The sequence below is a fragment of the Rhodnius prolixus genome, unplaced genomic scaffold (assembly GCF_049639745.1).
Source record: "Rhodnius prolixus isolate KJV_2025 unplaced genomic scaffold, Rpr scaffold_9, whole genome shotgun sequence".
In the NCBI taxonomy this organism is placed as follows: Eukaryota; Metazoa; Arthropoda; class Insecta; order Hemiptera; family Reduviidae; genus Rhodnius; species Rhodnius prolixus.
In genome coordinates this window covers 29,167,720-29,239,808 of record NW_027411604.1, presented here as the reverse complement: position 1 = coordinate 29,239,808, position 72,089 = coordinate 29,167,720, and the positions used below count along the sequence as shown (strand labels likewise).

The window sequence follows — 72,089 nt, the reverse complement described above, 5'->3', positions numbered from 1 at the left end:
TTAAATGGGATGAATTATATGACTGTAACATGCAGGCAGCGAACATTGAAAACAAATGGGTTGGCAATATTGAATGAAAAAGATTCTAGGGAAGAAAAATGGAATACCATTGGGTAGTTTAATTGAAAATGAGAAAATAATTGGCAAGTACCCAGTATCATACACTGTACGTGAAGTCGGAATTGAAATTACTTAAAATGATGTAAATAAATTGAGTGAAAATAATGTCGAATGCTCGAGTTGAATCGTAGAAACTTCAGCATATGCAAGGTAAATGTGCAATTTAAATGCTTCGGAAAATCATTACTATTTGTTAGCTATACGAAGTCTGTAAATTAAGTAATGAGACTGATTTTTTTAAATTCTTTTATTCAAAAAGAAAGGGAGCGTGTTGCATCACGATAATGCTCCTTGTCACACAGCAATTTCAATAAACGAGTTTTTGGCCAGTAAAAACATTCCTGTGGCTCCTCAGCCTTCCTTATTCGCCTGACTTGAGTCCTTGTGACTTTTTTCTCTTCCCGAAGTTGAAAAATCACCCCAAGGGAACTCATTTTTGGGACAGTCGAAAACATTCAAACGGCTGTAACCGACCAGCTGAAGGCTATTCCAGTATCGGAGTTTGAGTACTGCTATGAGGAGTGGAAGAAACGTCTCCAGCGCTGTTTGGCTTTAGAAGGAAGTTATTTTGAAGGTGACAATATAGAATTGTAATTCTTTTTGAATAAAAAAATTTAAAAAAAATCAGTCTCGTTACTTAATTTACAGACCTCGTATGCCTGATCTTTAGTGAATAAAGATGGTGAAGAATCCCTTAGAGAGATCGAACTAATATTTGAAAATAAGAGATGAAAATTGGGGCAATCTGGAGGGCAACATTTCAGTCTGAAGCGAGGAAGTACAGGGCACTTTTAGAGGTCCAAAAGTTCCAATTTACACCTGCTTAAATAGCTGTAATTAAATACGGGTACAATGATGGACTATAGATGATTTAGAATCTCTAAAAAGAAGTAAAAGCTTCATTAAAGAATTTTTGTTTTTGTTCTTATTAATAATTGTCAACATTTTTTTCCTTATTTGGTAGGTTATTTGTTTTTCTTGATGACAATAAACTTTATTCATAAGTCAGTGTGTTGTTGGTGTTGTTTGTATAAAAGATATGTGCAACTCTGGCTTACGTAGTACCATTGCCATCGATGTTTTGCCATGAAATAGTTGTACGAGAGCTTTGTTTCTGTTAAAGAAATCTCTTTTTTCATTATTATTATTAAGAAGTTTATTGTTAATTATAAACAACGGAACTACTTGAACATTAGAGAGTGTAAACAGGCTGACAACAACAGTAAGACACAACAACAACAACCGTAAAAAAAGAACAACATTCACTAGCCAGGCGAACTACAAGTTTTTTGTAGTGAACTTGCACAGCTAGAAGGAAGTAATTCTGGAACGTGCCCTATCAGAAGCGGCCTTCTCCTCCTCATCTTAACTGACGTTTTGATATTTCTTGTAAACCAACTTGCTATTTTATCATTCACCTTTTCAATTAGTGATTAGGTTTTACCTTTTTATTTTTATCGCTAAACCTGAATATTATTATTTATTTATTTATTTTTTGTTCATGGCCCTTCAACTTTGAGGTCAGTTTTACCAAACATAAGGATATTGAAAAAGCCAACCTATGACAACCTCAAGAGAAAAGAATGGGTACTATCTGTTTTAGGTGTTATATCCATGCTTTTTATACCTACTTGATTGAAATTTGTTAGAAGAAGTGGATTTTGAACGGCCTACTATGAGCTATTGGGTCAGAAATTGGAAATAAATGGAAGCTCGCGTTCTAAGGAAGTTGTACTTTCAAATATAGTTTTTTTTAAAAAAAAAACTGGTGCAACTAATGCACTTCTTACTGCAGAGACTTTGATAATAAATATTTCGGACGATGTTTTATTGAGGAATGTTCTCCAAAAATCTTACTTTTTTCCCATATTACAATCTATTGGTGAGCATGTATTTGTTAGTTTATGCTAAAAAATTTACAAATTAAGAAACTATGAGAAATTATTTTACCTTCTTGTCGCAATAAAACTCGTAAACTGACTTCATAATTTGTATACTAAGAGCTTGGGAAAGGCAGTTACGTTTAAATTGGGAAGAGACGGTCTTTTGCCAGAAAGCGTCCTTCAGTTTGAAGAGAGATCAGAAAGAGCAGGAAGACTATTCAAGGTTAAAGGTGCATCAAAAAGTGATTATGGGCATATCTGACTGAAATTAGTTGCGATTTGTTTGAAAAAAACAGTTATTGATAAAATACGCAATTTTTACTACAAATGTGGGCCTTTCTTGACAGAATTTCTTAACAATTCTTGTCTTTTGGGGAATCTTTGGGACAAGAAAGCAAAATGTGCAACATGTATTTTTGTGTTTTGTGAGTGTTGAAACCAATTCCATTGTTGTCTATTTCTAGGTTTGTTTCAACGTTACAGATCACGTTTTTCTTTAAACATGTGCTCAATGAATTATTCATTTTGTAAAAAAAAAAAAAAATTAAAATTAAAAAGAAAGAGAGAGTAATAATGCAACAAAGAAACACTTGCATTCCCAAATTAGTGCATTCAGCAGTCTTTTACTCACTTTTGTTCTATAAAGAGTCCCACTGATTTTATCAAAATAAAATTGTTGTACCATTATTTTGAGATTTTATTTTAGGTTCGAATTATTTTGATCGTGAACTTAGTATTCTCCAGAATTTATAGTAAGATGATATTATTTTTTGGTGAGATTTTCGAAACTGCTTCCGCGTCTCCTTCTGGATCATTTTCATCAAATAATGTATGGAGATTCTTTTTCAATTATACTAAACTAAGTTCACATCAAAATAGAATAAGTAAAATATGACTTAATCGTTAAAATAATAATTATATTTTAATTTTCTCTCGCTTCATTGAATCCTAGATTACTTGAATGTGACTTAATTTCATAGCTTGCGCTTGTCTCTTTCAAATTGGTATTGCTCAAACACTGTGGAACAATGGCCAGTAGCCTGGATGAGGCTAATTGGAATGGACAAATGCAGGTTTTTAGAGTTTATGGTGATGCTGAATGGACCACATTCATAACCAGCGACTTCCAACAAAACTAGTTACTCAGTTTAGGTATAGGTCTGGCCCACACTTCTTACAATTTTTTACATTTATAGCTCTCGCTATCTACCCATTTATAAAAACAATTTGACAACCAATTTATGCACATACAGAATGGAAGTCACGGGTTGTAAGTTTTCTCTATCAAATTATTTCCTGCTTAGATCTCAAAGCTTATTGTATTTCTGGTAAAACTCAATTTAGCAAATTTTAATGAAATAAGTATGACACACTGAATGACATTGAGTTAAAAGACACTGTCCTGCAGCTACCATTACTCACATCGTTTCAACCTTACCATTATAGGAACTAGACACTTCTTTTAAGGTTTCCACGTACCTGAGTAATTTCCAACCTGACAAACCCTACAGAAGAGACATCACCCAGGGGTTCTCAGGCTTTAGTTGAAAAGTACAAACTACGGGGAGTTGGTGCACACACTTAGCTGTCGCAGTCGTCGCAGTGCAACTCCTATTGCAGCCGTTCTACATTCTCTTACCCAAACAAGGGTGAAATTTAAGGGTGCCATCTGCGATGCTAGTAATAAGGTTTTTGTTAAAATCGATCAACCCAAAATATCACTTTACGGAATCTATTTTTCAAAGTTTCCTGTTTGATTTTACCGATTTCAGATCTTTCGATAAACTGTTCCCTCCTAAATTGGTAATATGTAGTTGCGACATTCGGGAACCCTTGATTAAAAGCAAAACTAAGAGTTGAAAATAGTTAAGCTTTAGAACTTGGAGAATCTAATCAGAAGGATTTTTCCAGATTGTGTATTTTTCCCTTTTTTCTTTATCTCTACGTCCAAAAATAGGCGACCTAAAGTGTATAATATGCGCCTGGCATAAAACTCCTTTGTTAGAAACAGAAAATAAGGAAATTCCACTAATTCTAATGAAGATTTTGTATTTTCCCCTTTTTTCTGTATCTCTACATCCAAAACTAGGTGACCTAAAGTGTGTAATATGCGCCTGGAATAAAACTACATTGTTAGGAACAGAAAATAAGGAAATTCCAGTAAATGTAATGAAGATTTTGTATTTTCCCCTTTTTTCTGTATCTCTACATCCAAAACTAGGTGACCTAAAGTGTATAATATGCGCCTGGAATAAAACTACATTGTTAGGAACAGAAAATAAGGAAATTCCAGTAAATGTGATGAAGATTTTGTATTTTTCCGTTTTTTCTGAATCTCTGTATCCAAACCTAACCGACCTGATTCTAATAGAATTCCGCGTTTTCCTTGAAATACTTGATGCAGATATCTTTAAACTTAGTAACAACAGAGCTCGAAACCGCCCAAACTTTGGTTGCAACCATAATACGTTAGTTATTGTTCAAAAGTACGAGATTCAAGTAACGCTTTGTCCTTAAGATTTGTTTGTGAATTCTTTGAACGGCTTCTTTTTTTGCCTGTTGCATTCCATTTACTCAAATAGAAATGTCGCTATTATTTACAAGTTTGTCAAAAACATTTGAATTTTGGGGAAACTGGGCTGTCATAAAACACTAAATAAACTTACTGAGTAGCGTTTCATTACGGTAAAAAATAGCAAAAATCTTAGTTAATGTATTAATTAAAGAACTGAGTAAACTTCGTGTGATTCACGAAGATTATGTCTCTAAGCAAGCCACGATTTGCTAGCTGGCTCGCTGTGTATCCTTTAGGACCACTATGCGGTCATCAGATCATAACTCAACTTCATCAAGTCACTGTTTTCAATGTTGACCTTTTCTCAGCCAGTTACAGTAGTTCGTAAGTAGTATAATATTCTGAATTGATATGTTTAAGAGATTTTGTGATAGTCATGATTTTGACATTTCTAAACAATATGTACGAAAGACGTCAAAATGGAAATTTAACATATATAATATGCAAATGATGTATAGCTGACTTCCGAATGTCTAACATTATTATCAATATTAATTTAAATACTTTCCTATTTCCGCTGTGACATCCTCAACTTGTGAGTTCATACAGTGACCATATGTTTCGTCAATCCCCGTTAACTGAGTCCGCCCCTACGAAACAGTTCGTTCTTACTGGACATAATGCGTGCTTCGTTTTAATGTGCTTTGTTTGCAAAGTACGGAAAACAGAAAAGGACCAATTTTATGGCATTTCTAGGGCATTTGATAGCATGATAATAACTGTGTCATACCCATCAGACTTGATACCTTACAACAGCTTTTTAGAAGAAGAAAAAATATCATTATTACTTCAGAAAAATACTTTAAAACATTTCTTTTTGAAAGGAAATGAATTTAATTTTTGCTTTATAGTTGGCAGCACTACTTTATAAGACACCGTTATTTAATATTCTTGAAGCTAATTTCATTTTTGGTTCCATTTGAATGCGGACTAAGAGCCAGTGGTCACTTTGAGGCATCATTTTATGTGTAGGGCTCTCACTTGTTAGTAACTTAAGATTGACGAAAATGCTCTGTTCAATTCCAGTACTAGTCTAACTATCTTCCTCGAGAAATATCTTCCTCGCCTGCTTCTAAGTTTGTTAGGGAATAATACCTCCCTACATATCTCCCACCTTGTGGAGATACAGTCACCATTTTTCCAACTACTGGGGTAAAACATTCGCAATCTTCCTGACCCGCCACGGACATTACCAGAGCTGGAACAAGTGCTAAAAGAAGAATCGGAAAGAGTTCCACAACAAAACATCAGGCGCCTAATAATGAGCATGCCAAGACGTATGCATGTTGTTATTCAAGCTCATGGTGGCAATACGAGGTACTAAGCACGCAATCAAAAAGAATTTCAAATTTTTCTGTATTAACTTTTTTAAATTTTTGCACAATTTTAATAAATTTTGTCTTGTGCAAAAAATTATCTCATAAATTGGCATAACTTCTTTTCCCTGTCACTAAATAACACTCCTCTCTGTACTAATAACAAAGTGTTGTCAGCCTTATTCTTCTAAACAGTTTATATGTTACGTGGAGCTTCTTCCAGTGTGTATATTGTACTTTGAATATTCAGATTGATTTTTCTTGTCTATTTAAATGCTGTTTTGGCGATTTAAATCAGAACATTTTTTCACATTCACAAACGTGATTCTTTTCCATAATAGTCAATAAGATAATATTCATTGATTAAAAAAGAATCTAATCCGCAATACAGTTAGATCAAACTCCGCTGTAGTTATGGACAAGTCAAAGGCTTCTTGGATTCTCTCGTCTTTACAGACTCATTGTTTAGGGATTGGGCAGGGTAACTAGAAAACTCTGCTGACATTGTTTAGAAATTTCTGGTCGTTACTGAAAACAACATTAATGTTACAAATAGTAACAATAACCGTAAAGGAATTAGCTTGGTGGTTAGCGTTCTGTGTTAGAATGCAGCTGCTGGCCCTCAGTTTTTTTGCCCCATTTTCAAGAGAGCTTCAGTTCGGGTCCATTAACCTGGCGGCACTTTGGTTGAATTTTGGGACGAAACTTTTGCGCAGAGCTCGAAACACATTGCGCTCTTATGCGCCGCCAAGAAAAAATCTAAATTCGCAAAGGAAAAGCCACAATAAGCAATTAAAGTTTTTTTCCGCCAAAAAAAATTTGACCGGATTTGATTGCAACTAACCTCATTATGTTCAGTACTTTTTGCGCTCCATTGCGCCACTTTAAAAAATTCTGTAACTTCAATAATTACGGAGATATGGCCATTCAAAAGATCAAAGGAATTTGCTGCAAACCTTGAATTTCGACCCGGGACTTGGTATACAGGTTAGCCACATGCGCCACAAAGAGAAATATTGAATTTACACTAATAGCTGAGATAATAGCTTCCGAACTGGGTGCAATAATTTTTTCCCCAAAATTCCACCAATGTGCCGCCAAGTTAATGGTAAGTTGGCGGGAAAATCTGTTAAGTAATTTGTAAATTACTTTAGAAATATGCTAATTTTTGGCAATTTCTGTGAGGGGCTAGCTTTTCTAATACTAGTGCTACGTATTTTGGAAAAAAACGCACCAATTCGCCCGCAAATAGGAACCATTTTTTTTTTTTAATTTAAATTTTGCGCGTAACTTTAACTGGAAAATTGAGGCTTTTCTTTAGTGGCGCTAGCTTTTTTATTGGTGGTGCATAGGAGTGCAAAGTGTTCTGAGCAGGGTGCAATAATTTTTTACCCAAAATTCCACCAAAGTGCCGCCAAGTTAATGCTTTTTTTAGCACTTTAATTCCTTATATTTCTGAATGTGTGCATATTTTATTAGATTTTTTTTGTGGTTCTAGCTGGCGCTAGCTCTCCTCTACTTGTATACCAAGTCCCGGGTCGAAATTCAAGGTTTGCGGCAAATTCCTTTGATCTTTTGAATGGCCATATCTCCGTAATTATTAAAGTTACAGAATTTTTTAAAGTGGCGCAATGGAGCGCAAAAAGTACTGAACATAATGATGTTAGTTGCAATCAAATCCGGTCAATTTTTTTTTTGGCGGGAAAAAAACTTTAATTGCTTATTGTGGCTTTTCCTTTGCGTATTTAGATTTTTTCTTGGTGGCGCATAAGAGCGCAATGTGTTTCGAGCTCAGCGCAAAAGTTTCGTCCCAAAATTCAACCAAAGTGCCGCCAGGTTAATGGACCCCTTCAGTTCTCTGTTTGGAACAGGGCACTGGAAAAAGCTTCGGGTGCCAATGACCACAGATGTTAACGCGCCTTAAATAAGTAGCAAATAATAATAACAATTGCAAAAATATAACAGGCGCTCTGGATGTGCCACTATAATTTTAAAAAAATATATTAATAATGTTAACCAAATTAAAAATCTTAAAAAGGTTCTAAATTAATGTCATTATTAATACTTTTTCTTATATTTCACTTTTTAAAACGCTTTATTAATTCTTGTTTAAATCTTGTACAATACTGTAATGAAATACACAAAATAATTATAAAAAATTAACGTAAGATGTTACCCTAACATTAACATTACCGAAGAAAACTATCAAGTAAATTGGAAATTGTTGTGCAGTCCATGCAGGAGAATTTACATCGCTGTTTTTTTCTCTTTTTAAAATGATAAAATGAGATAAAGTAATAAAATAAATACTAACAGTTGATAACAATACGTTTGTGGTCTTTTTTTTATTTAATAACATTTCTTCTCTAACGGCTGTTCATTGTAAATCTTTGACGTAATTAGAGAACTATGTCATAAAATATCATTTTTATTAATCTACGGTGTAAAATTTTTATGCCTTAAAAAAAACATATTCATTATTTATATCAATTATTTTTCTCATTTAAACATTAAATTTTCTAACATTTGCACGTATTCTATGAATCTACCAAAGATCTTAAATTTTCTTTGATATTGCAATCATTGCAGTTTAGAAGGAATGTTAAGCTGATGGAATGGTGTTCCATGTAGCAGGATGATATCAAAAACAAATAAATTAGAGCATCATCTAGTAGAGTGGAAAATATGTTGACCCGTAGATTGCAGAGGATTGAGAGGCTGTTTCAGCTGAAGAAAATGGATGAAATGAGGAGGCTAGGTAAGGAAAACAGAATAAAAGAAGAACGAGGAGATATAGGAGAGTTGTGGATTGAAAAGAACCATTGATTTAGCGAGCCTTCTTTAGTCTTAACACGCAACCTTTAGTTCTTCAAACGCCTTCAGAAAATTAGCGCAAAAGGTCGCTTATAACTACTTCATAAAAAGGTGCTTTTCACAGTCACTTAAAACAAAGGTTTTAATGAACTACATTAGGTTATATAGTTCATTATAATTTTAAAATGCTATAAGTCCTTATCTAGTACGTTGATTATTAAGTAAATTATACAGTACGACACTTTGTACTTTAGCTGTGACCGTTTTAGTGCTTTTTTTACGTTCAATAAAATTATTGAAAATTAATGTTTATCTTTAAAAGAAAAACAGGAAAAATATTTTTATAAAATACAATTTTTTTGTTTTTAAGTAAACTAATATTAAACAAAACTTTAGTTTACTTTGGAATTTTCGCCAAGTTTCTGTTGTGCATAACTCATAAAAGAGAAACCATTTTGTACGTTGATTTAGTTTCTTCCAAATCTATATTATTTTTTGTAAAATCTAATGAAACTCAGACAATCACAATTTGACTCCTTAAATAGGCTTAGATCATACACATTACTATTGTAAAACAAACTCTCTTAGAACTAACTTCAATTGTTTGGAAATTATATTCATATCCGCTCATAATAGTTGAAAAGAACGATTAGAAGTCTGAAAGAATGAACCCAATTACTGGTGATTAAAAAGCAGAAAACAGAAAAAAATTAAGTTTAGGTAATTATCCATTAGGCTTTCAGTTAAATGAGCAATAAGCGGCATAACTTAGAAATGGGTGATTCCAGTAAAGTTCTCCGGAAAAGTCAGTAATAAGAATTTCAGGGGGCCTCTTATGACTTAACTTTAACTTTCTTTACTGGCTTGCTTACGAACGTAAGTCGGTAAGTGAAATGTAATGGAAAAATAGTTGTTTCTGGAACAAAAATACCCAATGAATAATGATGAATCTAACATTTCAGGCTTAATGTGCTTTAAATAAAAATTAACTCTGTACTGGAAAAACTGAAACATAAGTTATATTATGACTAGCGTTAGAAGAGGCAGTTTATTGTTGTAAACTTAGCTCATTCGCTGTTCTTCCAATCGTGATTATGGCTTAATTTGATGAGTCCGATGGCTTTCGGCTAACTCCAGTGATAAGCCGCGCTTTTATCACTCAATCATTTTCAACTAAAAAACTTTTAAAATGTAAATGCTCTGTCACGAGTCATTTCCAAAAACAGTTTCCTTTATATTTCAGTCAGAAATATGACAATTTGTATTTAGACATTTTTCTTAAATAAAATTTTACCAAAAGTTCCATTTCAGTGAGACATCTTGCAACAAGTTCTCCAAACCTTATTTAACGTCCATGATACATGGTAAGTTTGATATTTAGAGGTTAGGAGAAGTTTTACTGATGCAAAAAAAAAAAAACTTGAAGATTCAACTCGATTGCAGTTTACCCAAATAAAACAATCACGCTTCAGCAATGCTTGCTCTTCATCGTTCTTTAGAGTTCATTGTGGTACCGTAGGCGATTTCTTAATGGAAAATCAGGCTGTACGTGCTGACTATACTTTGGGCATTAGTGTGGATATTCGAGATAAAAAAATCTTCAATGTACGGACCGTTTGGTGGACTGTAATATCTATGTAGCCTGGATATTCTGTAACGCTGCAAACTTCCTAAATTGTCATCTGACAATCTACTGAGTCTGAAAAAAAGATAGGTATATTATATAAAACCGTAATATAGATTGATAACTTGAAGTTAATTTACAGGAATGGAATTCTTGAAAGTAAGACTAAATTATGGCATTGTTCAAAGAATAACCTTCATCATAATGAATATCTAATACTTAATAAATTCATGGTCGCGCGATGTATCGCTAGCTGGCATAATTAGTGCTCTATTAGTTAAAATCTAAAATGAGAGCGAACCTTGTTTGAACAATATTATTACAAATAACGGTGGAATGTTGTTGATTTATATTTTAACTAAAATATTTCCTCGCGGTGTAAGGTCTGCAGCGGTGTGTAAACTGTGTTATGAAACTTATCTGTAACCCAAATAAAAAGATATCTACAATAAAAAACATTAATATCACAAAAATTGTGATAAGATATAAATGTAACGTGATGTTATATATATATATTTAACATCGTCAACAGTTCCTTTGCTTGATTACCTTCGTACACAATTAAGTTTTAAGTACACGTTAGTACAACATAAAAAAAAACTGGTTGTTTTAAGTAGAAACTGTTGAGGCAAAAATAAATAATATGTTTTTAATCTTTCATATCAATTCTGTTTTGTTTCCAGTTCACAAAATATAGATTATTATTTGTAAAATGCTGTCATTTTTACTGAATTAGAACCTGAATGTGGGAAGCCTAAAATTTCAGTTCTCTTGAGATATTCTTTTAGAGTGAAACAAAAAAGCCTGCTTTTTTTTACCTTACAATTTACAGTCATCAAATAGACCTGTGTCTTGCTTCAACAGAAATCTATGTGACCTGGGGCAAGAATCTTTAGAGCTAGATTCGCAGATGCCGCAATAACGAATCCCTTGTTGTCAATATTACCTGTCGAACAGTTTTCTTTAATACTGGTTATTAAAATAGTCCACTTGTGTATATTACTTGAGAAATATTAACTTGAATATTTGTTCTTTGTTTTGAACGATTTAAAGCCAACGAAATTCATTCAACGTTGGTATATAAGAAGCTTGCTCCTTTATCTTCAATCTACTGACGGTCTTAATGGCCAAGTAATTGGTCTTTTTTTGCAATATTGATCACGTAAAGAGTAAATGAAGTTTATTACTCATTTATTTCAGTTTTCTTTTATTAATATAAATTATAAAGATTTTAATTTATATTAAATTAGAGTTTTTGTCTTCTTCCTTTACCTTTACCAGCGAAGAAATGGAAGGCTAAATTTAAAGAGATCGCACTTCTTTTGAAGATAAGCCTAAGAAAGGACAGCCTAAAACTGCAAAATACTGATGAAAACATTGTGATTCTGCGCGATAAAGTATTTGACGATTAACCCATTAAGCGTTTTTGAGATAGTTTACCCAAAGGCATTCAAAAGAATGGGCAATTTGACGCATTTGTTAAATAATGACTCAAACATTATGTTTATTTATACGTCATAGCTTGATTCTCACCCATCATCAGGAGGTTGGGGAGCCGAAAATTTTACTCCATTTGCAAGGAGAAATTATTTTTAATTTGTAACGAGTGTTTGTATCTCACGCCGCTCTATTTCAAGACAATAAAACATCTGAAACCCTATTACGGCTTTCACAGACTCCGATTTCCTTAGTTCTATGCGGTAATATTCTGCAATTCTTGAATAAACTCTGAATTTTAGCTTTATGTAATTCATCTTAACAATAAATAAGAGGCCGCTTTCCTGAAAAACCCTTTTAAAATCAATTTTCTAGGGGAAAAAAAGTTTGAAACCAATTTGACAAGTTCTTGAATGAATTTAACGCACATTTAGTTTAAAGGGTTCACCTTGATTGGGTTTTGGAAACAATTTGTTTCAATCACGATAATCTCTCATTAAGAAAGCAAATGAAGTTAAATGTATCAAACGGTGAACAAAATTGAATGATTTGGAACAATACATAAATAGATACGAAACCTAAACATTTCAAAAGTAATTCTTGTTTTACAAGTCTCAAAACTTTATGGGAACATCAAATTCTTTATTAATTCTATTATTTAATTTTTATTATTACTTATTATTTAATTTTACGCTCCTACTTGGCTGATCGACATTTTAAAGTTCGAATGGGCTCCGAATATTCTCCTGTTAAACCTATTTCCGCCGGAGTTCCACAAGGCAGCATCCTTGGTCCCATCCTTTACACTGTATACACTGCTGATATTCCTACTCACCCAAACACCTTAATCACTACTTATGCTGACGATACTGCCATCCTCTCTACCCACTCAGAACCATTCGAAACCTCAAAATTCCTTCAAGAGCACCACAACCTAATTTAAAGCTGGTGCACCCATTGGCGCATAAAAATTAATGAAAGCAAGAGCGTTCAAGTAACTTTCACGTTCAGGCGTCAAACGTGCCCCAGTGTTTTCATTCTCAACAATCCCATCCCTACCTCGAATGTAGTACGCTACCTGGGTTTCTACTTGGACAGTAGACTCACGTGGAATCCACACACGAGACTCAAACGACTACAACTAAACCAAAGGTACGGTCAACTAAGACGCATGATGGGACCTAAATCTAAATTAACCACACCTAATAAACTAACTCTCTACAAGACGTTACTTAAACCCATCTGGACTTACGGATCAGAGCTGTGGGGCTCAACTAAACCTTCCAATATCTCCCGCATCCAATCCTTCCAATCAAAAGTCCTCCGCCGAATTGTAAATGCTCCCTATTATGTCACTAACATCATCCTTCACAAAGACCTAAATATTCCTTTTGTCACTGAAACAATCCATTCACGATTCCTCAATTTCCACAAAAGCCTATCCTGTCATCCCAATCCAACAGCTCAATCTCTTTCCTCATCATCCCATCCTGATAATCCCCCACGTCGTCTGAAACGACGTTGGCCTCGTGATCTCCTAACCTAGACCTTTCCACAACTAGAATTCCCGAGAGTGTCAGCACTGGCTGATTTCTCTCTACCTGCGTCCTTACGGTTGCGGTGTGCGTCGGCTATGCCGGGCAGTTTTCGCATCCTATACTGCACTTCTACTATTAACAATTTGCCTGGTGTATATTTATTTTTATACAGGTAGCAAATAGAAAAAAAAAAAAAAAAATTCTATTAAATAAATTAAAATAATAAGTTCTTTCTGGCGTGACTTAACTTCTAACATTCAACAATATCAATCAAAATCAATTGTGCCCCACAAGTAATCAGAACAACATATTTTGCCTGTTCTGAATACTTTCTATAAGAATTTATTAAATCTTCTAAACCTTCCAAAGGAACTAACGTATACAAAGTACAATCTACGCAAAATAAGCTTTGAAAGATTTTACAGCTACACATTGCATCTATATCATAGTTAACAAAGAGAATTGTATGTTTCCCTTATAGAAATCATCACATAAATCTTCTACAAACATTGTACTATTTGATGGAAACGGTCCCTTTTCAAAATCACATCAGGAGTACATAAATTTTGATAAAAGCTCGCAAGAATAATGTGAAAATCAATTCTGACCTTAGGTTTGCCCATCATTGCTTTTCTTGGTTTATAGTTAAAAAACAATAACTACACTGGTAGCACTGAGATGTTACAACTGTCGAACATTTTCCAATTATAAAGTTATAGAAAATTACTTCTCATTAAAATTATAAATTTTTTGTCATTTTTATTCGAAGCTATCTCAAATTAAAATGAATAAACAAATATTCTTTACCGGATATAAACAAATACTGGGTGGCCTGAAAGGAAAAAAAAATATCCCTCCTTTAATTCAAGCGATAAAACCTTAACTTCCAGCTAACAAAGTAGGAGTCGTGGACGAGTAAAATCAAGACTCCTGTAACATCAATCAAACAAAGTTCAGCTTCACTTGGAACCCACCATTAATTCTAAATAACATTAAACTGAATTCATGTAAATTGTGAGTTTTACAAAGTGGGACGACTTGTAAAAACTTAATGATTAATATATTCTTTAGTAAAAATGTAAGAGTTTTAATTATTTATTTCTTCATCATTTCAACATCATAAAAGAGTCTTTTTTTTTGGTACCTTTGGTTTAGAAAGATAATTTGTTTAAGACTACATATCTTACGTTCTGATTTGACTCTCAGTGCATGAAGTTAAGTAACCCTTTGTTCAAGAAGCAGGATATCTTGTACACCCCTCTACAATCAACACATATATTGGCTGCAGCAATTTCTCTCTTAAAGTGGATCTTGCAGCGGCTGATGAAGATACAATTATTTGGGTTCAGCCTATACGACATGCGCTTTAGTTCGCACCGTACCATTGATGAATAGCTCGCCCGCCCGGCGGTTTTGAGTAGCTAATGATGTGTAGGATAGGACCTAAAATAGCCTTCAGTTTCTCAAAAAGCCCTTGGACTACTCTATCTTTGCTTTAAAATTGTGTCTCCTGCATTTCTTTCAAATTTTAGATATTCTTTTATAAATTTTTAGTGCTGCACGAGACCGAGACGAGGCGAGATTTTATGCAGTCTCGATCTCGGTCTCGGTCTCGGTCTCGTCGAGATATCTCGGTCTCGGTTTTTTTGAATTTTTGTTTAAGTATTAAAAGCGGTTTGCTATTAATAATCTTTTCAAAAAATGTTATTATTTTCTAATCATTATTTTAATTTATATATTGGTAATCTCTTTAACAAAAACTTACAGTTTAAAATGTTAAGTATAAGGGTTGATTAAACGCCAAAAGGTACACATTAATTTATATATTGGTAATGAAAATGTGTGTAAAAGAAGACAACTACTTACACTTCAATGCATCATATGTTACTATTACTGTTATATATCTTTATATAATTTCAAAAAGATGTTAAAAACGTGCCAAATGAAAGACCCAAATAACATATCTGCCTGCTATGACAAGTCGATTCGTGAAATATAAAATACACCTCCCAACAAACTTCCCGCTCCATTAGTTATGGCTGTTGGTGAAGATAAAGAATCTGATGATTCACCTTTTGACGACGACGACGACTGCATCAATATTTTTGCACCATTTGCTCAAAAATCAGCAAATATCACCGAAGCATGGAAGACAGAAATAATTAATTACACCAAATTAGACCAAGCACCAGTAGACGTTGACATTTTAGAATGGTGGAAAACACTTGAGAATTCCTTCAAAAATTTGTCTAGAATGGCGAAAGATATTTTTAGTATCTGTGCAACTTCAGTGCCATCGGAAAGATTATTTTCGCAAGCTGCGATGATAATTACCAATAGAAGATCTTCTCTAACTTCTGACTCAGTAAAAGCACTTTTATGTATCAATGCTTGGGCAAAGCGTATCTTAAAAACGAAAATTTGTGGCAATATTTTTTAGGTGCATAGATAGTTTTTTTTTTCAAATTCATTAATTCACTAATTCTAAAATATAATTCAAATAATATCTAAGTTCAAAGTATTAGATTATTAATAGAGAAATTTACTAAATTGAATAACAATGATATGAATAGTGAAATTTAGTGAATTTATGTAAAAATTAGGTAATTCGAAGGGGGCCGCCACGGTAGCCGAGCGGTGCGAGACCTGCGAAGCTAATGTGTATTGTGGTACTGGGTTCGATTCCCGGTCTTAGGCCTTGGATTTTATTTAATGGTTAATATGAGAAATTTACAGTAAAGTATGTTTGCTAGTCGCCTCCGTCCGCGACACCTAATTGGTAGTTGGACGTAAAGCCCCCACTTTACTTTACGTAAAGCGTAAAATAGGCGATTACTTTACTTTGCTTACTTTACGTATGTAATTAGAAGTCAAATAGATGTAGTAATATTGAACATATATAATAAAATCGTATCTTTTAATAATTAATTCAATACCCGTAATGATTATTTATTAATAAAGAACACAATTTTATAACTTTGTAGCTAAAAATTAATATTTGAAAAACCGAGACGAGACCGAGATTTCTCGACGAGATATATATCATGTCTCGATCTCGGTCTCGGTCTCGGTTGCTCAACTCTCGTTTCTCGTGCAGTACTATAAATTTTTTGTTTTTTTTTGCATGGATTTTAGTGCCTAAAATAAACTTATTTCCGATGAATATTTGATCTAGAAAATTTGACACAATTATCATTCTTCTTCTTAATGCCCTAAATAGATACACAAAATTAAATATTTTCCTTTTTTTCTCCACTAAAAGTAGTGGGGGTAGAGCAGAAAAAAATACCTTAGAAATAACAGGTAATGTACTAAATAGCAGGTGGACTGTAGTGGGGGCAAAAAGCTGATAAACAAAACTGCTTCAAACACCTGCACCTATTTCATTTCGTCGCATCACTTAGATGCAGTTAACATTAGTGTGAACTTGTTTTTTATATGTATATGTATATATACTTTTTTTTTTTTATTATAATTACTAAGTTTTGTATCTATTTTCACATAATCAGTAATAAAATAGCATCAATAAATTCTTTAGATTTCATTCAAGGTAAGCGCACTAATTAGTTATCAAAATTTATTATTTAAATAATTGTGCTTTCAATGAACGGTAAACTATCTTATATTGAAATTTTACATAAAATATTTCTTCTTAAGTTTTGTTGAGAGTGGATCTCTTAAAAACTTCTACAGTAACAATGCAAAACTTAATTGAACAATCAATAGTTACTTTCGAAGAAATTTTATAACCTCAACTATAAAAAAATAATTTATTTATAGTTTTATTGAGCAAAAGAAAAAGGATTGAACAAATGACAAATTGTAATGAAAGTAGACATAAATTGCGTAATAGAATGAATATATAGCTGGTTGCTTTGTAGCTATTCTTATCACCTGTCTATGGCTGATTCTTAAGCATATTGGCAACGTTGTTATTTTCTTCTTTTTTTTATCTCCACTTTGTCATAAGTAATTTAAAACAATTATTATATAATTATTGTTAGGCGACCAAAATGGCGTTTTTTTCCAATATTTGAATTGCCAGCTATTCTAGGAAAATGTGTTATAAGTACGTATTATCATGTTACGAGGGACAACATATTGGTGCCCAACCTTAAATATTGTAGCTGCTTTGCTCATAGTTTTTTTTCTTCCATTTTATTTAAGTTATCAAGAAAATGTGCATTTATTGGAAGTAAATTCTCATTTTTACTTTTTTTTTTTATCTCTCCTTTTAAGAAAATAAATGCAATCGGGTAGAATTTCTACTTAGAGTTTTTAAAGAAATATTCCTTTTTACGGAAAAAGTGGTTTTTGCGAAGTAATAATTCTATGTAAACATAAAAGATGACTCGAAAATGACGAAAACAGAATATCTCGCTTTGATAGACCATTTGAATTTTTTCATTATTTTAAGATCTTTTTTTTTTTTGAGACGGTAATCACTCAATTGGACAATTTTTGTTTGCTTTGTATTTTAGAAATTGGCACGTCATGGATGAAAGACGTTATACTTAATATTGATATTAAAAAGTCTTTACTCACACTTTTAATTGCACCATTAATAAGGTGTACTTATTTCTCTTCATATTCTACTAAATTGTACTCAAAATGGTCGTACTTATCAATAATATTGACAATTATAAGATTTCCATTCAGTAATATTGATTTTACTGCAGTGAAATTAACATCCAGCCATTCACTCCACTGTGATTGGCTATAGCAAAAACGTTAGAACCGCTTAAGTCCTCCGGCTAGATGACTTCTTTAGATGCTGCGAACCTTTGCTCCCCTAAACGAACTTTCTGGATTCGGCAGTGGACTTCTAGCGTTTCAATTTTTTAAATATGCTAGTACTAAAATTATTTTCTTACTAGAGAGCTCAAAATATGTAGCTTTTAGGCTGAGACAGTCTGAACTGATCACTCATGAGACTTTGTCTTACTACAATTCTCAAGTTTCTACGTTATAGATTGTTATTATTTTTCATTTTTGAGATATTTAAGAAAGAAATACCATTAAACCATTTTCAAAATCCAATTTTTCAGGTTCTGGGTAACCAATTGGGTGGGGGGGGGATTCACGGTGAAAACTCAAATTTCGAAAATTTAAATTTTTTGAGAAATTTTGCTTAACTAGAAAAAGGAAGTATAAAATGGTTAAAAATGGTCTGTTCCGGTCTCCCCCTACCGGCTGGAAGTTGAAATTCTGACAATGCTTTTTAGTTTCCCTTAGTGTTATCTTGTTTAGAGAACCATACCTGTTCTGTTGTAGCCTTCCCGAGAATCTCCAAAATATCTGCTTTCTTCGGATGAAGTTTCCAATAATAGTGACGACCTTTAGGAGTATACTCTCATACGTCCAGGAAGTGTCGTATCTTCTTCTCTCTGACGAACCTACACAGGCTCCCTAATTGACAGTCCTGTGAGATGCATATGTTCGCCCTACAAGAATACTGTGATCGTCCGAATGGTCTCCTAACCTAGTTGGAACAGATTGAGCAAATAATTGAACTTCTTCGCCTGCTTCTAGTCTGGGATATCACCAACTACTATCCGCGCATTCACGCTTTGTTGGCCTTTCTAATGCTGTCATTTTGCTAGCTAGAAGGTACACCGTTGGGAACTTCCAGGACCAGGCGACTGTCGCCTGATGACGCTTTTTTCTGAATGACTGAGCTCCCAGACTAAAGCTGATAAGCTGCACGAATGTCTGAAAAAAACTATGATAATGAACTTAAATATTCTTTTTGTATAAACTCAGTAGTACAAATGTACTAGCTCTGTCTGAAAAGCAGGTACCACTTACTTAAATATTCTTCTTTTATAAACTCAGCAATGCAAATGTACTAGCCCTGTCTGAAAACAGATACACCTTACTTAAATATTCTTCTATTATAAACTCAGCAATGCAAATATACTAGCTCTTTCTGAAAAACAGATACCCCTTTTCATAGGTTTCAAGATAATATCCGATTTACCGGCACCTGTCTTGAAACCATCTCATAGTGCTTAATAATCAATAAGCTTAATGCAATTAATTATTAATGTTTGTTCACAGCTTAAAAAAGATTATGTTGCCCAAATAGTTGATTGTTCTATCATAAACAAACTCATTAAGAAAAGGATTTACCTTATGCCACAAATGAGACGATTATTTTTAAACTGAAGTAAACAAACCAAACGTCACCTCGGAAAAAAAATCTAGATGCGTCTCTGCGACTGGCGATAACAGTAGCCAGTTACTTGTAAAATCTGTTTTTCTTCGTGAAAATTAAGCAATAATTGAATTTGAAGTTTTTAATTTTTAGAAAGTACATTACATGATTCTTTTCTGGTTAGATTCTCCATTCTTAATGTTTGGTTTTGGATATATACACCTTGGGCAATAACGCCGCAGAAATATTTTTCATTATTGTTCCGAAAATAGGAATCGAATACTAGAAGACCCTGCAATCTTTGGCGCGGAAATATATTCCAGAGCATTGTACAAAAAACTTAATATCTGTGTAGATCGGAATTATTATGAAACTGTATTGAATCTTGAAAAAGTAGTTTAGCGAAACTTTTTGATCTCCAGCTGTATTCTATAATAGTTTGTTACGTCATTAGAAATAATAACCATTAAAGTACGTGCCGACGCATTAAATCTTGTTGAGATGTAATAAAAATTTAAAACTTCTTTGGCAAATTGTACGATTTTAAATTGCCTGCCTAGAAAGGAAGTTCGAGACACGCTCTAGCTCTGATCGTATTCGAAGCCAAGATTCCTCTATTAGTGCCAATCTAACTGGTAATAATTATTCTCAATTCACGTTACTGACACCTCTGTTGACCAGACAACATGGCAGGAATTGACATTTACTTTGTCCGTCTTACATTGGCTGACACTCCCATATGTTCTATGCTGTACCCAGCAGCTTTACAGCATTACATTATCCTTTATCTCCGTGTTTAATTTATTATGATGTCCTTTAATTAAAAGAATGTATATATATATATATATATATATATATATATAAATTAACTTTTTTATTGCTAAAATATTTTTGTTATATAACAAAAATAAATATGTACAAAATAACCAGACGTTTTTTAAATAATTGCTATCGTAATTTAGAGGATTTCCTTTGTTATCTTTCATACATTTAATTATATGTACATCTACATAATAATGTGCGTTTCAAGTTATAATGTCTCCTTAATAAGAGTTTTTTAAAAAAATTGAAGATTACATTAATTTTTTATTATTTTCTGCTAATAAAATAATGATAATATTTGAAGATGTACTTTTGCTTTAAAAGAAGTATTGCGTCTTAGGCTAATTTGTGAAATTTAATTTTTACCAGTTGCATAAACTGCATATGCAATATTGTATGCCTTATGTCCTGGTTAATTTTTAACGAAATTATTTGCCATTCATTCATGTCATTGACATTCATTTCTCTCAAAAAATTCATATCGTGTTCACAATTTGAAAATTTCCTCCATACTCTTTGATTAGAAGATTGTTCGCTTTTACAGTTCATGAAAATGCCTACGTTCAGCGTCCCTGGTCTCTATGGGTGCTGTCACTCCAATGTTTAGACGCAGATTAATGAAAAGTCTTTAAATGTACTTGAAAATCGACTTATATGCATGCAACGTCAAAATTGCGTGCATTGTTTTCAAGTAGAGCAATAGTTTCGTACAGATCACACTATAGAGGGAGCTTCTTATGAAGTCTATCGTCCTTCGGCACGCCTATACGATTGGCACAATTTGAAGGAAGAATCCTCTATTAGTAATTCATGGAATGCTATAAGTTTTCTGATTATGTTTTTTCTATTCTATAAATCAGTAATTTGTGTGTGAAAAGATAAAGGTTAAATATTGCTACTTAATTCTGCAGTGATGTTCTCTACTTAAAATAGTTGATGATGAAGACACAATGAAAACATTTGTTTTTAACAACATTTTCGTTGGATGAAAAAGTATGTCATTCATTTAAAAAATGTACCTTCTGTTTCCCATCTTTAGAATAAAACAAGTCCAGATACAATCCAAATTCATACGGTAAAACCACGAGGTTTTCAATAATGTGCTTTAGATATCAACAATCTTCGACAAAACCTGCTTTAACCATTTTTTTTGGTGCTTTGGAGGTCTCAGGCTCTACTTTAGAATAGCTTATTCCCTAAATTCCATTTAAACTTTTCACCTTTTTTAGACGCGTGGAAGATTTCGTAGCATTGAATAGTGTTTGTAGTCAAGAAGACCTCAATAATGGCGATTATCTTCTTGAAATTCTCCCTCTGTATATATTTTATCAAAACGTTCCCCACTACTCCATTCCACTTGACCCTTAAACATTTAATACAGTATTTAAGGTTACAGCATCACATCTCCCACCCTACATCTCCCAAAACAAAAATGTTTTGTTATCTTCTTTTTTTTATTTTGTAAGTATTTCAAATATAATATATATTTATAAATCTCCAAATCAATTTTGAAGTACTTTCAATTCTTTTTATCAATCAATTGTCTTATCAAGTTTTACTTTCGTCAAATCCATACATAAGTAACCTTCATAATATTTTTACAGAAATCTTCTTAACTTACTAACGTCTACTTAACTACGAGGGTCGTTTGAAAAGTCCGTGCAAAAATAAAAACTACTTAATTTTTTGGGGTAAACCTTTTTTATTTTTCAACATAGTCTCCTTTTAGGCTTATACACTTCGTCCAACGCTGCTCTAGTTTGTTGATCCCTTCCGAATAATAGGATTTGTCCAAGTCTGAAAAATAGCCATTCGTTTCTGCAATCACCTCCTCGTTTGAATAAAATCTTTTTCCCGCCAGCCATTTCTTCATATTGGGGAACAAATAGTAGTCCGAGGGAGCCAAGTCTGGAGAATAGGGGGGATGTGAAACGAGTGGAACCCTATTTCCATTAATTTTGCGACCACAACTGCTGAGGTGTGAGCTGGTGCGTTGTTGTGATGGAAAAGGACTTTTTTGTGGGCCAATCGTGGGCGTTTTTCTTGCAGCTCGGTTTTCAAACGGTCCAATAACGATGAATAATATGCACCTGTAATAGTTTTACCCTTTTCCAGATAGTCGATGAGGATTATTCCTTGCGAATCCCAAAAGACAATCGCTATAATCTTTCCGGCCGAAGGAACGATCGTCGCCTTTTTTGGCGCAGATTCCTCCTTGGTAACCCATTGTTTAGATTGTTCTTTGGTCTCAGGAGTGTAGTGATGTATCCATGTTTCATCCACAGTGACGAAACGACGCTTAAAGTCCTGCGGATTCTTCTGGAACAGCTGCAAACCGTCCTTGCAACACTTCACACGATTTCGTTTTTGGTCAAGCGTGAGCAATCGCGGCACCCATCTTGCGGATAGCTTTGTCATGTCCAAATGTTGATGCAAAATTTTATGTACCCGTTCATTCGAGATGCCCACAGCACTAGCAATCTCACGCACCTTCACTCTTCTGTCATCCATCACCATATCATGGATTTTATCAATGATTTCTGGAGTAGTAACCTCAACAGGGCGTCCAGAACGTTCAGCGTCACTTGTGCCCATATGGCCACTCCGAAAATTTTGAAACCACTTATAAACTGTTCTAATCGAAGGTGCAGAGTCACCATAATGTTTATCAAGCTTCTCTTTAGTCTCCTGAGGCGTCTTGCCTTTCATAAAGTAGTGTTTAATCAACACACGAAATTCTTTTTCGTCCTTTTTTTTGAAAATCACTCGACTTCCTCGATTCAAACGAATGCCAAACACAAAGAAATAGACCGATCTGGCTGAAACTTGGTGTGTGCTCTTCCAAGAGATGCTACTAACTAAACATAACCTCGATACGCGCCAGTAGTGCTATCTCTCTGACTTTGCACGGACTTTTCAAACGACCCTCGTAATATCTATTGTCAATAAATTCTGATGAAGGTACGTAGTGAAATGAAGGAAGGTGCGTAATGAGATCGGTCCCCTAAAACAAATTTTTGTCAAGCCATTGCCGATAAAGCTTCATCGTAATTTAAGGTCTGCTTCGTAAGTTTGCTCCAATTTCAAACAGATTTTTGGTATAGTGCTTTAATATATCAGAATAACAGTTTGAAGTGGTGTAAAAAATCATCGCAACTCGCCATATAAAATACTAGAGTAAGGTATCGCGAAAAGCAGAAGCGAAGCTAAGGACTGGATTTGCAAAATAAAAAGTTCAAGTTGAATGAGATGGAAAACATTAGAGAGGCCTTTCTTTTACTCACAGTTTTGTTGATCCATTTAGAAATCTCCAACGAAACCTAAAAAAAAACTTTTTCAGTCAGTGATGATAACTAAAACTGCAACTTTTTGCTTGTTTCGTCCAGAGTTTTTCGAAGATCCACTATAATGATCTTCTTTAAAAAGAATGTCTAAAGTGAATGGAACAAATCTTACTTTCATCCAAAAGAAAGAAAGATTATGATCAGTTTCAGTCATTTATATCAGTACCTCGGAGGTACACAACACTATGTCACATTTTACATTTTTTACAGGAGAGCAAATGAAAGAGTTTTTTCTTACTTGTAAGCCCATGGGAGTATTTTCTTTAAATTTTTGGTCAATAATAAGTAAAATATATGCACGTTAACAGATGGTTGTGTAATAAAAAATAATAATTTTGTATTTGAAACATTAAACAAAATGGACTTAGTGTAGTTTACCTCCGGAATACTGATATATTTTATGTATTTTTTTATCAACCTTTTTGATCTGGGGACTAGATCATCTTCAGGGCTTTTGATTTTTAACGATTCTAAGATTTGTGCAGAAAAGATGAACAATAATTTTACTTCTAAAACTATAACATTCTTTAGAGAAATCTCTTTTAGAGATTTTGAACAGCAGTTCTTTATTGAAGGCTTCTTGTTGTCATTGGCAACTGGTGTGCTCTCACTTTCAGCTTCTGAACATCATTCTCTCTTTATAGACAACACTTTCCTTCATTGCTCAGTGAGCATCATGGCTCCTAGGAAGGGAAAATCTAAGAATATCCAGCCTGGCTTTGAGTGTTCTATTTTATTTACAATTTTTTCCTTTTTTGTACTTTTACAAAATTTTCTCCAAACAGATCAACATTTTTTTTGGGGGAGGAGAGGAGGAGGGACTATTGCAATGTTAAGCTTCCGTTAGAAGAGCTACTTCAAACTTTAAGCTCTTTTCTTCGTATTTGTAAGTTCATTTTTTATCAAGCATCTTGGGAAACTTAACAATTTGAAGGAAAGTAGTTTAAAGCGCCTAGTGTTTTTTTTTTTACAAACAATTTTTTGAGTTTTTGAAATGTGTTCCCACCGATTTTCTATAAACTTGGAATATGAAAGGTTCTAGGGAATCTGAATTAGGTTTTACTAAAACTATAAATTGCCTAAGAGATTCTACAGGGTGTATACGGAGGAGTGGTCGAAATCCCAGTTTTCTGCATTTGCACCTCTTTGTTCGGGGTAGGGTTTTATTAAAAACCAAAAAAATCCATATGATCTTGAAGCTCAATAAATGCGCAACTTTTTCTGAAATTATGTGACTCCTTGATTCATTAATCATTGAAAAAATGCAATTGAAAATTTTAACAAAAATAATCGAAAACGAAATTTGTAGATATTCAAGTAAAAATTTCATTGTTATAAGAATCGTTTTGAGGCTCTGTACCAAGCAAATTTATAGGAAATTTAATGCTCTTTCGTATGGAATAAGCAGATTTGTTGTAGGATAAAGGATAGAAAAGTTACGGCCGTTTTTATGGTGAAAAACGCGAGTATGGTCGGAAAAGTTAATAATGCAAATATCTAGGACACTATTGAGAATCGGGCCAAAGTGAATAGAATATTTTTTGTTGCATTTGAGCTGCTGAATCACTTCCCAAAGTTTCGACCACTCTTCCGTATATACCCTGTATACAGTTAGACCAATTATTTGTATTTTAAGGCAAAGTTCAGCATTTCATGATCTTCTATTATGTATGCAGCATTTTTTTTTTTTGATCGATTATTTATGTTTAGGTTTATATTTATTTATGCTTTAATAATCATATATTGACACTTTATAATGTAATTATTAATAAAAAGAAAAGTACTCGATAAATTTTTTTGAAAATTAAACACAAAAAGATTACGATTATATGCACAATCAATCACACCAAAAAACAAACTGAAATTTCACTTATTAACGAAGGAAAAAAACTTAAATAATGCAGAGCGATACGACACTCACAGTGGCTCGCACCAAACTCCGTGCAAGCCGTATACGCTTTTGTTTTGTTTTCAATTCGTAAAGTTTGTATTTATTTTCAATAAAGTGTCTTATTATTATTACTTTATAATGTATTGTGGTACAGCGTTTAATTCTCCAACTTGGATTTAGATTTTATTAGTTTTATATGAAATGTAAGTAATGTTTATTAGCTACCAGCCTACGTTCACGACTTAAAGCCGTCCTGAAAGAATAGCCAATACTTATGTATACATACATTATAAATATTGTAATACGATAAGTTAGTTTGTAAATTGAAATTAATACTTTAAAAAGCAGATCTTGTTGCAAAAGAAGCTGAATGATTGGAAATCTACTTTGAATGGAAGCTAAAGGAGAAGATTTGGGACATGCATGATGAAGAGAGCTATCCGTCGACAGTACAGAACAGTTCCACTGTCATGGAGTTGCTCTCTTTATTTACATGCCCTCCTTCATCAGGACCTACTGCACCCTCACTAGGAATTACAGGTATAAGAATGCAATTTGATATTTAACATCAAGTGTTTATACTCTAAGTTATGGATATTTTTCTCCTAATCGCCAATTGTTTACAAACATTTTGACTTATTAGTCCGCCAATTATTCTTTCAAGTATAGGAATAGTATTGTGCGATTTATAAATAGCTGAGTTAATTTTTATTAGCAATTCCCAGAATGTAAAATTGCACATTGTACCAAATTGTAGGGAAGTTACTCCCAATCATCCTAAAAATGCCATCCTACTTGCTAGACAGAATAATTCATTGATCAACTTGCATTTTCAACACTAATCCCAGAAAAGCGAGAACTCAGAACCAATAAAATGGTACTCTTGTTAGATAAGTATCTTCAATCTCGGAATTTAAGCAATACATTCCTTTCTCGTTCCTTTTTAAGAAAAGATCCACACATTATAATGAATGTTATATATTATGATATAATACATTCTGATATCTCTCCTTATTCAATAAATACAATTAATCGAGTTATTCTAGAATCTAGGCAATGTTTCAAATGCAAGTTGTAGACTAACATGAGTACAACAAAGATACAAAATTTTAAGTGATAATTGAAAAAATAAAACAGCAATCCCTTCAGTAAAGTTTTACATTTTACAATTAACATTTTACATTTTGATTTCACATCAAAGTTTGCAGTGGGGTCCTACCAGGTGGGAACAAATCATAATATAAAGTTTTACTTTCATGCTGTTTTTAGATTTTAAAAATTTTAAAAAACAATCTCAGACATTCATCATTTTCTAAAAACAACGTTTCACACTTAAAGCCCCTTTAAAGCGGTAAAAAAGCTGCAAAACTATAAAAAGATTTCGAAAATTATGAAAAAGAATGGGAAGGCATTGATACTACTTGGATTGCTTAGGCCTGACTAAAAAATTAAGAGAGATAGGCATAATCCTAAAGCTTGGACCAGAGTGTCTTCTAACCTAAAGATTCATCACATCGAGTTATAGTTTAAATCTTCGATTACTGAAATTTGACATGAGAATTTTGGTTTGGCCTAACCAGTCTTTGAAGAAATACTAATTTTCTATTATTCAAAGAGGGATAACTATCCGTCAAAACGAGATGTACACGCCTTACACGAGCAGAGGCGGAGTAGTTTGACTAAATCAGGGAACAGCTTAAACTGAAAGACGTCAATTCCTCGTTTAGTGTCACTCATTTTCTTAAATCTCATTCTCGTCTGGTAATCTGATGGAAACTATGGTAGAAGATGGTTTACCAAATCTAATCTGTTGTTGCGGATTGTTCTGATTATCAAAATAAAAGAATCGAACTGTAACCTCTTCTAAAAGAAAGGATTCGGTAGCTTTTGGGAACGTATACCGATACTTTGTGTTGTTTAGAGGGACACGCTTAATTCACTTGAAACTGTATTGCTGGTACACTTTCAGCTTCATATTTCATCCTCTAATTCTTGCACATCAGACTCAAGCAACACGTATTGAAATATAACCATTTATCTTTGCTTATAAATTCTGAAAACAGTACAGCAATGCGCACAAAATTACGATCTTGGAACTCAGCCATTTTAAAACCGCTTTAATCTTATAAAAAGCCGATACAAGCTCAATCTGAAATTAAATCGAGTACCTAACAGAAATTTTTGAAAAAACACTGGTACGAAGTACGTTAAATTTAATTCTTTTGTTACATCATAAAAAATAGTAGGGAACTGTAAAAATTGTCGGCTAAATTTCATTGAATTCATTTCTGCTGTAATGAATACTTTTTAATATTTTATAATTTGATAAAACGAAATGGAAAAATACCTTTTCCTTTATTTGTACGGTTTTAAGTTCTAAAAAACGCAAAGTGTATTAGAGAAATAGAGTTGTTAACATGTTACGAATTTCTGTTGACGCCATTGGTTAGGTAATGGCGCGGCAGTACATAATAAAACGATGTTAATGAGAATAACCAAGGACACCGCTCCAATATTGCTTTTCTCTAGCACAATTCTACTAATAACTATATATTTCACTTACTCAACCTTAATTTCTGCTAAAAATGATATATTTTTAAATTTAAAAAAAACTTCTTAATTTATCGTTAAAAAGTATTTTTTCTCTCCCAAACTTTTTAAGAGGGAATTTCATCGAAAATATTATGCTTGTGGTTGCTCTTATTGGTCTGTGAACAGAATGTCTGTTTGCTTGATTATCGTAGATACCTCGCATGGTTATTCCGTTTGGGTCAAGTTTTCTAAATCTTACATAAAACATTTGGTAAGAAACAACCACAGGTCCTTCAACATTCACACTTTTATGGGACAAATTTTCTTCCCATTTCTTTTCAAACAAAACAATTGAATTAAGTTCAGACATAAAACAAATGTTCTCAACACCATTTTAAACAGTACTTGACTCTTTTAACGATTGTTACAAACCTTGAGATCAATTGATAGAGACAAATTTCTATGAAAGTAGGAAAGTTTTTTGTTCTATCCCGAACATCTATCCTGCAGTGAACTATTGAAGAATCGTGCTAAATCCCAGATAACTTGTTGAATTTACAAAGCCTACATAACTCAGATTTGTAGCCCGTGCTGCACAATAGACCAAAAGAAATGCTTAATTACCTCAAGCAGAACATTTCGCTATCCTTTATTCGATTATTCCCTCAACTTAAAACCTTAAACTTAAATATTATTGACAACAACTCATCGTATAGACTAGAACCACAATAAGATTGGCTCGTTTGTAAAGAAATGTAAAAAAAAAAAATCTTTACCACATTTTGTTGATCTAGTAGACTTTTATAAATATCTAACAATTTTTCATCTTCCGCTAAGAATCTGTAGTGCCCCGTGATGGACCTTCAGTCTAGAAATATATATTCTGAGTTCTAATCATTTTAAAATTACGTTCATCTTCTGGAAGTATTAGTGTTTTACTTATTTTCGACAGTACTTTAAGCTCCGTTTAATTCCGTTGAATAATTCAAAACTGAAAATTTTATGCGATCGCCTATTAATTGAGGAACGGAAGAATAATAATACCAGTCACCTTGTTCTTTAAATATTCCTTGAGTAGTTTTGAGTGACTCATAACCCTTTTACATCCCTTACCCAAAAAAACCCTAGGAGTCCTGTACACACAGAGGTAGCCTTTATGTAAGATATCCGTTAGCATCAAATCTCCCAACATTCTCCTGACTCCCTAATGCTAGAATTTAATCTTCTGCAAAAGTTACTTCATACATTTGAGCGGAATAAAATCACCACATTTTAGAGGTACACCTATCACTGCCTAATGTACTAACCTAACAAAACGAATGAATAAGTTTATTTATACTAATGTACACTTTCATTTTTTTTTTTTTTAACTGTATTTCTTTATAAGAAGTAATGTTTTGTTTGGTAGATTGTGTAATTATGTATTTATATTGAACAATGGATGGTTATAAAAGTAATGTAAAGAAATTATGAATTACAGTCTGAACGTGAGTGATACAATAAAAAGTTTTATGACGCTTGTCTAATTCTTTACTTAACTATCCTAAATGATAAGAACTTTGATAAGAAGTATGATAAGGTTTCAACTTTTTCTTTAATTTAAATGTCATACTATTTAGAAACATTTTAATAATTAGACTTGCGTATTCTCCGTTGAAGACTAAATTGTAGAATGTCGAAGAAATATTTTTAATTGTGTTCTTCTTCTCTCTAATCTTATCATACCCTTCTCCCACCTATAAATAGTACATCTTTTGTTGTAGACCAAGCAAATAAAGGAAAATAAAGGTAATTTCTGTTATAGACCTTTGCTCAGTTTGTACACATTATCAAATTACTTTACATCCAAGTCATAGACAAACATGATTTAATCGCCTTCGTGATTTCTGGAGTTCCAATTTCAAATCAGCTTTTTCTCGTTGAAGAATATCAGTTTAAGGTAGCTGGCAGTGCAAAGAGAAGTACAACAAATATAGAAGTGACAAAACTGGTAGGATGATGCACATGAATGTCCTCAAAATAATCTAAAATACGCAATATTTTCTGCAGTTTTGCTACCTCAAATAATGATAGCAGTAGACAAAATATAATGTTTGTCATTAATATAGTTCAGAAGGCAATGAAAAATAAATTATTTGACATTTAAGGGCTCAAGCTAAGTTCACAAACCCACAAAAATAGCTAAACTGCTTTAATTATGCAAATAATACCATTTGAGACACTTTATCGCAAGAAAATAAATTAATAATGAAGAACAGATTTGTGACAGATTCTCCCCTCTCAAACTGGACTTTCTTCCCAATATTGTCAGTTATTTGAAAGCAAGTTATTAACAAGAACACAAACTTTTTAAAATTATTCAACGGAGACCTATGAAATCGCATATAATAATGTATAATTACAGAGCATAAGTTGTGTACATACCAGGGTATAATTAACAATTAGGTATAAATTTTAGTAGGCCGGATCTGATAAATAAGATTTGGCCAAAGTTTCAGCTAGTAATATAAATTGTCTATTGGCATGTAACTTGAGGCTTGATGCTTGGTGTGTACCCAAAAATGCTTGAAACTGCTAGTTATCCTATTATTATTGATTGAAATCTAATTTAAACTCGCGTTTAACAACATTGTGCCTTCAGTTTCATTTGTTTTAAAGAAAAGCTATTCATTTACGAGATAATATAAAAGTTATTGATGATAAATTTTAGTAGAATTAAGCTACAAATATATACAGAGGGTTCATTTTAAGAAGCCTCAAATGCATTTCATGTTTAGACGGTTGATCTGAGAAAAAAATCCCCACGCCAGATTAGCCAGGAAGTTATCAACTGCTCTCTGTATCTGAGGAGGCACTTTTGAAGGCACAGTATATGCTGCACAAGCTGCGTAAAGTGCATTATTTGATAAATTAAGGAATAAGTTTGATCCTTTAAATGAAAGTAATTGATCACTTAAATATGTGGCAGGAGGTTTCCAATTTTTTTGGTAATTAAACGCAACTCACCCAAAATTACCAAATAATTATTAAACCTTCTTGTTTGTAACAGATGTAAAATTAATTTTTAGCCATTTTGTCTATGCTTGAGAACATCTAAAGCTCTTAACATTTTATTTTTCTTAGAAAATCACTCGGAAAACTACTTATTTCCTGATATTAAGAAAAATACCTGCTTTACTGCCTTGGCAATATTTTCAGAAGAAAGGGGATGAAAAAATACATAAAAATGACCTATCACGTGCACTTCTTTCTCTTTGATAACAAGGTAAAAAAATTGAAATATGATTAATAAATATTAATTTTACTTTTGTTCACAAGGCTTCCAATTTTAGTTGCTAGATAAGTCTACAGCACAGGGCAAGAAAGCTTACTAAATTGCATTTACCCGCGATCTAGCGAGTATTTGTAGAACTAACGTCAATAGTTTAAACGAGCACCACCACTAGACTGCTTAAGAATACACTTCTTTAATAAAAATAATTTAATTTTAGCAAATTAATTTCTACCTTGCGGGAAGTGTGTGCTTAAAACACCAAAAACTACTTTTATAGGTTTAAGTCAACCCTTACTTAGAAGCTAGATGGTAGTAGTTTAATGAACGAATTTGTATTAATTCATTATTATTTTTGTTTACTTTGCATTAAAAATAATTTAGAGGTTTGATGTCTCTAATAATAACCTTAAGTACAATAAGCTACAAAAATATCAGAAAAAAAGAAGAAATTTAAAAAATATTTATATTCAGATAAATTTCAAATTTTTCAAAATATTTTCATTAAATCTCATAATAACATTTTCTAAGCAAAAGACTAAATTTTTTGGAAGGTGCTGTTGCTCATTAGCTTTCATCCTTATTTTTATTTCAGTTTATATTCCTCGCGAATTGTGCCGGCTTTGATGATCTTATATGGGTAGATCTGAAAAAAAGGATGAGAAAAAAAAATCTTCAAAAGAAAATTTTAACATGTTTGCACCAATCGTGAATGATGCTTGCAATCATAATAACATTTCGCAAGTTTATTTGAATTACGTACTGCTAAAATACTTACTCCGAGAGTGTCAATTTCCATTTCTCTCGCAGCGGTTTTATGATCATATGGAATGTGGTAATTAACTTTGTTAGCGAATTCAGGATCTTCCAACATTTCCCGATGATCGCTTGAATCTAAAATATTAATAATTGGAGACACTGCACAACACTGCAAAAACAAACAGAAAAATCTAAAACACCATTCATAAAAGAGAAAAATTGCTTCTATCTGTCTTCTGAACAGATTTTATGCTAGCTCTATGGATGGCTGCGTAAATTGTCAAGTATGAGTGTGTGTTTGTGTTGACCTTTAGAGCATAAAAGCCATGAGACGAAAGACCGCATAACCCAAGAGGTCATTAGAATGACTCCACTTTGCAGCCAATATGTCTTTTAAAAGAGGACTGACAGTCCTGCATAATTAAGGCGCTGCGTTAATGGGTGCAAGCCTCAGACCAAAATGATGGAAAATTTCATTAAGCTGTTCTCGCCTAACTTTTCTATTGATCAAAGGCTTTGCGGCTACTCGGATAGTGACCTTTTTTTTTTTTATAAGTGACTGCAGACAAGCCTCATAAGGGCGTAGTCTGAGTAGGTTATACCAAGATGCAGCAGTGCAAGATTAGGTCAGTGCCTACGAAGAGTGGTCCATACGAAGAAGAAAAACTGTTATCAAGTTCTCTTGAGGAACCTCTTTTCACACTCTCAACATGCAGGTCTGGAGCTAGTGCCTGTGTGTACCACAATAACCCTCTAGAAAAAGTAAAACACATACCTGTGTAATTATGTCATCTTGAGCTGAGTCCTTCGTATGATAGACAATACATTTTCCATGAAACAGTCCATCATCAACAGTATATGCAAAGGTAGAAGATAAGTATTTCCTTAAGTTATTTAATGCATTACTAATCTCTTTTCTATTAGGTTCTTCTTGAACAGAACTTTTGACCGCAAAGTTAACCTTTTCATTCCAATCTGATAACTGCGACATTTGTTGCTTAATCTGCAAGCGGCAATAAATATAAATACATAACTTTGAAGTTAAATGGTAATGATCTTTAACGAGTTTAATTTTTCTAATTGTACAGGACATAAAATTACTGCAACGGAATTTTAACAAAAAACGTTATCAGATTATGTAGGCATTTGACTTGTTTTTATTTTCTGTTTATCCTCTGAATTTCGCTTTTATTCTCTTTAGAATATAGGAAATTAAAAGTGGCTGAACTTCCTCTTTTGACAGAAAACCAGAGCATCATCTTTTGTGACATGTCATTTTATTGAATGGCAATCACAATAAATGTAAATATTTTAAGGAAATCAGTTACTTACCTTGAATGGTAGTTTGATATATTTATTAATAAGATTATCGTCGCCCAACTGAAGAACTGCAGAGGCCCAGTTTTGAACAGAATTTGGAGAACTGTTCAACAATACAAGTAGCACTAGTTTACCATCATTTTCTAGATATTTTGCTAAATTGAAAGCTACAGCACTGCCCCAGTCATTGGCTATTATTGTGAATACATTGAAATTGAACCGCTTCAAGTCCTATAAATACAAATAACTTGTGGAATTGTTAATATATACTTATGTATAGATTACAACTTCTGATTCCATTTTAATCTCAATAAATATGATAAAGAATTTATCATAAAAAATTTACTTCAAACAGATCTTTAGCAATGGTATCTATGTCTTCTACAACAAGAGGTAACCTCGCCTCAAACGTAGAATAAAACAGTCTAGAAGTTAAGTTATTCATTTCATTTGGCTTCAAACTGGGAATAACAAATATCGGATCTACTTCTCTATTATACTTATGTGGCGCACACTTAGTCACTGTTTCTACGAAACAGGCTTTTGGCAGTAATTTCTTGTATAGAGCCAGTAGTTCGGTCATGTCGTCCGGGAGCCTGCTCTGACAGGTAGCAAGTATATCGTATTCTGTAAATTTAATAAGAATATTGTCAACTTTTATTTGTTTGATTGAAAGCTAAGTACTAGTGAAATTATGAAACTACAAAATAAATGTAAAAATAATAAAAATAAGGTTTTTAGAAAGGACTGAAAGTGCCGCTTCAGATTTTAAACGATGCTAGGCACTTGCATATTTTTGAAAATCAATGTTTTCATAGAAATGTTTTAGGGAACTGGGCCACCTCATTTCCTTCAACAGTAACTTTCTGTTACACCATAAAAAAAAATTTAGTAAACTTTTTTAAAATTGACGCAGTGTGTGTGCAATTAAAAGTTTGAAGAAAATATTTATTATTTACCATCGATAACGGAAAGTTGTAAGAGCATTCACATCAATTTTTGGCTACAGTGCTACGCAATCACTATTTGTCTTTGTTGATTTGCTTGTTTCTCATAGCAATCAACCAGCATATCAATGATTTATGTTTGCTGTTACATTAAGTGATTAACTCAATAGAGAACACTCGCATTAACTTTTTCCAAGTAGTAATTGAAAGATATATAGAGCAAAATTTACAAACTAACATAATTTAAAGCTACATCACCGTTCTGAATGTAACGATAAAAATATCATAGGATTATTTGAAATGAGTTTTTTTACTTGTATTTTCATTTCTGACATCTTCACATAAGATTATCACACTGTCATCACTACATTTGCAGGCGAGACGATCTAGTTCTGGCAGTATTGTCTGCGCCTTCAATAACTGCAGATTGCAAGAAATAGCAAGTGCAGGAATGTTGTTTTTACTTCTTAATTCACAAACTGCTTCTCCACCACTTCCAATGCATATCAGACTTATGTTAATGTTTATCTCTTTCAAGATGATGTTCAAGTTATGGACATTTTCTCCTGGTATCTTAAAAGAAAAAAAAATGTAACATTAGTTTAGCTATGTAACATTAATTTAAAAATAAGATTTTAGGAAGTGAAGAGGGAAAAAAACTGCGTTTGTGAAGTATTGTCAGGTCAAAGAGGAGGCTTATGGAATCTTTTGCTAACTTTTACTGTGTTCTAATTTAAAAAACGACCGTCTAATTTGTAACATATATAATTTGTTGAATACTTTTTGCTCTTAAGTCTAATTTATAAAACAAATGCATCTTACCTTTCCTAATAAAAATACACTAGAGATTTCTTTCTGAGAATTTACTTTTGATAATAAAGTTTTTACACCTTTATAATGTTTCTTCGGAAAGAAGGTAACATTAGCAGAAGGATATTTATTCAAAATGCTGAGTAACCTACAAATAAAATGTAATATGAAATGTTAATTAACGATAAATTATAATGGTATAATTTTTTTGGAAATCATTATCATCTTCTAATTCTCTAGTTTTTCAAACGTGCGAAAGTGTGTATGGTGCTAACATGGTCTCATTTAAAAGAATTATATAAGGAAAGACACCTTTATAGTTTGTTCCGGGGAGAGCAATCAAATTTTTCTTTACAAATGTGTGCAGAAAAAACGCAGAAGAAATGTACTTTCTAAAGAGATTTATTTTTCCACATAGAGCCTGAAGGCAACATTGCAAACGGTTGGTTCTAGCTGAGAGGATTGGCTGGTATTGACGAGTTCTTTAGCATAATTTTTCTGTTTCAACTCGGAGGCGGAAAGGTAAGTGTATTGCCAGGTGGTTTAGTGAGAGAGAAGAAAACTATCGTTCATAATCTTGGGCATCTGCCTCAATGATCGTCTACTTTTTGATATGTTCTGCTAACTGTTGAGCAACCGACAACTGATGTCATCACCTACACCACTCACAAGTTCTGAAAATCAGGGTAAGCCTGGATTCTGAAGTTAAACTGGTGAACATCACACATCGAATTTCATAAAAGAATTATTATCTTTTTATTAATTTATTTTTTTTAAACGAATTAGTCTAGATAACACAAATATGGAACTTATTACTTATTTAAGCAAGTAATCAGGAAAAGAACCTAAACAATACTTATTACTAAAATATTTTACTTAACGGTAACAAAGCTAAATAATTACCTTTGCAAACTTGAGCCAACTAAATTTCGAAGTTCGGTAAGCATATAAACATTTCTAGCACCTCTATGTAACATCCAATTTAGTAAATCTAGCCAAAAACTGTGTTCATCGCCTAAGAACAATTATTTTTTTTGACAAATACAAATTTATTGTATTATATGCCAGTATTTACAAATATATTGTATAATACAAACAATTAGAATACTAAACAAACTAACTAAATGTTAACCCTAATTGTAAATATTATCATATCTTACTTAAAATTATTTCCGTTTTTTGACCAGTAAAGGTAAATAAATAGTTCTTCCCATTTTCATGTTTACTGCTGCCATCTATTGAAATCACAATTTTGTGCTTGTTTCCCTCGATGGTACTGAGAAAAGCAAATCATTGAATTATAATGCTTTAGTTAAACGCTCTTGAAATACATATATTTAATTTAATATCAATAACTTGTATGTATGACTGACTTCAACAAATCGATAGCATCTAAATTTATGGCATCCTGGGGTAAGCTGACACTGTGAAGTGGTTTAACATGGCCTTCTTTAATGCCAATTTCTAATCCTTTTTGAATTACTTCTTTTATACTTGGATGCAGATCCAGAAGTACATCTGAGACTACACCGTGCATAATGGCTTCATTTGTGAAACGCAACATACCTAATGTAATTTACATTTATTAAATTTAAAGTCATAAAAAAATCTTCTAGTGAGTGAACCAATCTTTAAAGGGAAGTATTATGATTTAGTAAAGTGTTAAGTTCTCTTGAGAAATATGATAATATTTCTACCCTGTGATGTCTGAGTTGAGAGAACAATTTATGCGGAAAATCGTGAATTTGAAATATTTCAAAATATTGTACTGAAATTTAATACAAGAAATTGGAAGCAATGGAATACCAAGCAATTTCAGGTTTATGCGATTGTTCTAAAACATGTGTACCTAACATTTGGGTTATTTTTTCTCCAAAAAATGGAGTATGTCTAAAAGCATACACTATTGAACTGTTTCAAGTTGTAATAAATCCAAATTTCAATTTTTCAAATGAAAAATTTAAAAACTATTTTATAATGGAATGTAGAACTAGCTTTTTCAATAATGACGGCGAAACTGGAAGGAAGCAAACAGCACGAATTACCCACAGATATCGTCTACTTGTAAGACCACGTTCTATCTTAGTAGTAGGGAGTAAGGATTATTGCAACTCCACTATCTCACTTTTGACGCTGACTGTCTGCAGTCCATTCAGCTGATTATCCTAATTTAGTTTCGAACATGTGGTTAGATCCGAAGACAATAACGCTAATTTTCTCTGTCGTATCATGCGAGTTTTTTTCTATTTTTGACCGTTTTCTGATTTTTATAAATCATAAATGGTTGATTGATGATCAGTTCGGTTTAAAGAAATTGACTCAAACAAAGATTTAGACATTTCACTTGCAGACTGGACATGGTGACATGAGGGTTGTGACTTAAATTGTTTCACCGTTTTATTAACGCTTTAGGTTTGTGCCAATAGAACCTCTGATAGGTTTGCGGTTGCACAGAGCATGCATAAAGTAATTAAAGTGTTCTAAAAAAACAAAATCGAATCCAAATCTGTACAGGGATCGCACTTGCGCGCTAAATAATCTCAAACCAAAAGGCAACTGATGACAAATTGCCAGTAGGAACAATGCAGTTAAATAACGCACATATGTATGCTACCTCTCCAACTTATTTTTAGTCAGCAAGTGCATTGTGTGACGGAACGTAGTCAAATTCTCTGTTAAATCAAAGTGGTGGAAAAATTGTTTATGATAGTTGAAATCCAAAACCTGTTAGAAATAGTAAAAACTTACGACGGATGTTACGCCGGATCAAATCAGCTCTCTTATCTTATTTATTAACTTGTTTGACTCAAGTTTATCCCTTAAACTGTTATCTCAACTAAAATCCAAACTAAACGGTTTGTTTCATGGTTAACTAGTTAGCTTTCGTTAGTATATGTATTTTTTCTTTTTTATCAACAAAATTGTTAAACCAAAGTCTTCTCACTTTACAATACAATTACAAAATAGAAATTGAGTTGTAATCCGGTGAAAAAGAGAGGATAGTTTCTTCTAAATACTATGCTTTGCAACAAGGGCAAATAGCGGTCATTGTTGAGGAAAAGCGCAATTCGTTTTTTTGAATCAACCTTTCTTTGAATCACTGGGGTTTGAAGCTACGCATGTAATGAGACCGCTATATCTTTGTTTATAAATCAATTGTATAAAAGTGTAACTTCTTAGTATGTTTGTGAAAGAAGCACTTTTGAGATAACAATACTTCCTCTTTAACATTGAATGAAGTGAACATCCCTTTAAATTTTTTATCAAATTAAATTGAACTTCACTACCAATTGAGTTTTCGATTTGCAATATGCTTGATTTCAATAAGAAAAAGAATCCATATCTAGTCAAACATGTAAATGACGCAGCTACTGTTGACATATCATCACTGGTGTCGACAATTATGGGCACGCCTTTGCCCCCAGTTTTGGATAATAAGGGCATTTCAAATGAATTTCTTTTACAGAAATATATATTACTATTCGAAATCTGAAACAAATAAGATCTTAAATATTTATTGTTACTTTACTTAAAAATAACTTTGTATTTTATATTAAATTGTTTACCTCGGGAAACAATTTAAGAATTAGATTTCTCTCTTCTACAGTTGTGTATGTAGTAAAAACTTTGTACCCTTCAGATAAAGCTACACGTATAATCGCTTGAGATACATGCAAACCCCCTCTATGCACTAGAATACTGTCTTTAACGACTGGATTGAAGGAATGTTTCTTTAAAATATAATATGCCTGAAACAGATTGAAAGAAAAAAGTTACTTATACTATAAACTGGTAGAAATATTGCTTTAAATTAAATTTAATCAATAATGTTTTACTTTTTCCAAGTCCTAGTGAGAGATTTTTTTGAATTCAAATTTTCAGTTTTCGAAATTGATTTTTCATCGATATTACTTGCTCCTTTTATGAAAAAACAAGAAGAAAAGGGGAAAAAAGATAGAGATTGTCTTGAAAATTGAACAAGAACGCTCTAAATTTGTAATTTTCTTTTTTGCTATCATTGCTTCTTCTGACTCTAAGATTTTGGATCTCTCTCTTACAAATCCATGCTTTCTCCTAACCTCCTTCTAAGAACCCAAGCATGAGAAACTGCCTCAATCGCAGATACATGTTGGGTTTGTGAATCATAAGAATTAATGAATTCCTGGTGTGGGCTAGAAGGGGTATTTGATAATCAAATTAGCGGTCCAAAATGAGCTCTCACAGGTCTCCTCCCACACGGTCTTAGGACTCCAAGTAATCAAGGAAAAAACATTGGTACATGTTAACCAGAAAAGGACTGAACCTCAGGAAAACTACAAGTTGGGCAGCAAAATGTTAAGTCCAGGTAATGTAAATCTTTAAAGTTTTTGGAAGTCTGCTAAAAAAGAGGATAAGCAATACATTGAAAGCTTAACATATAAAAAGGAAGATGACGTAATCAATATATAATGCGAAGATTTTCAAAAAAGAGGAATTTATCTAGACATGCCAGTATCCGTATTCTAAGATCACGGTGGTTATGGGTATGAAACTTTTAGTCTGCTAACTAAAACAGAAGTGAGCTTATAATAATGTCCTCCAAGAGATATTGTGAAGAATAATACATCAACAGAATAATTAATAACAGCAATTTAATCCCAGAATTCTGTTCGAAGACCAGCAATACTGAGAAAACTTGTGGGGTCCTTACTTTATATCTGTTTAAAGAAGTTTAATACCACATACAATTGAATAGAATAGAGGAACGGTGACGATATCTTCATATGACCAGTCCTCAGGTATCTGCCACCGTAAGATATCATCTTCAATTAATTCCTTATTATCTGATAAGTGACCAATGCCGCAAACCACTCTGCCTGTTTTATCTACACCACAGTAATCAAATACTCCAAGCTAAAAAAATTGAATAATATTTATTAATGAGTGTTGACATAAAACAGAGAGCTCTACTTTAGGAAGTATCAAGATTTCTATTAGAGACATACACTCGGCTTTCTCTGTTTATAATTTCACGAACAAGTCTGATTCGTTGATTTGATCAAATAATGGATGAACAGGGTGGAGTCTGCCTTGTCACTACGGTCTCATTGGAGTGAAAAGTCACAACTTTGTCACATTTATAATAAATAAAAGGTTAAAAATTATAAGGTAACTTACCTTTTTACCATTTGGGCTTTCGATAGGATCCCACAAGTTTAATCCAAGCGCCTTCAAGGTCACATTCTTCCCCCTTGAACAAAATTGAAAAATAAAAATCAAATAAAGGATAAAAGCAATGGTAATCAAATAAGGAATTGAAAAATACTATTTTTATTGGGTTTGTAGCAATTGACTTTAGATTCGTAAAGACCTCGCTGACCAAACACTGATTAATCACTCTGGCATCTAGCGATTGGTTATCCTATTTTCCCTGAAAGACTGTTTGCATCTATCAAAACATTTTTTGGGGCGATTTTTTGCAGAGGATGTTTACAGCTTCCACAAGTTTATTGATATTTACAACGTTGTTTATGATGCAAGCTCTGGAATTAGTACTTATTTGCAACAGTTTAAGCTTTAATATATTCAAGGTGTGCTCTTAATTCTGAAGCCTCCTAGTTAGAAAGTGCTTTTTAATTTTTTCTATTTCTTGCCTAATACTTCATTTTGTAGTTGGTGCAAAAAATAGTTCATTTATTAGTATTATACTACACATTTGTAGTGAGGAAAAATAGAAAAAGAAGTTTGACGCTAAACGAATATTAATGAGCAACAAAATGTATAATTCTAACTTATCGCACGTCCACTCTTACATATTTTGGTTTTTCATTAGGCAGTGATAGTGTAAATTTATCACATGCATTCTTCATGTTTTTGTGGTCTGAAAATGTGATATCGGCAGAATCATAGCAAAAATATTTGCCTACATTTAACATAGTAGAAGTAAGTACTACATAAAACGGGATTTGCAACTTGTAGATGCACTCACCGACTAATATGAAACGTTTAATCCATCTGATGCATTATTAATTCGTCAGAAGGAAAGAAAGCCAGAAATTGTATTTTTATTTACTCAACTCAGAAGAACTGTTGCATCCCTTTGGTAACAAATGGCCAATTGCCAATACTAATATAATTTGCAATTACTAAAGTTAAAGAAACTTTTAAAGAAATACGTTTAAAGTGTTACTTTAAAATTGTGCAGGCAATAAAGAAAAATTTAAATATATAAAAGGTGCAGTTAAAATAAAGCCAAGCTTGGCGTTTTAACAAGTCATAATAGCGATGGCTTTTAAATCTCATTCTAATAATATTTTACTTCATAAAGGATATTCTGCAAAAATTTGGTGACTATAATGAAAAAGTCAGGAGGTTTTTCTGGTAGATGGAAAAGTAAATTTTTCAGCTCGAATAACGTATGCTCAAAAACGCTATTTTGCCCTGCTTACACATTTATCGCTATGTGGTTGTATTTTGAAGTGCAATTCAATGTTCAATTTCCAAAATTGATAACGTGATAATATTCTTTCTATCCCTTGAAAAACGATTTTTATGTTATCATTAAAGCCAGCACAGTAACTGATCTTACACTTACTAAATGAAATAAATATTTTGTGTAACTTACTTAATAGACGAGATAGAATAAACTGAGTCCGGTTGTGATTCTAATTGTACTGGGGTAGATTCGGTGAGCGGAGTTGACAAATTTAGACAACCCCAAGTATGATTTACGTGGATATTCAACAACAAATCCTTCTTTACTTGTTCCTTATAAAACGGTTCTTCAAGAGAAAAGGACGGCGCTTCTTCATCCACAAAAAAGTATCTATTTAAACAAAATTTCAAATGTAACATTAAAATTAAAGGTAAAAACATATATAGGGATGCTGCAATTAGAGTAATCAGATATTTGTTAGACTTTAAACTATATCCAATTGCTCTATTTAAAAAAATAATTTACTTTAGTTTAGACATTTATTCCTTATATTAAGGGTGAATAATACTTAGGCACAGACATTTAATCTGGCCAATCATAAATTGAATTTTAATATAATAAAAATTTCAAGTCCAAAATTTGCAAATTTAGTAAGGCATTTACACTTTAATGGAGAAAAATCCAAATTATGGTAAAAAATAAAAATATGAAGCAATTTACAAGCGAGTTGAGTGCGAATTCCGATATGATAGAAGTCAAATATACAGGGTGTCCCAAGCTATATGGATAACGACTTTTTCTCGGAAACTAAGATAGCTAGAAAGAAACTAAAAAATACGTGTTCCCTTAGTTTTTTTTAGGAATCCAAATTTACTTTGTAAATTTTTTTCGGTGCTTCCAGAAGCGAGATACAGGCACCAACTTCATTTTTTCAAATGGGAAGGTGCAGTTTTTATTTCAGAAATAGATTCCTCTATTTTTTTTAAATAACACCATCAGGCATGTAAAGAGATGTCTCGATAGGCAATTTGGTGGGCATGTTATATCGACACAGGGGGCGATTCAGTGTCCACCTCGTTCACCGGATTTGACACCTATGGACTATTTCCTTTGAGGATACCTGAAAAACAAGGTGATTATTCATAACTTTTTTCTTTCTTTTCTTATTTCTGCTTACCTAAAAGCATTTCTAAATCTAGGTGCATCAGAATCAAACCGGGATTGCATCTTAGATGAATTAATGCAGAGAATAATAGATGCCTGTAACTCGGTTAAAGCCGAATCTATTTCTTTGGCAGTAAGGGCAATTGGCAGGAAAGAGCATGTCTATGCATCTCTAATGGTGGAAGCCAGTTCGAGCATGATCTGTAATATTAATGAGGAGTAAAATTTATAATAAAATAGTACTTGTCTTCTTATTCAATCAAAAACCCGTTATAATATTATCATTTTGACATTTCTTATAAGAATCATGTTTTCATTCATAACTTCTAAAATATCGCTCACAGAAAAAAACCGTTCGAGTAAATTTTTCTTTAAAAAAATAGAGGAATCTATTTCTGAAATAAAAACCGCACCTTCCTATTTGAAAAAATGAAGTTGGTGCCTGTATCTCGCTTCTGGAAGCACCGAACAAAATTTGCAAAGTAAATTTGGATTCCTAACAAAAAACTAAGGGAACACGTATTTTTTAGTTTTTTTCTAGCTATCTTAGTTTCCGAGAAAAAGTCGTTATCCATATAGCTTGGGACACCCTGTATACAAACTTATTTAAGGATGCGATATTAGTTACGGACTTGTTCTAATATAAAAAATTAATTAAATTTTAGATTTAATTTGCACTTTCTCTTTCAGTAAAAGTAAAACTACTTGACAGATAAGTGAAATAATCCCAACTGCTCTATTTATATTTAAATATTCATAAAACTACATTATTTTACTCAAGGAATTATACCTGATAACTTGTGAATTTTCTAAACTCAGACAATATCGCATTATTTCATCCACTAAAAATAAAGACTTCATTCTTCCCACAAGATATATTAACTGTGAATATTTATTCTCTAAACCTTCATTTTTTAATGCTAATATCAAATCAGATTTCCACCTCTGGTTATTATTGCTGCTAATTTCAATTACAGTTGGTGTGTCGGGTTTTATTCGATGACACTAAAATTTGAACGAACTATGTAAGACGTAAATCATAAAAAAGACTATCGGATTTCCGCAATACTAATTTCCATTAATAAACTCACCATTTTGTGCAGACTGAGCTTAATGTTATTAAATTTAAAGTTAAAAACTGGATAAAGATTATCAAGCTTTTCTGTTGTTTGGTTGTCTTTGAGCAGAACAAAACCTATTGCCACTTTTTCTAAGCAATTTAAAGCTAAATTATTCAAAGGAAGTTCACCAATCAGTAACAGATTATCCGTCTTCCTTAGATTTTGAAAAAGTTCGTCCAATTTGTCTTCTAATGGCGGCGTTATAATGTGAACCTTAAAAAAAAAAAAAAAAACAATGGTGTCATTATTTTGTTCTTGACCAAAATAGAATAAATACTAATAGAATAAATTTTTAATTTAACAAAGTACATAAAGAGAATTTCAGAACATAATAAGTTATTAGAAAGTAAAGCAACATAATGAGCACCTCAGCAGAAGCCATCTTATTCTGGCTAAAATCTCTGGATAACACAAAATAAAAACCACCTGCAATTACCGCACCACTTATTTCTATCTAAATCCATATCTATCTTCTTCCTAGCCATGATCAAGCAGTTTCGGTAGAGGACCAGATAGTAAACAGTAACAATCGTAAGAACATGATTTTTGTATTGTTTTTTGTTATTGGAAGAGCACGTCGCTTTTTTCATCGACCAGTCGTCTGCTAATAAGTTAAATTCAGTTTTTTCGTATTTCGCTGAGACAAAGTGACATACTAACCTTTAAAGAGAATGCACAAAGACTGGCCCAGCTCGCACAAAAAGCGAAAAGGCAAACCATTAGGCTGCGTAAATGTCTATCCCAAACGGTTTTTTCACTTTAGTGTCTCTTAATATAGTATACAAATTTCATTGTTGTATGTGCACTTTAATTAAATATCCTATTTAAATATTCTATATTCTCAGTGAACCCTAAGTATTATCTTTTTTGGGGGAAAAGCTTCACATAATAATTTTAGTATTATATATGTTCTGCAATATACAAAGTTTAAATAAAACCGTTTAAGCATTTTCGAGCAAACCTCAGAGAAAAATGGAAATTCGCTTCCAGGTTATGGATTTCGGTCAAACCTAGTTTCAAGAGCGGCAATAGTACCAAAGATAAAAACTAAGTGGGCATTTTCTATAATAATCTTTCGTTTTGAATTTTATGTAAACACACTTAATTCACACAAGCTTTTCTTGTTCAAGAGATAGCAAAACATTTATTTATAGTAAAATAAATTTCGAAAATTTGACGTTGCTTTACAAGTTTTATTTGAAAATAGGGAAGTTCTTGGTGCCCAAGACATGCATCCAAACAAGATCCTGTACCTTTACCAGCGGTAAGAAGAGTAAGTTATACACGAGGCTGTTAAAACTGTTATTAAATTAAATCAGACAAATTATTACTTTAATTTAGAAAACATATCATGACGAACATACCTGTTCTCCAAAAGTTAGTAAATTGTTATAAATGTCAACACCACCATCAAATAGAACTGCAAGAAGTTTCTTCGGTTGATCTCTATATTGCAATATATTTTGAAATATTATTTGCAAGCAGTCACTAATTTGACAGTGGTGCTCCTAAAACAGGAATTTTTATAATAATATTTTAAAATGAATTAACAACGTATGTAGTAGATATATTGAAACACACTTTATTATCTGGCCCAGAGTAAGGTAAAAACTTGCAGCATTTCTTGATCAATTTTAGAGGCACAGATTTAATGGTACAACGTCTAGTCAAAAAAAGATGAAATTTTAATCCTTCACAACAAACTTCTTGCAAAATTCTGTCATAGGATACAGTAATTTCTGAAATTATAGTATAATTGTTATTACAATGCATTTTTAAACTGATAGATGGGTGTAAATGCTTATTATTCAAAAGCAAATGGTGATAGGTAGAATAATAGAAAATGTAAAAAAATAAAATAAAGTAAGGTAAAAACGTTAATGGTAAAAAACCCTGAGATAATATTGTGACAGTTTACACTTAATCTGTAACATAATGGAATTGTTAATATGTTGAGGTAATATTCAAAAGTGTAGTTTACCCGGGCAAGTGCAAAGGGCTCTAGAAGCGAAGTGGGCTTACCCTCTTACCTAGTAGAAGACCCTAAGGAGCGATTAAAGTGAATCAAGAAGTTGAACAAAACAAAAGGCAAATGGTTTTAAACAGAATGACTGCCAAAGAATATAACTGCTAATCTTCAGCCGGAGTCTTAGCGGCCGCAGGCGTTGCCTACTTATTTAGAACATTTTATTGTTGTATAATTTTTAATCTAGTTGGCTGTCGCTACATAGTTTCCTCCACAAAGGGGCCCGCTGAGGATGTGTCAACCAAGAGCCCACAAAAACCTGGAGAGCCGGTCCTGGTGTAGTTCCACAACATTCTCATAAATAACAATTTTCTTTAGTAATTTTAGTAATATTTCTCGCATGTAATATTTATTTATTTGATTTATAGGACTCACGTCCTGTCTCAAAAACAGTTGGGTACAGCATAAATTAATATAAATATATACAAACATAAGGACAATAAAAAATGAAAGAAACACTTTGAATATGTCATTGAAATAGGTCTAAGGAGTAGCTCCTTTGTGGTATTTCATGGTATTTTTTAAGACCTTGGAAATAAGTAAAAAGATAAATAAAGCCAAAGTAATTAAAAAAGAAATAAAGTAAAAAACATAAATCAATTTTTCAACTTATTAACTCCTCTCTTAAAGAGAAACATTCACACAGATAACAAAATACAGTTTTCATTACATCTCTACTGCACTGAGTTAACACAAAAGGTAAACTGAAAGAAGCTCTGTCCTGATACTTTTCACGGATACTAAAATATGCTGGGCAAACCATGAAAATGTGGTACAAATCCTCTTTTAGAACATTACCACATAAAAGGCAATTACTGTTTGAATCTATCCTGTAAGCGCTATTTTTTAATTTTAATGAAAATGTGTATTTATTAATTGTCCTAAGTTGAGCAAATAAACGTGTGTATGAAATAGGTAATAGGAAATAGGAAATAGTAATTTTAGTATACTAGTGAATTCCTTGGACTCCAACAAGTTGATTTAATTAAAATTCGACACCTTGAATAGGTGTTGCTATTGTTTCTCCTGCTAATCAATATTGCATCCAGAAATTCTATCCAATCACCAGTCCAGTGAATCGTGGCGTAAGAGGAGAATAATGTTCCTGGAACTTGCATTAATGGTAATTGAGCCTTTTTTCATTATTATCAAGTTAAACAAATTTTCCGCTTTTACCAATGTGTAATCTTGTTCTAGAATGATTAATGAGATAGAATCAGGCAGCTTCTTAGGTTAGAATAAATGTCTGCTCGCGCAACCTCCTAAACCTCAACCAATTTTATACTGTTTACGAAAATATTGTATAGTTTCTCGTAAGGTAACTCCACTTGCCTTAATATTAAACCATTAAAAACAGCCATTCGAGGCAAAAACAAAACTTTAACGTAGCCCTTTATTAGAAGACCGCCGAATTGTTGGCTTTCCCAAATTTCATGAAGTAGCTTAATACATATTAAACAACACAAGACTTTTGTTATGTTCTAAAAACACATAGTGATAACATTTCTATTTTCTGTATGAACAACAATGCTGCTTAAATCGGGTTTTACAAATCAGTACAATACAACTTACCTTTAAAGTCGAAAGCTTGAAAATGAGCAGTATCTAAACAAATTTGTCGAATAAATTGGACAATTTGAAATTCGTTACATTTCATTGTTTCGAATAGAGATACTAACATCAATATTGCATCCAGAAATCCTATCCAATCACCAGTCCAGTGAATCGTGGCGTAAATTTCTAAAATTAAAATTAAATTAATAAATAACCAAAATACCTTTGGGTTATTTTAGTATAAAGGAATATTTAATTTAGTACCATTGTCACACAACCAAACTTTTTGAATTAATTTAAAACTCTCGTTAAATTTAATGCAATATTCATCAAAAAAATTATAAACTTCATTATGAGACATTTCCTCCAAAGATTCTGGCAACAATACATTCTCAAGCAGCCTGAGGTCATTAACAGTTTCAAGATAACTTATTTGACCAAACATTATTAAACGTGAATTTAGTAAAATCTCAAACCTCCCAGTACCTCTATGAATTTGTAAATTTAATTCAGAACATACTAAAACACAAGAAATTAGTAAACATTTAAAAAAAATATGAATGATTAAAATTAAATAAATAATAATATTAAGTTTGACTTACAATTATCTGTAACCACACATTTTTCTTTAAAAGTTACATTTTGAATCAAAATTGAAGTTTTAGTTGTGGATTCTTTAAATTTTTTAAATTTATCAATTACAATATGCTGAAATTAAAAGAGGTTATTCATAATAATTTTTTGTGAGACTATTAAGTAGTGGTCCTTTTCTTGTGAATCTGAGATATTGCAGCTTGAATAACTGAATAAGTAACAAAAAAATCTGCACCAGATATGCACAATATTTTATCCATCAAAAAATAAAGAAATTTAAAAAAAGAATTAAAATAATAATTTAAAGGATAAACATAACCAAGTAATAGTACCATTTAACACAGGCAAAAAATTGCAATAAAAAAGAACTGCATTTTCTTACAGCTCACTCTGAAAAAACGCTCCCAGGGTGACAAAATTCATAACCCTCTGAAGTTAAATTAAGAAAAAAAGCGATAAATTCTACTAAAATGAAGAAGAAAAAAAAAACACACCACAATTAGACTGCGTTTGTTAGGAAACGAGTCAGTGCCGAAATGTTGTAGACATAAAATTACTCAAAGTAAAACAATGTTATGGTTTAAATATTCAGTAAAGGAAATAAAGTTTCTATGCTTTTATTGTTAAATTAAATGAATTAAAACTCCATTATTTTTGGTATTTCGCTGGAAATAAACAAGCCTAATTGAAATAAACGGATTAATTGAAAATATAACTTGGTATTCTAATTTTAAACGTGGTTACCTTCCTAACACAAATGATATCAATGAGGAAAGTAAGTTCTTGTATAAAAGAAAGAAAATGTGAACAATGTCTTTCTGCACACCTTAAACCTTTTTTTATTTTTATGTACTTATTTATTATAATTTTATTTTTTCATTTGTAGGATAAAAGTGAATTCATAATCATACTTACTAGCAAAAAAGAAAATGGAATAACTTGTTTTCCATTAATGTTGTGACCATAAAACTTCTCCAACTGTCTGTTCGATATGTCGAGATATTCCGCACAGTCGCACGATGTTATCTGAAATTAAATGTTTTAGTAAACAATTCATTCATTTTTTGAACTAAATTCGTTCAACTATCGAATTTAAGGAAGCACATGCTTAATAATTGTGTAGGAATAATGTAATAAATAAAAAGTAGCTATAAAAAAGAACTGAGAATAACCCTCTTACAAAATCCACACTCGTAACCATCAAATCAACCCATCCGAAATTTATAATAAATAGTTTAGTGTAGAGTTCTTGACTCTTTTGTTAACAATTCAGCAACTGAATAATTTTTTTTTTAACATTATTATTTTAAGTAATTTGATGATAAGCAGAACTTCAACTAAAATACTACAATTTTCCCCGTAAAAAAATTAAATAAATAGTCCAAAAAAATAAAATAAAAGCAACTGATAAGAAACTACAGAAAGGGACTTACGAGAACAACCAGAAAAATCAAAAAATTATTTAAGAAGTAATAAATTAAGTTTACCTCTTTAATACGAAAATATCTATATTATATTTAAATACAAATAAACGCTGTAATTTTATTTTATCTCAATCTCTTTACAAATTATAGGTTTCACATGATGTATCTCACTCATATACTTTTAAATATTTGTGTAGAAATTTCTTATATTTAAACTGCGTTCACAAGCTAAAGTACTGATGATTGGCAAAGCGTACAGGTAAAACTTAAAGCCAATGCATGATCCCAATACATTTACATTAATGTCAAGATCAAGAGGAGGATGGTCAAAATTCAAGTTTTAAGAAAAAAAACAAACAAAACTCGAAACAAAGGCTTCATTTGGGAAGAAAATTATATGTTTTAAAAGTTAAAGATATAGGGCACATATTAAACTCAGAATAAGTTTTTAACTACAATTCGTTGATATATTTTTTTAAAATTTTTCAGTCGTAATTATTCTTACCTATTTACCTTGCTTGTTGACAACTTCAAAATGATATTTTTTAGTTAAAAAAAACTCTTGTTATTCCAAACTCACTTTATATGTTTACAAAATGTTTTATTCATGTAATAGAAGGGTACAATATCAAAACTACCATTTCTGCCGACATGAAAATCTAAAAAAAGCTATGATCCCCAAATGGGGTCAATGGCAGGTAATGGGTTTTTTTCTTTGTTTTAATTGTAAGCGAATGTTTTGCAGTCAGCGTTCAATAATTTTCTTTGTTCGCTGCGGTTAAAAAACAATTCTTATTCCATTTACTATTTATTTTTTGCGAGTAACACTTCTAAAAATTAACTTTTCTATAAATAAAAAGTCCCATTTTTGGGTCACTCTTCCTCACTGAACCTTTGTACAATAGAAGAAGTGCTTTCTTTTAGAAAATGACTATACCATTGTCGCATTTAAGTTTCATGTTGCCCTAATTTTTTTTTTTCATCTATAAATAATATTATTTTTTTATTATTATTATTTTTTTAGCGCATCAACAGCTGAGGTTACTAGCGCTCGGAGCTTTTTTCAGTGCACTGCCGGCCTCCGGACAGTGTTCTCTCGTTACAGACAACACTGTCCATCACCGGACAGTGAGCTGTAAGAAGCTTCTAGGAAGAGAAAATCTAAGGGTCAGCTGCTGGATTCGAACCCGGGACCTCCGCGTGGGAGTCCAGTATGCTAACCTCATAGCTAATCCCTTCCCTAATAATATTATTATAACTTATTTGTTTAAGTTTACATTTTAATTGTTTTTATGCAAAACTGTAGAAGAATCCATTACAAACAAGGAAATTTCAGCATTAAATCCTTCTCTTTTTCTAGAGAATCTTTAAAAAAATATTTACTTACTTTTTCAATGAATGCATCCATTGTCGATGATGTCACTTTCTCCCAAGTTAAAAGTGGGCCAAGTGAAGGTATGGGTCCAGTCAATGGAAACTCCCGTTCTGGATATAAATTCTCTACATTAATATTAACTCCTTCCAAATATAGTCTAGAAATAGAATAAAAGAGCGGTTTAAATAAATATAAATGGACACAAAATTAAAAATTACTTTTAAAGTTCCACGTACTTTCCAACAGACATAAATAAGTGTGCCAGAATATCTTTCTCAAATCGATTAACCAAAGATATGTTAGTGCAGTTTGAAAGTGATTTTTTGACTATTGCCTGAAGTAAACCACGAGGTGCTATTTCTATCACTACAACATTAGCTGGAATATGTGCACAGGCTTCTTCGAACAGTACTGGATTCAGTAGATTATTCGTGTGATATTCAGCTGAACTGAACTTTGCTAGATCACTGTCCCAAGATGATTCAGGTATGGAACTGCTTATCCAACGTTTAGTTCGTAACTTTGGGACTGATACTGACTGCAGACAGACAAATAAAACATTGTTGGTAAGAAATGAAAAGTTAGGAGCAAAGGTTTTGATCCATGGACCTCTTTGGAGTAGTAAGGGCCTCTTCTCAGATTAATTCCTAAAACTCGTAAAGTATAAAATGAACAAAAATTGATGGATTTTATTTTGAGACAAATGTAAATAAAGTAAACAAAAAATATACATAAAGTTGTCAAAGTAGGGTGTTTTTCAATATTACTAGCTCTTGGGTCACTAATGCCCATTTGCACAAGAGTTAAGTTTAAAAATTTTAAACTGAATATTTTCAAAACTAAACATCTTTAAAATTCAGTTGGTTTAACGGGTAAAACTGGACGAAACAAGTGCTATGGAAGTCTCTTTTTACAAACATAACTGAACAAAACCTTACAAAAGTGTGTTTTATCTGAAAAAAAATCTAAATACGGTTATTTGCTTTGGGTTGTCGATTTTTTTAATTATACATTTTATTTGACATTTTGTAAATACTTTTGCTTTATTTCAAATACTACAAAAGCATTTGTCGTCCTTTGGGTTTTAGACCAGTAATGATCAAACTAAAGGTTATAGATACCATTTAAATTGCTTTTGTGTCAATGCGTGATTGAAAAAAATACAGATAGAATATAAATTATCCACACAATTAGAAAATGTAAATCAACCCGCGTAAACAAACAACAAATGGTTGCCTAGCAATTGTGGGTCAGTGAAAAAGCTTGCGCGGGTCATAGGTTCGCCATCACTGGTCTAGTCCCTAGGTTGATAGCTTGGCAAAAATAAACAAATTATGACTGAATTGGCATTATTCTTTCTTCCTTCTGTAAGAAACAAAAACAAGTAGCTGACTGACTGCACTTAGAGTCGTTTGCACTTGCATCCAATTTCCAGTTAGTGTACACTTCGATGGCTAGCTTAAAAATATTACATGATACATAAAAATTCTTGAAGTATGTCATTGGACAAGGAAATAAACGAGTAGTTCTCTGCTATATCCCACGAAATAATATGAGCATTTACAGAGTACATGGTTTGCTAGAATATCTTCTGTATAGTAAGAGTCTGGTAAGCACATGAACAGCATCTACTAAAATAATGCTTCCTGAAGACGTTGTGTATCTGATTCTTACCATCTGAGCTTTTCTAGTGTAAAATTTATCATTTTCACAGCGGCTTCATTCATATTCACGGGTTTTTAAATATATATAAATTAAATAACTTTCATTGAAGGGTTCAGAACTGAAGAATAACATAGACAAGGCTAATGAGGTAACTACGATTATAGAAGATATTAAATAACTGGTTTTCAGATTTTTAAAAGTTATTTAAAATTGTAAAGAAAAATTATGTTTGAGTTCTATATGATGTAGAACTATACGTTACATTTCTGCTGCGGGTTTTTTATTAGAAAAAGTGAAAGGAACAATATAAACCTGTTGCAAGTATTTAAAAAGAATGGGCGCCACAGGCTTAATGTATCTGCTGTGATAGGCAATATTAGAAACGTTAACAAGTTTAGCAAATATTCCCTTCTTTTTAATTTCGCTGACGAACTTGGCCATTTCTTCAGCAGGTCCTGACAAAGTACAACTAGTGTTGGAATTATGGCAGGCTACTTCAATTGTAGGTGGCAGCTGATCTTTAATTTGGTTATAGCCCAATCCTGAAATAAATTTTAGTATTTTTATTTTATGTTTTTACAAATAATGAACAGATCACAAACAAATCCATCATAAAAACTGCTTCTTAAACTTGGAATAACAACTCTGGAGAATCAAAGAAAATAAGATAATAATATAGTTCTTTAAAATTCTCAAAAATGAAGGAATGAACTGCTTCGCAGGAAAGATTTAATAATGCAAAGTTTATATTTAAGAAAATTTGAAAGAATTTATAATAAAAAAGTAAAATAAATAGATAAAATAATCTGTTGGCAATTTTGCGTGATCAAAAATATTTCTAAATTCAGGTTTTTTTCATATAATATCCATAAATGGCTCGAAAAAATGGCAGGTGGATACCGTAGTAAATTAGTTATAACTAATCATTAGCTGTGTTGACTAAAAAACCCAGCAAACAAAGCATGAAGTGAATGGTTAGTCAAGTAGTTAAGTCCAGCAGGTTGTCAGAAGATTTTTATCTTCCTAGGAGCTTTTTACAGTTCAGATTAACATTAGGAAATCATCTAAAAGTACTTTACTGGGATAATACATATCTTGAGTTCTAAGCAACAAGAGGTACGGATTCTTTTCTGCAAAAATAAGTTCTAGTAACAATTACCATTCTATCCTCTTTAATGAGGCTGTTTCATATCAAATTATTAATTTTTTTGTTAACCAAATATTAAATATTATAAGAAATAGATAATTGAGATTTTTTCAAGATAGTACCAATTGTAGTTATCACGCTAAACTGTTCCCCGGTGAGAAACAAGTATTAAAAAAACAAAGCATGCAAGGAAAGATATAGCTCAATAGTTTAGTGCATCCTCCTTACTCTAGATTTTAATTAAGTGAAACAAATTGATTTATTGTTTAGAATTTCTTACCAACAGCAGCCATCATTCCTTTAATTAAAGTTGCTTCAACCGAAGCTTTTCCTCGTGCGTAAGCAACAAGTATCGTTTGTTCTGCAGTAAAACATCCATCCGCATAAGCGCAGCCCAGTTCACCGACAGAGTGTCCAATAATTCCGTCAGGTTCTACGCCTAATTCCCTGAGTACGTCCACTAAACCAACCTATCATTTTATTTTTAATGTATGCATTAGAAAACTGAATAAACTAATTAGAACTAAATTTATTAAAAGTTTTTTAGTTAAATTAAAAAGATTTTTCGTAAACAAATTAAATAAATAAATAAAAATAAATATTTCCCGTAGTTAGAAGTTCTCCTTCCCTAAAGTTGACAAGTACTACTGTCCCTAAGAAGAAGAGTACGCCTGCTGACCGTGCATTAAAGGTTCAAAATATATATAGCTGCAGGTTCATGTCAATAGTAGTCACTGCGTTTCGTTTGTCTGAGGAAGAAAACGTCCACTGTCTTAGCGAGGGAGTCAAGAGCGAATTACCTTGTATCTGGTGTTGAAATACCCAACACTCTGAGCTATACTTCAACAATACAATGAAAATTGTTTGACTTTTTTTTTACTTCAACATACACTAATGAAAAATGCGAACAACTGACATGTTTTCCATTATATTCTGTGTCTGACTCTTAATAAGTTGTAGATATGAAATTGCCAGGAATAAACTAATGTAATTGAAGAGGCAATTAAAAAAAATAAAGTAAATTAAACATTTTACATTTATTTTGTTTTTAAAATAAGGTTTTTTAAAAAGGATTTTTTACTTTAAAAAATTGAAATCATCGTAATGTGTGCTACCCATTTGATTAACAGTGTAAGAAGCAGAAGGAAGCAACAAACTCACTAATTTATTAAGTAATTGCTTCTTTCCCGGAATCCTTAATGATTTCAAGTTGAGTACAAACCATATTAAATCCCAACAGTTCCAATACCTTGTTCTCCTATTCGATCTGATTGATTAGAGTTTGCTCGTAATCATGAGGTGTGAAGAAAAGTGGTCAGGTAACTAAGAGAAAATTGTCAAGCAGAAGAGAAATGATTTTAAATGTTACGTTGGATTTATAAATTGAAAAATAGATTGAAAAGTTCATCTTGACCTAAAAAAAGTGGGTTCATTTTGTTAGTGACTGTAATAGGAGCGTTTCTGGAATTGCTGATTAATAATCAGAGTACAACTGAATACATTGAGCTGCAGCTTCCATGAAAGGTCAAAACACATTGAAACTACTCGTAGATACTCGAAACAGAGTAAAAAATGATCTTAAATTAAAGGTGCAATACATCGCAACAGATGTACATGCTGCAGAGGTTTTTACTAAGGGGTTATATCAAAGCAGCTTGGATTTCAAAGCGTTATGGGCATGATAATGGAAGAGGAAGGCTAATTGTAGATAAAAAATAAAGAATTTTGAGTTTAATGTGAGTTATTAATTGTTATTTGTCACGATTTATACTACAGAATAATGATTATTGTAAAATCCATAGCCTGGACCGGGCAACCACAATACTTCTTAGTCAATATGTGGAAAAAATGTTCTGTTTCCCTTTTTATGTATTATAAAGGTCTCTTATTTTAAATAGATCATATGTTCACATACGTGGATTTAGTGAACCCGGAATTCTATAATTAAACAGTTTGGAACCGATCTTAGAATACTGTTACAAATTATATTTAAATAATATACCTGTACGGCTGCTATACCAATAAATGAATTTAGTATCGAATCGTAGATGTGGGGATCAGAAGAATGTATTATTTCCAGCAAATTAATTCCTTTAGGTAGAAGAACTTCGTGGCAATGATTTATAGCTTTTGCAAAGATTGGTAACTGCATAAGATCAACGCCCATTCCAGGCCACTGAGAACCCATTCCAGAGAATAAAAACCACACAGGTTTCTTTTCTCCTGGATTATATTGCTGTAACGTATGAATAATTGATTATAAACTAAATAATTGTAAAGTTATTAATTTTCAAGAACAAATTTTAAAAAGCGTAAGGAAATTTGATAGTTACACTTATTTTGTATTCCTGTTTAACAGGTGTATTAAGTAACGCACATCCTCTAAAGTAATGTCCTCTTATCCCCGATTTAAAGACACCATTTGCTAGTCTAATGAAATTCTCGTTAAACGGCATTGCCTCAACCTGTAAATGAACAATTTTAATTTACAATAGTTCTGCACACTAATTGAAGCTATAATTAATGACAAATCTTGTTACCTTTTCAATAACAGTTTCTAAAAGTTTGTCATTCCTTCCTGACATTAGTAACAGCCAAGGTGTATTTGAAGATGATTGTTTTAAATTGCATTCAATCTTGGGACTTTTTTTGATAATGGCATGTCCATAACTGCCGGACAGCCCTAAACTGCTTATTCCAATTATATTTCCACTTAGAGGGGTTGGTTCAGTGACTACCTACGTAGACATTACCAGAGAATTCTCATTCAGTTCATTGTAGTCTTTCAATCACAAATGAAATTTGATTTTTTCTTTTGCTTTTGGATTTTTTGGAGAAAAAAAGCTGAACCTTTTTTTATGCATTTTGATCTATTTTCAACGCATTTTCCATATTTCACTTCTAGAGTCTAATAATTTTTTTATTATGGCAATTGAACACAAATGTAATTCATTTACTTCTGATTTTAATTTACATTTCGGTCGTACAAATGTAAACATTTACACCTTTTACTAAATCCCTGGTTATTTAACAATTAAACATTTACTTTAACAGAGCAAAGAAAATAAAAATAACGGAGTCCAGAAATTTAATGAAGAATGTTTTGTTAAACAGAAAATACTTATAAACATGATATGTTATTTCATAATATGACAGTTACCAAAATAGATACCATTCATACTTCATAGCCAGTCATGTAATAACAAGTTACTAATTTCTTAAGGTACATTAAATTTGACAGTATTCTACTATATTTTCTATAGCAAATAATAGGAATCCGCATAAATACATTTTTTTATCTCATAGAACATTAAATGCTACAGAAAAAAATACTGGAGTATTTAATTAAATATTTTGTACAATGCGTTTACATTTTCTATTATATTTTAATTGAACCCTTGCTGAAAGCATCAATTCATCAGTGTACTCCTTAACAAAAACTTACAGTTTAAAATGTTAAGTATAAGGGTTGATTAAACGCCAAAAGGTACACAAATCAGCAAGTACCCAACATTTCATTAATACTTCATTAATATTTAAGTAATTCTACTGCATTAATTTTCATTAATAAGTTATTTTTTAGAATTTATTAGATGTCACAGACCCTTATGCTGGCCATTTTCGTCTACAAAATATATGTTCAAGTAGCACTGTAGATTGACTGTAATATCTAGTTATCTATAATAATGAAACTATTAATTACAGGTTAAAAAGAAAAACGTTACAAAAAATAAAAAAAAATTATGAGGCTAAAAAATTCAAAACTTTTTTTTAAAAGAAACTTCACCAACATACATCAATGATTTTCAAAAATCGTCGGTTTAAGTTCATTCTTCGATTAAAGTAATTGTTATTTTATGAAGTAGTCAAACGTTTATAATAATTATCTGGCTTTATCGCAAGTAACATAGTTTTCTTCAATTACATTCTCAATGTAGGTATTCATCCCACAATGTTGTATATATGTAATATAAAGTAAATAAGATATGCATATTTTTAGGACAGCTAATTATTCCAGTATTTTACTATAAGTAAAATTAGGAGGTCTAAATTAAATTACAATCGAGAAATCAATAATTGTTGTTGAATAATCTACTTGTTATAACTGTGTGTTATTTGTGCTCTCGAATATTTCGGTAAGACGAATTCAAGACAGTAGCCTACTCTAACTTTGTCTTTTTCTACTTTAACATGCAGGTACATATATGTGATTTATCATAATTATAACAAAAAAATATTATAAATGAAGTGGCCAGCATAAGGGTCTGTGACATCTAATAAATTCTAAAAAATAACTTATTAATGAAAATTAATGCAGTAGAATTACTTAAATATTAATGAAGTATTAATGAAATGTTGGGTACTTGCTGATTTGTGTACCTTTTGGCGTTTAATCAACCCTTATACTTAACATTTTAAACTGTAAGTTTTTGTTAAGGAGATTTTTGTACCTTTTGGATAGATTTTCCTTTTTGTCTATTTTACAAAGTTACATATCTGCTTTACAGATTTTTTAAAATTTGGAATAAGCAATTCTATAATTATAACCTGATAAGGTGTTAAGTCGGAACCGTAACTACCACTGGAGAGATCTTTTTAAAGAATGATTATAGTTGCGGTCCCCCAAACCATCCCCAATAACAATGTTTTTGAAAAAGCGTTTTGAATAACATAGGAAGGTATTTGTACGTAAATAGCAAAATTAAACTGCGATTTCAGTACTTCCTTTTAAGAGGAGTAAGAAAAATAAACTACGATTGCAGTACTTCTCCCTAAAAGGCAAAGATTTTTTAATCGAACGACAATTCATTGATTTAAATCGGTTCACTCATTGATAATTTAAACGATTGCCGTACTTCCTTTTAGTAGGTGCAAGAGCATCAGCAACGTAGAGGAGCTTTAACCACTTATTCGAGCTGAATTTTATCAAAATCGTACTAAGCGTTATAGAAATATTGATAATAATAGTTTTAGAAAGGGCCTTATTTGGGTGGGGCGAACTCCCCTCCTTATGAGGCCCGGCGTCGAGACTTTTAAAGTGCAAATCTGTACAAAATTTCGATTCGAATGACACTTCGGTCGGTTCACGTGTCGATAATTTGAAACGATTGCTATACTTCTCCTTAACAAGTGTAAGAGCTGATCGCCGCTTTAATGTTACGTAGGGGAGCCCTAACCCTATCATCCTACCAAATTTTATCAAAATCGGGCCAAGATTTACAGAGAAATTAGTAATAATAATTTTGGAGGGGGCCTTGCATAAAGAGGGCTAACTCCTCTCCCATTCCATGTATAGGATCGAGACCCCCAAAAGGCACATCTACATAAAATTCCGAATCGAATGACACCTCACTCATGAAAATCGGTTCACGCGTTTAGGCGCTACGTTGTTTACAAAAAAGGTAACAAGAACAAGAAGAACAAGAACAAGAACAAGAACAAGAACATTTTTTGAAAAAGCCGTTTTTGCTCATTTTCGGCAACTTTTTTCTCTAAACCTATTAAATCTGGGTCGTTACAAAACAAATACAGTGATAAAGGAGGGTTTGCCCTATAATTTAAAGAAAATTTGGGAATTTTATCTTTTATAGAAAAAGAGAAAAAAATTGTCAAAGTTGGGTGTTTTTCAACGTTACGCTTTTTCGTGCAGTTTTTGACGATCAACCCTTATACAACTGTCCTACCGGACAGTTTTAATTTTCGTGCACTTTTTGACGATCAACCCTTATACAACTGTCCTACCGGACAGTTTTAATTTTCGTGCAGTTTTTGACGATCAACCCTTATACAACTGTCCTACCGGACAGTTTTAATTTTCGTGCAGTTTTTGACGATCAACCCTTATACAACTGTCCTACCGGACAGTTTTAATTTTCGTGCACTTTTTGACGATCAACCCTTATACAACTGTCCTACCGGACAGTTTTAATTTTCGTGCACTTTTTGACGATCAACCCTTATACAACTGTCCTACCGGACAGTTTTAATTTTCGTGCACTTTTTGACGATCAACCCTTATACAACTGTCCTACCGGACAGTTTTAATTTTCGTGCAGTTTTTGACGATCAACCCTTATACAACTGTCCTACCGGACAGTTTTAATTTTCGTGCAGTTTTTGACGATCAACCCTTATACAACTGTCCTACCGGACAGTTTTAATTAAAATCCTTTCTTTGCTAGAAGCTTGAACATTATTTAGGATTATGTATTTACTATTTGGATGTTAATGAATTTTAAATACTCACTTTTATCTGGCCAGTTAATAACGCTGAGACGTGAGGATTTGGCGAAGAATAATGAATATTTGGAGGAATGATGCCAAACTTGAAAGCCATCAACACTTTAACGATTGACATAAGACCTGAAGCTGCTTCTGTATGGCCTATATTACTTTTGATACTTCCAACAGCCAATGGAGTTTTTCGGTTTTTGCACATTACTTCTGATATCGAGTTTAATTCTAATGCATCTAATTTCTTGAAACCAGAGTGTCACTTCAGTTATAGATATTAAAAATAATGTTTAGTTACAGCAATGTTCGAAAATAATACTAAAATGGGAAAGGTAATAAGCTAAAGGTTGACGCAATGAACGGTCACTCCAGAGACCCGGTATGATGAAAGAATTCACTTGATAATTTTGAAAGCCTACTTTCAATTAAAGCAATAGAAGAATTGCTCTTACTTAATTATTGTGTTGTGCTTACAGAAAAAATGATAATTAAGCAAATCTTAAAACGAAAATTATATTGTTGCTGAAAAACATCAATGATTTTTAATTGTTTAATCTTGAGTTTAGTTTCAAGGTTTGCCTACCTTTCAGCTGACTCGATAAGCATTTATTATTAAGAATAGCGCTAGTATGCATTGTGATAGAATACTTTTTCTTTAAATGCAAAGATGGAGGATTTAGTTACTCATTTAACTGCGTCTCGAGAGCAGTTTGCCAAAAACGACCTACCTGTAATCATTTGTATTCAAACATTTCAAGTCAGAGTCTTCGCGGAAGAACTAATCACTATTTTTTGATAATAAAAATTACTAAAGTCATGGCTACAGAAAAAATTTCAATATTAAAGACGATTCTATTTAACTGTCATCTGAAAAAGATAAATTTATGTTTTAACTGAAATTAATGCGAGATATATCATCATAAGTTAGAGCGGTTAGAGGCTAGACCTGCAAAGCTATTATACATATTGTGGTACTGGGTTCGATTGCCGGTCCAGGCCTTGGATTTTATTTAATGTATATTACGAGAACTTGATAGTAAAGTATGTTTGCTAATCCGTCCACGACACATAATTGGGTAGTTAGCACAAAGCCCCGCCTGAAAAATAGCCTTTACTTTTTTTTTAGATTATCGTAAGATTTGAAATTTATCTTTGAATCTTACTTACTTTTGAAGCACTACCGTTCGCTTCTAAGTAACATACTTCCGATGGATCAATATGTGCTTCCTGGTATACTCTGAATAATAGGTCTTTATATATCTCTGAACAAAAGTCAGTAAACGGAGTGTTACGGACTCCGTAATTACTTGTAAGAACATTAACAATAGTTCCATAAGAACGCTTCGCATCTTCTGCTCTTTGCAAGAAGAACACGACACATCCTTCTGATCGGGTGTAACCATCAGCTGTAACAAATATACGTAGTTTTATTTGGCAACAAAAATTCTCTTTTTATTTAACTTAACTTTTCTTAATTTATTTACCATCTGCACTGAAACTCTTGGTCTTGCCATCGTTATTCAATCTGCCCATTGCTTGATAATGGAAAGACATTTCCGATCCAAAAATAAAATTACCTGCACCGACTAGGGCCGCTGAACAAAGGCCACTGGATACTAACTGATGAGCTTCCTGAAGAGCTTGCATACCTCCAGACCAAGAGTCCTGTATGACGAAACTTGGCCCTAACAAAATATTTCAATGAATTTTATATATTAACAGTCTCTTCGCGGATGTTAATTGCAAAGAATCACCTTACCAAAAATTAGGCCATCAATTAAATAATTACCACTTAAATTGAAAAAATATGATATTCGATTAGCCTGCATTCCTCTGTTTTGACCAACCATTCCGGGACCTACTACTTTAGTAGACATTACTATTGAAAATTCAGTTTCACTAACTGCAGAAGACATTATAACCGCGGTGTTGGTACCGTTCAAGTCGAATGGGTTGACACCTAAAACAATATGACTTATTTATATCTAATAACGAGGCATCTGTAAAAGAAATCGAAGCAATGAGAGAGCTGTATAGTATTTATGGTATCCTATATATCAGAGTAATTTGGATTGAAATGGTTAGTTTGTTTGCCAATCCCACAGCACTAATTCTAAGACAACATTCGATTTTTACACTGAATCTTTTTAGTTTGGTTAGTAATTTAAAACGGTTTCCGTAAAGACGGTAAAGAACATGACATGTTTTGTCATTACTTATTTTTAAAAAAATCTTCCGAAAAATCAATTCTCACCGGTGTTAACATCTGGTTTAAAAACCTATGGAGTTGAGAGGTTAGTTAATTAGATCGCTGTTATCCAGTTACTGCCTTTTTCAAAAAGTAATTTTAAGTCAGGTCTAAAATGAATTCTTAGGCTCTAATTTAATTCCTAATTTAGATTCGACGCCTCCCTTGGGAAGAAGCTGTACGTTGACGACAAGTGAACCCACCGTGCACCGAAAAACATGTCACATCAGTCCTATAGCATTGAAGAACACCAAAATAAAGTTACCTTAATAATCAAGTTACATGTACCTGCAGATTAAATTGAATAGCTTTAATTTTGAATAATTGACTCTATTTTACACTTACCTGCATCGCAGATTGCTTCAAATGAATACTGCAAACATTGTGTGGTTAGGGGGTCTGTTAAGTTATACAGAACTTTATAAATGCCAAAATAATTGTTGTCTAAGGCGAACGGATGCTTTAATTTTCCAACGAATTGTGGTACATCCACAAGCTCTAAAAAGTTAGTAAAATAGTTCAAATTATTCAAAAAGTATTTGCAAACTGCAAACTATTATAATTTTTTCAAATACCTGAATTCCACGCTTTTAGCTTTTCAATCATCTCTTTCTTATTAAACAACTTCAATTCCAAGTCGTGTATATCTTCACAGCCTGGAAAAATGCCACCCATACCAGAAATAACTACGTCGTACTTTTGCGGAACCATGTCTGCTTTTTAATATAATTAAAGTTAGTGCACGTCCACCTAAGGAAAAGAAAAATTACTCCAATAACGAAAAAAATTAGTAAAAAGCAAAATTTTTTTGCCTTTGGCATCGGCATTCATCCAGCGGCATGTACTTATATCTACACTTATATGTACTTACATCTACTTATATCTTATATCTAAATGTACACTCTCAAACATCAATAGTGTAATCAAAATTCTAAAGTACCTCTAACTTACGTCTAGTTACATCTACTTATTCTAATTCTATTACAACGTAGGTAGTACCCTCCAACAGAAACCATCGATAGAAGTACTCAATTTTCTTACCAACGTGACCTCTCTTCATGTTCTTTTCTTCTGTTTACACCGTTTCAAGACTTTTAATGGTATAGACTGCAATGGATTGTAACACATAAATCTTGCTTGAGAAAAAGATGTCCTCGTACTGACTACTGAGGGTTGTCTCTAAATCAGGGATCATCAAAGTGGTTGATATCGTCTCCTGCGGGTCGATATAATAAAAGTAGGAGTCGAAGAATGCCCCTTCGATCTATTCAATCGTAGATTTATTGACAGCAACACAGTATGTACGATTTTCGATTTACCATTGGTAATTACCATATAATAAAATGTTAGAATGAAAAGTCATTTGCAACATGAAGTGTTTGAATTGACCTTAAAGCAAAGATCTTTTTAGTAATTTAACTATGAGCAAATTTTGTAAGAATATAAACATTATGCAAAAATAAGGGAGGAGATTATTGGATTCCAACGCGCAGGTCCCGGGTTCGAATCCACCTGCTGACCCTTAGATTTTCTCTTCCTAGGAGCTTCTTACAGCTCATTGTCTGGTGATGGATAGTTGTTGTCTGTAACGAGAGAACTCTGTCCGGTGGCCGGCAGTGCTCTGAAAAAAGCTTCGAGCGCCAATAATCTCAGATGTTGACGCGCCTTAAATCATAAATAAAAAAAAAATTACTCAAAAATATTCAAAACTTTGTAATGCAGCATTTCCTTTTTTAATTGCAATCCCAAGCTCGTAAGTGGTTGAATCTGGCTTCAGTTATGATAATTCTTTTTTAACAAAGCGGGGAAATAAATTGAATTTTTTCAAGAGTATTTAAAAAAAAAGTACCCCCCTCGTTTTTGGGAGAGTAATTTGCCTTCTGGATGTAAGTGCTATGATTCTTAAAAAAACTGTAGAAGAAAGAGAAGAATCAAGAAAAGGGACAGCGATGCTAATGAAAAAATGCAAGATGGCCTCAGGATATTTGGAAGATCTCATTCAGTTACTTGGAAATATTGAGAATAGAGGGTTTCCGTTTACAAATTTTAGAAATCAAAGAAACAAGCAAAATGAAACCAAGAATGGATAAAGTTATAGATAATTTACTTTCTACTAGTAGGCTAGTTAGTTTTTGTGGTATATGTATTTTATAAATTATTTTGATTGCCAATTGTCAAGGTATTTATCAAATTTTTCGACGTTTAACTCAGTAGGTTGGATCAAAATTATTAATGCACTAGGATTTACATGATATTAATTATTAGGCAAGAGGGTGACAAGTTAGAAACTGACACTAAATGGCAAAAAAGAAGAAGTTTTTTACTCACTTTTAATCAACTGATTGATCTGAATTGAACGACGCTAATTACGCCAAGGTACTAATCTACGAGGTTATTTAGAAGTAAGATATACCTACTTAAGTCCATTGTATGTTAATTATTATTTCCTTAATTTCCACAATTACATAAATTTAATTATGAAAAACTTCTTGAATATTAAATTGAATATCTGAAATACTACTGCAAACAAATATACTTTTACGATTAATCTTATGAGAGGTACTGTTCCTCTATTTTTTTGTCCAGATCAAAATAGAAAAATATGTAGCCTTGTTTGTAATAAAATGTTTAAATAATTGATCCACTTTCTATTTTTACACTGAGCCATTATTATATATCATTAAGTTCGTCAAACTGAGAAAATAAGATAGGACATCAGTACCTCAGTTTAATTACTTAGTGATTACTTGAACCTGTGTGGCTGTGAATAAAATTTTAAAATTGAAACTAAAATAATAAATTTGGATACTTATACAAGTTGATTTATATTTATATTTTAATTTTACTACTAGTTTAAAAAAAAAAAATTAAGAAAGACTACTTCTTAATTAAATAAAGTTCCTTTTTAAACTTCAGGGGATCAAATCATGTAATTTAGTAACGCGCAATACAATTTCATATTTCATACAGTGGTAAGGAACAAAAAAAATTGTCGCAAATGCTTGCAAAGGTTAACATTTTTATTCAAATTAATAATTACTAAAACCGTCATGAATGTTTTAGTCACAATCAATTACACGACAGTGAATATTACATTTTTGTTTGCTTCATTTTAAAAAATTTAATACATTACTTACTTTACAAGTACAAGAAAATTTTTAGGTTGCAGTGGATTTGGCTTTATTATCACTTCTCGCAAAAATTTAAATCTAGGATTAAAACTCTTTTCTATTGGGCAAAAAAGTGCTCTATGTACACAATTTATGAACTCAAATTATTAGTCACATGCGTCCCCTTCAAATCAATTTGAGATTTTGTATCGAATTATTACTGTTTTATACGATATATTATTTTATCACTAACAGAAAAAAGGCAGTGAACACTAATGAGGTTTTACAGTTGCAGTCAAGTTAAATCCAACCAAAAGTAAATGTTGCAGAATTGACAATGTTTCAAGACAACATAATACAAATGGAAAAGGTATAAAGCGATACCTCAATAATACGCCTAGGAAACAATACTTCTCGAGAAAAAAGTAAGGACATGGCTTCTACAATCGCATTGGACCAGTAGATTTACTCGCGAAATTCTGAATCATCAAAGGTTGGTTATTCATCAGTTGGCGTAGAGATTTTTCATTCACTTATAAAGTTTCAAACAAGGCAGAAAAGTTTGTAAGCGGATGACGAATCTCACCAAACGGATGAACAACTTCTTATGAAAGATGAAATTAGATACCGGTCAGAAAAAGAAAACTCTGACGGTAAAATCAAAAATATCTAACACTAGTTCTGTATACTTAACTACACTTTCAGAATGGGCCATGTTTTCCTTATATTTTAGTTTGGTGTAACAGGAAAATTTGATGTTATGAAAAAGTAATTTCTCGAATTTTCTCCGATTGGGTTTTCATGAATTTCAACATCTACGGCAACTAACTAGATTAACCGTATTCAACATTTGTTTCAAATAATCTTCGGATCTTAGGTACACACTTATCGGCAGATCAGATACTGCTTTTCCGTCGCGTTTTACAGATTTTTTTTTTATCAAAAACCTAAGGATACAACTCCTTACAGGAAAATAAAATAAATGTTGAATTGGGTAAAATATATTTAGAGAACATAACATGATCCAATGAAATTTTGTTCTCTAACTAATTGTAAAAAAAATAAATAAATAAATAATAATAATAAATATAATAAAACCAAAGTAAATTGTTTAGTGACTAATACATTTTACATAAATATAAATTCATGAAACAATATTGTAATGACAAAATAAATATATTAAGAATTGAAATCTAGAGAGCCAGTATTACAGACGATCCACTACTTCCCAAATGTTATGTTACTTGTGCAGCCCATCGCTTGCATTGGGTACAATCCCTACCAGAAGTAACTCTAAAATTCAGATGTGCCCAAAAAGCTCGTCGCAGATGTGATTATTTTGTGAGGACTACCCTGCGCAAACAAATAGAAAATAATTTATCATAGTATATTGTATTAGTATATTAGTATATATATTGATCGTATATTTTTTAGTTTCTTTAAATATTACGAACTATAAAGTGCCACTATTGGTATTCGATTTAATTCAAATTTGGAATTTTACTTTTCTCTTTAATTCCCATTATTATCATACCTTAACAGTAATAGCAATTTATTGATCTTAAAATGATAGTGTAAAATTAAATTAAGTATTGAGTGCAAAATTAAGTTATTGAGAGTATTTCAAATAATAATTCTTCATTAAATTGAGTTTTCTTCATTTAGTTTATCACATTAAAAACGTAAAGTAAAGTAATCGCCTATTTTTTCAGGCGGGGCTTAACGTCCAACTACAAATTAGGTGTCGAGGACGGCTTATCACATTAATAAAGCAATCTTTAATCTAAATGTTTTATAATAAATGAATTACAATTATTCAATGGCATTAATTCACTTTCATCAAAAATAAAGTTCGTGTCAAGAGAAAAACTGGGCATTCTCATCAAAAAGAAGCTATATATATAGCTTCTTTTTCATGTTAGACGCATTATATATATAGAAAGTATAATTTACAGCCCTTCTGATAAGGCTGAAAATATTTACAGCAAGTGAATCACTCTTCAGACCGTGGGCAGCAGTTTTATACTCAAATGGAATAAATTCGTTTATTACTTTGGCAAGTTCAGGATCATCTAACATTTCTCTGTTATCACGTGAATCAGTTGTATTTATTATTGGAGAAAGTTTACAGAACTGAAAACCAAATGATAAACGTAAATTTGGTCAAGGCAATAATTAAGAGTTTTTTGATTTTCATAAAATTATTTTCTTGATATTTATCAATGTAGGTATCGCAAATTAATAATTTTTAGCACACAAATAGTTAGGTTTCAATTTCACACATAATACTTGAAAATATTGGAAGGGTAGAATACCCCCTATTAGTCTAACAAGACTAGTTCAACGCTATTCAAGCTTGTCTAGGCGCCTATAACTGCTCCTCCCTCCAAGATTTACAGCCCTTTGGACAAATTGGACAATATCCATTACACCACTTTGAACTTATCATTAACCAGACCATCCTTTAATAATGGAAAACAACGTAAAAGAATGAAAAACCTGAAATTGGGACCAAATGACTCAAACAGCTGCCTACCTAGCAAACCTTATTTCATTGCAACGCCGCGTGAAATATAAATATATTACAATAAACAATATACAATAAATATATCAGTAGAACAGTTATAAAATCTTGGAGGGATTCCGCTAAGTTTTCTCTATGATTCTACAACACTGTATCAAGATTGTTAAAGTATTGCGAAACAGTATCTTACCTTATTCTGACCACTTAAGTTTACAATCAAGAACTCACTGATGAAATTCACCAATTAAGTTTTTTCAAAAAAAGGAATATTACAAAGCTATGGTGGTTTTAGTTTGAAGAAATAAATTTCTCCTGCGACCAAACATTCACTTATTAAATTCCCTTTGCAATAAAACTTAAATAGTATTCAATCATTGCCCTGTAATACTATCAGTGACCCAGGTCTTCCTAATATTCTCTACTTTTTAAAAAGTCAGCTGGTTAGAAAAAAAGTACCTGTTTAAAGTTAACTTCTTCTGAGTCCCTGGAGCGGTAGATAGTACATTTTCCATTAAATTTTTCATCACCAGCAGTATATTTCGAGCTAAACAACAAATATTTTTTTAGGATGTTTAACGCTTTTCTTATATCTTCTCTTTCATTTTCTTCTTTAACAGAATTTTGAACAACAAAGTCAAGTTTTTCTTTCCAATCTGGTATTAGCGACATTCTTTGCCTAATCTGCAATAATTAATGGATAACAATAAAACATGGCCAATAACTGGAGATTCAATAATTGTATTCACCATAATATGAGGAACTGCATGTAGAGCCACTTTTCACTAAAAGAGAAAAAATAATGAGAGAAGAGTTAATGCGAGGAAGAATGAGTGATAAAACGAAGGGCGCTAAGCAATGAATGCTAATGTATGAAGTTCTATAGAAATTTTAATGATTAATGAAACGAAAACAAAGCGAAAATTCTGTCAGTAACTGATGAAGAAAATAATATTCTAATTATTTTATATAAATAATTCAAATAAGATTCATGTTTTACAGCGCAGAAAGACTTTATTGATTAAGATAAATAAATATAAAGTTCTACAGGAAATGTTTGTAAAATTCAAATGATTTTTTTTTGTAGCCTTAGGTTCCAAGGGAAAAAAGTTTCATATAAATGTTATATATCTACTTGCAAATAATTAATACACCAAGATACAGAAAATTGTTGGAGCAGCGTTTGAGAAAAACAAAAAAAATAGATTCAGTAATGTGGCATTTTCAGTTGGCTGTTACAACGAAAGGTTCTTTGTCGTGGACCTTGTTAGCAACTAGATGAAATATCGAATTCGATCACTGCAATACTCAATACTCAGTTTTTTGTTGTGCTCACCACATTAAATTCATACTCTCTCTTTGCACGGACAATTTAAAAAATAAAAATAAATAAATAAACACACATTTTCTCATATTTAGAGGGTCTGAAAACTTCTATTTCCTACTAAAACTAAAAAAATAAAAATGTGGTGATTGCAAATATTCCACTTATTATGGAATAAGACAATTATTTATATTAACAACAATTTTGACACAAGTGTAATATTGGTGAAAATTGTAAATTTCAATATACAATTCTTGTTAGCAATAACTTGTTAGGTGAATGCGGTCATTAGTATTCATCTGAGCACTTTTGTCGAGAAATAGTCTAAAAATTGTATTAAAATTAACAATCAAATAACAGATATTACCTTGAATGGTAGATTGATATATTTTTTAATAAGACTATCGTCGCCCATTTGAAGTATTCTGAAGGCCCACTTTTGTAAAGAATTTGAAGAACTGTTCAGTAGTATTAGTAGTACGAGTTTACCATCATTTTCTAAATATTTTGCTAAATTGAAGGCAATAGCACCGCCCCAGTCATTGGCTATTATTGTGAATACATTAAATTTAAAACGCTTCATATCCTGGAAAAAAGTAAAAACAATATTATTGGCGCAAAAACGAAAAATTCAATGTAACAAACAATTGTCTATGGTATTATACATCAATTCGAACATTTCATTTAAATATAACTTACTTCATAAAGATCTTTGGCTATAGAATCTATATCGTCAACTTCATGAGGTAATCTTGCCTCATAAGTAGAATAAAACAAGTCTAGAAATTAAGTTATTCATTTCATTTGGCTTCAAACTGGGAATAACAAATATCGGATCTACTTCTCTATTATACTTATGTGGCGCACACTTAGTCACTGTTTCTACGAAACAGGCTTTTGGCACTAATTTCTTCTGCAATGCTACTAATTCTGTGATATCTTTTGGCAACCTCTTTAGATAATTAGTACGAGTACTGGGTTCTGTCAAAACATTACAGTGAACACATTAAAAATAGGAAGTTGTTACAGAAATTCATTTACCAGTGACGAATACGTTGAACTAATTTATGAGGGAGCAAATACGCATAAATAAATATAAGTATTTCAAAAAAATGTGTGGTGCTTATAATAAGTAAAGCAGTAATCAAAGAGCTTTAGGCTTTGAGAAGATAATGAGTTATGAAAGCCTTTTGTCTAGGGTTTTAGAAAGAAAGAAAGGAGATATGAGAATATTTATTTGAGACTTATGACCACCAAAATTACATTGAGACTAATAAAAGGATTTGTGATCCTTTTTGAGTTTTTACTTAGTTGAAACAAAATCAGAAGTGGGATAAACCAAATAAAACTATTATTGGGATTTTTCTATTTATTTGTGGTGCAGTGTGGATTTATTATTATAATATTTTTGTACTTTAATGTATTTTTGTACTTGCATTTGTATTTTAAAATTTAATTTAAACTACGCCATTTAATTTGATCAAATGAAATCAACTGAAAAATAAATATGCAAATTTCGCGTTGTAGAGGTGAAGTCGGAGGCAGAATAAACAGTAAACATAATTTGGAAAAATTATCCAACTTTAAGAACTTCTTAGACCAATACTTCCAATCATGTTTATCCACTGAAATGGTCGAATTCGAAGGTCGAGGAATTACTGACTCTTCCAAAGACTGGCTTTGATAATATAAAACTTCTAATTGCACGAGCTGAATTAAAGAAACCAACCATGATCTGAGTATCAATCAATACGCAGAGCCATCAATTTGATTGCTGGAGTGATTAAAAAAAAAATCATAATTTACTTTGAGCGTGAAAGCGAGTTAGTTCAACTAGCGACACAAATACAATTTGAAAAATTAAAAATTATTTTACCTATATTTTTAGATCCAACATCCTCAAATAGAATTACATCATCATCTCTACTGTTACTGACAATACGGTCTAGTTCTGGTAGAATTACATGCGCTTTTATTATCTGGGGGTCACAAGAAATAGCAAATGCAGGAATATTATCTTTACTCCTTAATTCACAGACGGTCTCTCCACCACTTCCAATGCATAACAGCCTTATGTTGCTGTCTATCTCTCTGAATGTATTATCTAGGTAGATTATTTCTTCTTCTAACATCTGAGAAGTAGGAAACATAATTTAAGTATATGAAGCGCTTGTACTTGTTGAAGATGTTTTTTTGTACAAATTGATGGAACTGTACAGTTGAGGTGGGGCTTAACGTCCAACTACCAATTAGAAATGTGGACGAAGAGAGGAAGAGCGTACTTTATTTTATGATTTTTTTCTAATAAATAAGTTGCTACAAGAGGGATACGAACTAGGGATCTCCCACTTAAAAATCAACACTATAAATACAAATCACAACCTCTACGCCAGCCACTATGTTATACTTCTATGCATATATAATACTTATATACATCGACAGAGAGAACGGGAACACTTTATACACATTCAATTTTCGCCTAAATACTACTTACTCAAGGTCACACCATTTATATCTATAAAGATATAAACCAGCCAACTAGAATTAAGCATGAAATTAACCAAGATGCCAAGAGTAGATGGGTTTCTTGTACATTTTCAAAATATAAGTGATAAATTTGGTTATCTTAAGTAAGTCAGTTATTTATTATTTGTTTGACGAGAAAAAATATAATCAGCCAGTTGTTTGTTGCCACAAACAGAAAGCCGTGCAAACTGTAAACGAAAAATCATTTAGATCAAATTGTATAAGCCAGAGGTCGGCAACGTTTTTAATGTAAAGAGTGAAATACTAAATTAAAAATTCATGGCGGGCGCCAACTATTTTTCGAAAAATGGAATTACTGATTCTAACGGTAGAAAATTTTGAAATCTCGACGAAAATTCGATTATTAATGTATCAATGGTTTTTATGTACGATGTAGTGTCAAATTCATCAACACTCAAATTTAAATTAATTTTCAATTATTCGTTTGACATTTTGAAAGTGAGACAAGGAATTTTTCAAC

The 72,089-nt window shown here is 32.1% G+C and overlaps 3 protein-coding genes and 1 long non-coding RNA gene across 4 annotated transcripts; 1 reads left to right on the top strand and 3 right to left on the bottom strand.

The window, feature by feature from the left end:
- Window positions 1-31,326: 31,326 nt before the first annotated feature.
- Window positions 31,327-61,604, bottom strand: LOC141453935 (fatty acid synthase-like). The gene is made up of 33 exons (XM_074127564.1): window positions 61,364-61,604; window positions 61,047-61,285; window positions 59,893-60,123; window positions 56,186-56,383; window positions 55,979-56,110; window positions 55,648-55,881; window positions 53,926-54,115; window positions 52,811-53,040; window positions 51,070-51,371; window positions 50,846-50,990; window positions 48,950-49,060; window positions 48,043-48,148; window positions 47,705-47,959; window positions 47,459-47,626; window positions 45,442-45,599; window positions 45,225-45,368; window positions 43,831-44,073; window positions 43,530-43,744; window positions 41,765-41,965; window positions 40,318-40,390; window positions 39,886-40,053; window positions 38,727-38,909; window positions 38,448-38,649; window positions 36,534-36,726; window positions 36,321-36,436; window positions 36,064-36,175; window positions 35,173-35,308; window positions 34,665-34,923; window positions 33,750-34,030; window positions 33,416-33,634; window positions 32,859-33,086; window positions 32,103-32,252; window positions 31,327-31,970 (listed from the first exon to the last, which is right to left on the bottom strand). Exons 1-33 carry the CDS (start codon window positions 61,524-61,526, stop codon window positions 31,911-31,913), a joined length of 6,045 nt encoding a protein of 2,014 aa, XP_073983665.1. The 5' UTR covers window positions 61,527-61,604; the 3' UTR covers window positions 31,327-31,910.
- Window positions 55,751-60,399, top strand: LOC141453937 (uncharacterized). The gene is made up of 3 exons (XR_012458318.1): window positions 55,751-55,888; window positions 56,700-56,868; window positions 59,907-60,399. It is a non-coding gene; the product is annotated as an uncharacterized lncRNA (long non-coding RNA).
- A 641-nt stretch (window positions 61,605-62,245) lies between the features above and the next one.
- LOC141453936 (fatty acid synthase-like) lies at window positions 62,246-62,861 on the bottom strand. Its single transcript, XM_074127565.1, has 2 exons — window positions 62,703-62,861; window positions 62,246-62,625 (listed from the first exon to the last, which is right to left on the bottom strand). Exons 1-2 carry the CDS (start codon window positions 62,836-62,838, stop codon window positions 62,438-62,440), a joined length of 324 nt encoding a protein of 107 aa, XP_073983666.1. The 5' UTR covers window positions 62,839-62,861; the 3' UTR covers window positions 62,246-62,437.
- A 2,248-nt stretch (window positions 62,862-65,109) lies between these two features.
- On the bottom strand, window positions 65,110-71,520 carry LOC141454556 (uncharacterized). Its single transcript, XM_074128927.1, has 5 exons — window positions 70,959-71,520; window positions 69,782-70,063; window positions 69,450-69,668; window positions 68,218-68,442; window positions 65,110-66,590 (listed from the first exon to the last, which is right to left on the bottom strand). The coding sequence occupies exons 3-5, from the start codon at window positions 69,663-69,665 to the stop codon at window positions 66,531-66,533; spliced, it is 501 nt and encodes a 166-aa protein (XP_073985028.1). The 5' UTR covers window positions 69,666-69,668; window positions 69,782-70,063; window positions 70,959-71,520; the 3' UTR covers window positions 65,110-66,530.
- Between the last annotated feature and the right edge of the window lie 569 nt (window positions 71,521-72,089).

Coding starts and splice junctions, on each gene's coding strand:
- LOC141453936 (XM_074127565.1), bottom strand. CDS start 62,838: ATGGTTCCGCAAAAGTACGACGTAGTTATTTCTGGTATGGGTGGCATT. Junction 62,626..62,702: donor GCTAAAAGCGTGGAATTCAG/GTATTTGAAAAA, acceptor CTAACTTTTTAG/AGCTTGTGGATGTACCACAA.
- LOC141454556 (XM_074128927.1), bottom strand. CDS start 69,665: ATGAAGCGTTTTAAATTTAATGTATTCACAATAATAGCCAATGACTGG. Junction 68,443..69,449: donor ATATCAATCTACCATTCAAG/GTAATATCTGTT, acceptor TAATTATTGCAG/ATTAGGCAAAGAATGTCGCT. Junction 66,591..68,217: donor AAGAAGTTAACTTTAAACAG/GTACTTTTTTTC, acceptor TTGTTTGCGCAG/GGTAGTCCTCACAAAATAAT.
- LOC141453935 (XM_074127564.1), bottom strand. CDS start 61,526: ATGCAAGCTCTTCAGGAAGCTCATCAGTTAGTATCCAGTGGCCTTTGT. Junction 38,910..39,885: donor TTCCTCTATTCTATTCAATT/GTATGTGGTATT, acceptor AATCTGTTTCAG/GCATATTATATTTTAAAGAA. Junction 32,253..32,858: donor AAGATGACATAATTACACAG/GTATGTGTTTTA, acceptor TTGTTTTTGCAG/TGTTGTGCAGTGTCTCCAAT.